This window comes from Gymnoscopelus braueri, assembly GCF_963280865.1.
Source record: "Gymnoscopelus braueri genome assembly, chromosome: 8".
In the NCBI taxonomy this organism is placed as follows: domain Eukaryota; kingdom Metazoa; phylum Chordata; class Actinopteri; order Myctophiformes; family Myctophidae; genus Gymnoscopelus; species Gymnoscopelus braueri.
In genome coordinates this window covers 51,756,596-51,828,684 of record NC_137609.1, presented here as the reverse complement: position 1 = coordinate 51,828,684, position 72,089 = coordinate 51,756,596, and the positions used below count along the sequence as shown (strand labels likewise).

The window sequence follows — 72,089 nt, the reverse complement described above, 5'->3', positions numbered from 1 at the left end:
GATTACTATTTTGAGTAAAGCTGCTGCCACAATCTGTACAGCTAAAGGGCCTTTCCCCTGTGTGAATCATCATGTGCCGCTTCAGATCACCCTTTAGATTAAAGCAGTTGTCACAAACTGTACAGCAAAATGTCTTTTTCACTGTATGAATCCTCATGTGCTGCTTCAGAATATTTTTTTTACTAAAGCTGTTGCCACAAAGTGTACATATGAAGGGCTTTCCCCCACTATGAGTCGTCATGGATGGAATTTGTTTTGATGATTTCACACTGTGGAACAGCTTGTTGATCATAGACAGTCTTTGTCCTTCCACTTTTTGTGTCTTGTGTGATTTGAGTGTGTTTAAAATGGACGGGGCTTCCGTGCTCTCCTCCCACTCATCACTGTCTTCAGTATCAGATTCAGAAGAGTGCGAGGAGAGGAGCTGGGCATCACTAGTTGGTTGTGATGCATCGCTGTCCTCTGCACCAGCTTGTATTTGTTTGATTGCCGATGAGGTGCTGGTTGGAGGGACTGTTTCTCTGTTTTCATCATCTTCACTTTTCACTGTTAGTAATGTCAACATTATCCCATCAGCATCTAATTGGACATCCTCTTGTGTTTGAAATAGCTGCTCCTGTTTCTCTTTAATCTGTGGATATTCTGGTTCCTTCTTGATCAGTATGTGGCCCCTCTCCTTCTGTTCAGGTGAAGACTCCTCTTTACACACAGGGACACAGTCTAGGAGGAGGAAAATAACATTGTCACCTTACTAAACTAATTGCCTAAGGCAATTAAAAAAAAAATCAGGACAAATAAAAAACTGATCTAAAACCAAACTATAGGATTTTTCTTAATCATTTCACCCAAAACGTTTATAACAAATGATGACTATTCATTTAAAAATAACACTGTCATTCAGTTATGTAACATAAAAGATTGAAATAGGTTTAAATACGATTAACCCTGACATCATTTGGCAATTATTTTGGCCTAAGTCACAAAAAGAAATTACTTAGGCCAAAAAAAATACCTATTTTTGCCAAAGTTACACTAGGGAGTTAGGCCATTATACTAAAAGGGACGGGAATAGCGTGATCCTTTTCAATTATGAGATATGCGATTTTTACCAGAGGTGGCCAGTGTCATGAGAAACTGACTGAGGTAAAAATATCATTTTCTTTTTTATAATTTTTATCCCTCGATTTTGTAACCCTTTTTTCACCCGGTGCCAATTTGTTAAGTGATCCTGGGCACTACACTCCGAGCCCCACCAGCCTAGGGAGGCCAGGGCCGAGCTCATGCCTCCTTCAATGCATGACAGGGGGGAGTTTCCCTGGTTGGACGTAGCTTGTGGAAGGAACACGTTATTCCAACCAGTTCCCTTCCCCTCCATCAGGCGCCCCGGCTGACCAGGGGGAGGCAGTATAGTGACCAGGATTACTACATGTTTTTTTGTGAGGGTATTAACTATCCTAGGAGACACGGGGAGAACATGCAAACTCCACAGAGAGTAGGCCCTTTCGCAAACCCCACCTAGGGTATGGGCGCTGATGATGCGGAGACACGCCCCCAGCGCCCACAGCGTCCCCGGAGGGAATCGAACCCAGGACCTTCTAGCTGTGAGGCGACAGCGCTACCGACTGCGCCACCGTTTCCCCCCAAAAAACATTTTCATCAAAAAATGACGTATGCCAGTAGTTTAGCAAGGTGACGACATGACAGTTAAGTTATGATTTCCATTGAGGTAGAACAAATGTATTCCAACAATGTAAACCATTTTAATTGCCAATGTGGCACCGAACCTGTGATGTTTCATAACGAAGGGAGGAAGGCAAGCCCACAAAACCTCTTGAATGTATACAGGCATTAATGCCCATCATATTTGGGGGCTCCTCAGTATGCATGCTGAGCTCGTCCAAATTAATTAATGAATCCAAGGAACGGGAGAGCTTAGTGGTTCTGAATGTCCCTTTAATGCCCATGGTGATCCCTGTTGACATCAATATGACGACAGACTGACTTTCAAGTAGGCCTACTACAATATTGGGGAAGTTACACTGATATTTACTCTGACAAACGGATACAACAGACACTGACAATGGGTACTGACTACATAACCAGAAGGGCATGCATTCCCAACAAACATTGTTCCCAACATGCATCTAGTAGTCTATTAATGCATGAACTATCCGCATGCATCTTTCTGTGTGCATATCTCTGTGTGTCCCCGCCATAACTTGTCAAAACACGGTGCTGTTTTGACTTTTCTGGCTTGTCTCTTGTCATGTACACACAGGAGCAATCACATGTTTGATCAAAGCAATCAATGCATTCACAACTGGAGTCAATGGTTCAGCTCTGAAATCAGTCCCAGCAACTACAGCCGATTATACTTTTGCTGTACACACGCAATTTCATCACTCTCACCTTTGGTGTATCTTGTGCACGGCATACAAAGACTCTCTTCCTTTATAACCAGTTTCACATCCCTGGCAGGTGATGGCTTTGAGGACACCGACACAACACCTGGTGTTGCCTTCACCTACAAAAAAACAAAACAATGTATGTTTTTAATTGTTTCACAATTATTCCATAAATACATTTCCTTGCTGCATGTCTGCTAAAACAACTCCAAATATATCACATATAGAATTACAATAAAGACAAAATCATCAACTTGCTGTGTTGCCAGTCTCCTCTTGGAGGTACGCGATTTCTGTTGTTATTTTAGATTGGTTTCTAACAACATTAGAGTTATGGGACACACAATACTAAGCCACTTAAACACACCCCATACATTTCATTGACTGATTTGTCCTCTCTGGAGAACACCTTCAACACAACTACTGCTGTTAAATTAACCTGTACAATTAAATGTAAAAAAAAAATAATATTTGTAACAAAATTCAACTTACAAGATAATAATAATAGTTATGTAATAAGACAAACATAACAAACCTGGTGCTCAATCTTCATCCTTTTAGGTTCTCTACAGGACTCTTCAACTTCCCCCAATTGGTTCATCTGTAAATATAAATGGTTTGGTATTAAACACAAGGGACACTAATAGAGGCTGTGCAAATCTAATCTCTAATAAAGACATATGTCTTCTTCAAGGTTAGTAGTTTGTATTAAACAATACTTTAAAACATCAGCATCAATTGTATATTGTCCCAGTTACCAATGTTTTCTGGTCATTAACCTATTTAATCACTTTCATTGTTACTTGCTTGTTTAACCTGTACCTACATGAGTTCTGTCCCCTAATTGGATGGAAATGGTATCCTGACCTTAACATGTATCCTGACCTGAACATGTATTCTCTGTTTACTAAAGAGCTGGGGAACCACAGAGATCCTTGTTAATGAACTATGGCAGTGCATATTGTGAGAGAGCTATTTAGCACTTATTAGAACAACAATATTCCTTACACCCCATTTTAAATATGGCTGTGCCAATTTACACACATGTATCTATTATTTCTGGCTGCTGGGTTTGAAACTATGTATCTAATCACCTAGAAGACATAGTTTGTGAATGTTGTGGAATGTTTTGTACAATGCTTGTCCCATTGTTAATGGACAGGTGAGAATGGGTTAGGGTGTGTAACCCCATTGCTGAATGGATGGGCCATCAATTTGCATGTATTCCTTTTAGTATGATAAGTAGTGAGCATAAAGCCTAGCAGCCCAACAGTACTGTGTTAATGTAGATAGAATTAGGAATAATTGGTATTCAAATGATTTAGACTGGACATTATTTTAGCGTTCTAACAACAACACCTGAAAGGTTGTAAATTAATTGAGCTACTTTTCATCCAAAACATTAATTCCAAATAGCACTTTAAATGAATTATACCTGAAGTAACTTGACAGACACCAGGACATGAATTTTAAGAGTTTTAGTTAGAAATGTAGTTTTAGGGAAAAGGGGAATTGGATAAAGTGAATAACAAATTGACTTTTATCAATGATGACAAAGAAGTGCAAAAACAAAAATACAGTCTAATGCAAATGACCAACATATTACTCAAAACAATATATCATGAAATACCTTCAAATGAATTGAACAAATACCTTGTATTGTTTCACAAATAAATACCTCAGTGCACAGTGGTGTAAAGTAACTAAGCACATTTACTTAAGTACAATTTTGAGGTATTTGTACTTTACTTGAGTATTTCCAATTTCCAATACTTTTACTTCTACTCCACTACATTTCAGAGGCAAATATTGTACTTTTACTCCACTACAATTATTATTACTTTTCAGATATACATTATGATATAATGAAACATACATTAACCACTTTAGATTTTATACAGAGACTATTTGAAAATAGCCGATCTACAAGCTCAAAACGCGCCGCGACGCGTTTTGAGCTTGTAGATCTGCTATTTTCAAATAATTTGTACTTTTACTTTTGGTACTTTAAGTATATTTTGATGCCAATACTTTTGTACTCAAGTAAATTTTGAATTCTGGACTTTTACTTGTAACAGAGTATTTTTATATTGCAGTATTGGTACTTTTACTTAAGTGTAGAATTTGAGTAATTTTTCCACCACTGTCAGTGCACTGTGGTTACTTATATAACCTAAGCCGGCATCTAAAGGAAAACAAAAACAAAACGCAACCCCACGTTGCAGGCCTGTTGTTCACCATCATGTCCAGAAGATGTCGTCCTCTCTCAGAGAATGTTTACTCACAGTCAGTTCCTTTCAAACAGTTCCACAGACAGACGTGATGCTCCGACGACGAGTCTAAAGTTTCCAAACTTAGCTCCACAGTCTTTTAGTAGGATTGAATAAGTCCTTGTAATCCTTCTCTTGGATGTACAGGGTCCTCGCTCTCTCCTCTGAAAACAGCTGCTTGCTGGTTTAGCAACGCTACTAGTCCGGCTAGCTGTGGCTAACTAGCCGGCTATGCTAACACACTGTGGGCCGATCTAGAACGCAGCTAGCTTTAGCTAGCTAGCTGCTAAACAAACACTCGCTGAAGAACGACAGTCACAGTCTTGCTGAATGATACTGGCACTCCACAGTTCAGTCTTATAGTCTTCTCAGTGATATGGCATCACACTCGTGACTGTAAGAATGTCCAACACAAAACCGTTTGTCACGTTTCTTTGTATATATATTTGTCATTCATTCACTCGCTTCTTATCACCGTCGTCTCATCTCTTTGATCTCTACGTCCAATACTGTTTCCTGTCTCTCCTTCCCACCACATGACTACTTCTTCACCCCCTGATTGGCTCTGCTTCTTCTTCTACGACAAGTAAAACAGTTGAGTACCAAAAACATCACAGTTGCGTATCAAAATAAAAGTATCAAGTAAACCTACAGCTAAACACAATACTACAGGTAAATATAACACTTTCTTTTAACAATAAACAATATAGCAAAATCACATAAAACAGTAACTATTTCACAGTATATTTAACAGCCATTTCAAATAATGACTCTTTTATTTAACCCAAAATAATAACAGGGTTACACAAACATTATGCAATTCTGTCAATATGGTCAAAATAGCAAATGTACACATTGTCACCTTCCTAAAATAATGACTTACGTGTTTGAGTATCATTTTGATGATGCTGACCACATCCGGTAATGGCCTGATATCCTTATTGAAAAGATCATACTGTTTCCACCCCAGTCGTATAATGGCCTATGTCAAGAGTGTGACTTAGACTATTTAAAAAGAATATTGGAAATATAATGAATAATGAATAATCATAATCAAATGATAATATAAATGTACCTTCATGCAGAAGTGAAAGTATGATAAACAGTTGTACTTAATCATACTTGAATGTTACAAATATAACAGCAAGCTTACACAGTGGGACACGTAATAACCACTTGTTTAATATGGATAATTAACTATGAACGTATGAAACTAACTCTGCCTCAATTCTTTGAGGAGTGCTTGAGGATCGACGATCTCAAGGTCATAGGTCGCAGGCCATTTGGTTGGAAGCAGAGCTCTCCCTGTGACAGCTAACTGTCACAGACTGCAAATTATGGCATTATTTCCAGTTAAATTTGTCCCAAGTTTGTGTCCTGATATAATGGTTCCATGTCAGCAACATTGTCAATCCTAGCCAGTGGGTCTAGGAAACTCTGTGTGTATGTCCGTGCACATCAGTATATCTGTGAGTGCACGTGTGTGTGCGTGCGGGGCACGTAGACTGCAGGACGTGTGTAAACAGAGCTGTTTGGGGCATTTGACCTCTGGGGTCAACGGCTCCTTCTTCATATGCTTGTAGAGTTGTGTTCATATGCATCAGCAAAAATGGAGATCCAGTTTGGATCGGTGAATGGTTTGATCATAGTGGAATATTCAATTGATAAACCCTCCCCCAAAGCTACTACATGGCTCAATTCCTACAATTCCAAGTGCTCGTGAGGTTGGGGTCCCCAGTTCAAATATGATTATTTTGGGGGGTCCCCAGTTCAAATATGATTATTTTTTGGGGGTCGCGGCCTGAAAAGAGAACCACTGCTCTGGTGCATTCCTTCTAAACAGAGCAGCATCAGAGAGATACATGGGGAAGTGCAGGACTGTGTTACTTGAATAGGGAGTGCTTATCTAGCCGTGGAATTGTGCTATTGATTTGAGCCTCTTGTTCATCTCTGTTGCCATCAGAGGCACTGAGGGAGTTTATTTCACAAAGTGGAGGTTGTTAAGCCAATGAATGCGCATACAACTCACTGGATCATGTGGGTGGAAGATATACTCCACAATATAGCAACACCACAATATAGAAATACTTAGTAAAAAGCCTGGATTCCAAAATTAGAAAAGTATTTGACATCAAAATATGCTTAAAGTACCAAAGTAAAAGTGCTCATCATGAATGGCCCTTTTTCCTTTTTTTTCAACATTAATGTTCAAAAATAGCCCATCTGTATGCGGTCTGCAACACGTTGTGAACCTGTAGATTCGCTATTTCAGAATAGCCAAATACTAAAATAGGGCTTAATGTATGCGTTGTAATAATAATCTAAAATCTGCAAACTAACTAGAAACAGAAGTTTTTAAATAATTGTAATGGAGAAAAAAAAGAAAGGTAGGCTACAATATGTGCCACTGGAATGTAGTAGAAGTATACAGTATTGAAAAATGGAAATAGGCTACTCAAGTACAGTAAAAGCACCTCAAAGCAGCCCCCCCTCCCCCACATACTCGATTTGTGTTGTTAAAATGTTTCCAAAAATATTCCAAAATCACCATGAACTTCTTTTCCAGGATTTAGTTTTATCTCTTTTTATTAAAATAGCAGATCTACAAGCTCGAGCTTGTAGATCGTCTATTTTCAAATAGCCGTAGCCTAATCGCTTCTTTCGGGCTCGTTTTCATAGACCTTGGTTGCTTATGTCTCTCTCTAAATCACAGATAGTTCCTTCCCACCGGTGCATGTGGCTGTGATTCATATGCATGTCACGTCTCCCCAATAGTTAACTCTGTCCTTCTCTGGCTCTCAAGTGTTCAGGCTTGTGCTGAAGTGCTTACCTTCTGTGGTAATTACTGCTTTCACATGCATGCCCGCACGCAGACACACACACACACACACACACACGCACGCACGCACGCACGGACGCACGCACGCAGACACCAGTGATGGAAGAAGTACTCACATGTTTTACTTAAGTAAAAGTATCAATTCTGCAATACTCCGTTACAAATAGAAGTCCTGTATTCAAAATGCACTTGAGTAAGAGTGCAAAAGTATCGGCATCAAAATATACTTAACGTACCAGAAGTAAAAGTACTAAAATGTTTGAAAATAGCAGATTCGCGAAGTGACGCGTTGTGAGCTTGTAGATCGGCTATTTTCAAATAGCCTATGTATAAAATAGGGCTGAAGTGGTTAATGCATGTTTTATAATGTAATAATGCATTATCTGCAAAGTAACTAGTAACTAAAGTTTTTAAATAATTGTAGTGGAGTAAAAGTACAATATTTGCACTCAACATTGTACTGAAGTACAGTAGTTGAGTAAACGTGCTTAGTTACTTTACACCACTGGCAGGCACACACACACACACACACACACACACACATCTAAAAGCTCACAACGCGTCCAGTCAGCTGTTTTCAGAGATGCGACACATTGTGAGCTTGTACATCTGCTATTTTCAAATGATTTTTTATACATTTAAAACTTCAAATGGGACATTCTGCATAATGAGTACTTTCTACTTTGGTACATTTTGATACCAATACATTTGTACTTTTACTTTTAATTTGAATTCCGGACTTTTACTTGTAACAGAGTATTTCTACATTGCAGTATTGATACTTTTACTTACTTAAAACAGTACTTTTTGTTCCCACCACTGATTAAAACACATCTTCATAGAGCACTGAAGTCTAACGAGATGTAACGACTCCTACAGTAGCACCTGCACCCGTAACACAGGTTTGATTTTTAGTTGGCTTTGTCAACTATAATATAACTTCAATGTTATATTATCCCAAATGGCAGGCTTGCTTGATAAATGAGATTTTAGATATTTCCAATGTAGGATTTTCACGTACATTTTACATTGTGTTCAACCTGTGTTAAAGGAGTAGTTCACCCCCAAAAAAAATTACTTATTTTCCATAAATTACACACCCTGCATGAAGCCTTGAATTCATTGAGTTTTTTTTTTGTTTTTGTCACATTCCTAAGCCAATCATTTGATGACTGCGTTGTGGAGTAGACTCAAGACTCAAAGAGACTCTCCTACTGACGATACTGATGATAAAACAAAACTCCATAAATTCAAGGCTTCATTTACTTGAGTAAAAGTACAAACGCATAGGCATCAACATGTACATCAGTACCAAAAGTGAAAGTAGCCTACTCATTAGGGGAAGTTTTCAAATGCATAAAATGTATACCAATCTTTTGAAAATAGCAGATCTACAAGCTCACAACGCGTCACATCGCGACGCATTGTGAGCTTGTAGATCGGCTATTTTCAAATGGCCGAAATGTAAATAGGGCTGAAGTGGGTAATGTATGTTTTGTAATTATAATCAAAATCTGCAAAGTAACAAACTACATTTTGTGGCGTAAGAGTGCAATATTTGGATCCGAGATGCAGTGGAGTGGAAGTAAAAGTATTGGAAATTGGAAATACTCCAGTAAAGTACAAATGCCTCAATATTGTACTTAAGTACAGTATAAGTAAATGTACTTAGTTACTTTCCACCACTGGTGGTATGTCTGCATTGTGTTGTTGTACTTTTTTTATGAGTATGATGGATGTTTTGTGTATGTGTGTCCTGCCGGGCTGATTTCCTGTCTCTGACATCTCATTCAACACTGTGTTTATATGCTGCTTTCTGCCCGGGCAGTTATTGATCCCATAGCGCCTGATATATGACTCTGGTGCCTTTATTTATTTTATCTGGGCAGCAGAGAGCTGGTTAAATATATTACAGTCTCTGTTTTTAACCCATTATGACCGGGAAAGCATCTGTCATTTTAGATTTCAACCACTTTTACCACTATCTTATACTTTGGCTATTAAAAAATACATAGCAGATCTACGAGCTCGAGCTTGTAGATCTGCTATTTATTTGAAAAATCGTTAAGATGTGTGCAAATCTTTGAATATATATATTTTTTAAAGAACGTGTTTTTCTTTGCTTCTGGGGAATCTACAAATGTCTTCTAAATCCTAACATAAAAAAAATATATATGTTAATATCAGTGGTTCTCAAACTTTTCCATGTCAAGGACCCCCGAAATAATATGTATTTGACCCCCATCTCAAAATATGTTGTTCCAGGGCCCATCTCAAAATATGTTGTTCCAGGCCCCCCCCCCCCCCCGGAAGCAACGATTTGAGTAAAACAAATTTGCTTTTAAAAAAATATATATATTCAAAGATTTGCCAAAAAAAATTCACGATTTAAAAAAAATAGCAGATCTACAACGCACATAGCACGGCACTCGGTGCTGTGCTATGAGCTTGTATTATCTGTTATTTTTGAATAGCCAAAGTATAGTATAATGGTTAAAGTGGTTACAAAGATGCGTTCCCGGTCTTAATGAATTAAAGTCTTCAGTTGCCCTATTAGGCGAAGGAGCATGTCTTCAAATATGATGAGAACTTTGAAACCATGTAAGCCCTGTATGCTTTGTTGCACGGTGCCCACCATGCAATGAGACACAGATTAAGTAGACAGAAATGATGGCATCTTACAATGAGCAAAGAGGACCAATTATATGAAGACAAGTTGAACATGCGGGAAACAAAACAAATTATCTAGCGATTAGTCACCCCCATGGAGACTTGAATTAATGGATGTGTTTTTGTTTTTGTCGCATTCCTAAGCCAATCATTTCATGACCAACGGACCGGTATAGGCAGCGGTTCCGGTAGGAGACACAAAGGAGACTCTTTTGTGTCGCCTACCGGAACCGCTCTCCATGGGGTGACTAATCAATGGAAAAATAAAGTCATTTTGGGGGTGAACTATCCCTTTAAAGTTTAGTTTCCTCATAGCTATATTCAATTTTATCTTTTTTTTTTTTTAAGCACTTTGTTTCGAAAAGTGACTTTTTAAGGAAATGAACACGCATATGAAATGAATCCAGTTTGCAGGTTGTCTATATAGAATCCCACGTGTTTTCTAATTACATAGCGGTGTTTGGGGCCATTAATCTCAGATCATTTAGATTTGAAATGCAGCCACCATAACAAAAAGGACACCGTAAATTCCATTAAAATGCTAATGTGTGTTGTGGTGACCTTGCTGATGCACCCCAGACAGGACATATTAGAATAATTACCGTTATGTAAACTCAACGCTAAGGGACGCAGTCAAGCGCCGCACAGACACTTGAACCCCAGCATCCATATTCTGGGGTGAACATTCATCAAAAATAGCAGATCTAAGCCTTCAATGTGTCGAGTTGCAACATGTTGTGAGCTTTTTAGATCTGCCATTTTTAGCGAAGAGATTTGGTGTACAGAGCCAACTCCAAGTTTACTAAGTCTAGACAGGGGTCTTCAACGTTTTTCAGGCCAAGGACCTCTTAGCCAATCTGGGAACTCATCGTCAAATAAAAAGGAAAAACAGCGCCCTCTGCTGTTTTTTACTTATTCATTTGGCTCTGGGCGGAGCTGAACGGAGGACCCGGGCTCAGGGAAACCAGGGTTTTGGTCTGCCTTCAGCCTTCCACTTCCGGTGGTACGACTATGTTTTCATTCCCACTAACAATATTTCTCCACGGAACACTAACACAATTTCTCCCAAAGAACATGGATCGTTTTGGTTATAAGCTCACGTGTTTCTATGATGAAAGAGCAAGTGAAAATGTTACTAACTTTCCGTGGTTTTGTCTGCTCCGAGGACGCTATTGTTAAATGAGTTTTGGTTTGTATCCAGTGGGAATTGAGCAGCACACATGTAAATCCCGCCCACTACATTTGATTGGGTAAAGCGTGGCCCGCTTCCTGATCTAAAGGCACGCCCACGCCACGCCAATGTGCACCCAACTCAAGGAACCCTGGGGGTCCCCGAACCACACTTTGAGAACCACTGGGACGGCTGACCAATCAGAGGAGACATGGGCTGATCCCCTTGCCTATGGCTTAGTAAGGCCACTGTAAGTCAGTGGTCTGCTTTCAGCACTGTAATTAAAGCATATTTGTAGCACCTGTTGCTACAGGACGCGAGCTTGTCGTTCGACCACTTTTACCCATAGAACTGTTTAAACAGAGAATAGTAGCAGACGGCTATGTCCGAACAAATAGCTATATCGCAAAGAGTTAAAAATCTAATGTTTTTTTTTACTGTACTGACTATTTCTATATCTATGACTATACTTATGATCTCAACTCTCAAAACTCACAATAACTGTCTCAAAAGCTCTCTGGCTCAAAATCTGGCTCAAAATCTCATTTTCCACCTGCTTTTGTAAGCTTCTGATCTTTGTTTGTTCACATGGTAGGTCACCCCAAACTGCTGATTGGTGGGTGATCACAACAAAGTTGTTTGTTTGTTCACATGGGTGCTCACCAGATGTTGTTGGTTGGTTGTAGTGGATTGTTTGTGCATGTGGTTGAGACAGCGTTGCCACGTGTGCTTATTATAAGTGACTTGGGCTTGCTAAGAGTTGCTTGTTATGGGCTTGTTTTCATAGATCTGAATGCTTATGTCTGCCAATCTGGCAACATTGATCACAGAAGTCCCATACTCCGTCGAGGGTTGCAGAAGGGCCATATATAGTCATAGCACCAAAAAAACTAAAAACATGTGAAACACGTTAATGGCACGTTGGGCCATCAGGAAAAAAAACATGTGAAACACGTTAATGGCACTCAATGAGTTAAAGTACCAAAAGTAAAAGTACTAAATATTTGAAAATAGCCGATCTACAAGCTCAAAACGCGTTGCGATGCGACGCGTTGTGAGCTTGTAGATCGGCTATTTTCAAATGGCCTAGGTATAAAATAGGTTTAAAGTGGTTAATGCATGTTTCATAATATCATAATTTATATCTGAAAAGTAACTAGCCTGGTAAACCCTCCCTCCAGAAATCTCAATTGTATTTTATTTCAGGAGTGAGTCAATTTGGCTGTGGGCTGGAGCTGGGCGGGAGTAATGTAGCTTTGATGTCCAAGTGGCCCTTTGATGTCCAATTAAGCCACTTTAGGCTGCAGTGATTATCACCAGGAGTAATTGGTTTGTCTTTGATGTTAATGAGAAGCTTGTATGAAAGGTGTATTGATTAATGACGTGTGAACCACTCGGGTTCCACCTGATTGGCCTACCCCCGCTGTCAATCACAAAACAATGAGCGAGGACGCTGATTGGCTCGGTTATTTGGTAATGCACTAGAAACGCCCATACAAGCCTTCATGCCAGACTCACTCCTGGAATCAAATGGAAATGAGATTTCCGGAGGGAGGGTTTACCAGGCAAACTAGTAACTAATGTTCTCAAATAATTGTAGTGGAGTAAAAGTACAATATTTGCCTCTGAGATGTAGTGGAGTAGAAGTAAAAGTTTTGGAAATTGGAAATACTCAAGTAAAGCACAAACACCTCAAAATTGTACTTAAAGGGCAAGACCACTTTGGTAGAGGTTTGGGTTGTGTAGTTACCTTGCCATGATGTAACTCCAAAGGTGGGCAAGAAATCAAAAATAATTGCTCCATTGATTAGAAATTGATAATTCAAAATATGCTCCCCATTGACTTACATTGTATGGTAAAACAGCTCTCAAAGTCACTATTTTAGCACGTAAATGAACACAAACAAAGTTGATTCAGACAATATAGAACATCACCAAACCCAGTACTGTTTTTTTTTTTTTTTTTTTATAAAAATGTCAACTTCCTGTTGATTTTGCCATTTTTAATAAGTAGAAAACCTGGACTGGATCCACGGATCCGGATCCAGATCTTCAAATAGTAAAATCAACAGGAAGTTGACATTTTTATTAAAAAAACAAACAGTACTGGGTTTGGTGATGCTCTATATTGTCTGAATCAACTTTGTTTGTGTTCATTTATGTGCTAAAAGAGTGACTTTGAGAGCTGTTTTACCATACAATGTAAGTCAATGAGGAGCATATTTTTGAATGATCAATTTCTAATCAATGGAGCAATTATTTTTGATTTCTTGCCCACCTTTGGAGTTACATCATGGCAAGGTAACTACACAACCCAAACCTCTACTAAAGTGGTCTTACCCTTTAAGTACAGTACTTAAGTAAATGTACTTAGTTACTTTCCACCACTGCCCACAACATTCAGGATACAGACAGCGTGATGCTGCAGTGAGGCTGGCAATGTGCACACTCTGTGAAACATCAAAGTAACATAGCTGCATTTGCAGGTTAAAGCCACACGGTAGCAACCAAACACCTCTCTAATCTATTACAGTAACGGTTAGAAGACCTGCTGAATGTTGCAGTAACTTTACAGTCGGCCTGACAGCTCATTAAAAAAGACTTGAGTAATACTATTGTCAAGTAAAGTTTTATTAAATGTTTCCACTGCTCAGTTTACAAGGTCATAAAAAGATGGTTTACAATCAAAGTAAGTTATGAATGAATCACTGTAACAGTCAAGGTGTTTTTTCTTATTTATTTTTTATCACACAATTTTGTAACCCTTATTTTTCACCCGGTGCCAATTTTCTAAGTGATCCTGTGCACTACACTCCCCTCGCCAGCCTAGGGAGGCCAGGGCCGAGCTCATGCCTCCTTCAATGCATGAGAGCCAAATGAGTTGACCTTCTTGTCACCTGACAGGGGGGAGTTTCCCTGGTTGGACGTAGCACGTGGAAGGAACACGTTATTCCAACCAGTTCCTTTCCCCTCCATCAGGCGCCCCGGATGTCATGGGGGAGGCGGTATAGTGACCAGGATTACTGCATGTTTTAGTGAGGGTATTAACGGCCCCGGCGGGAATCGAACCCAGGACCTTCTAGCTGTGAGGCGACAGCGCTACCGACTGTGACAACATTACACACAGTGATATTATTGTATTAAACCTCTACAGTGAATACAAATATAATGAGATCAAAAAGCCATAATAAAAGCAACAAAGCAAAAACAGTGTAAATAGAATATAGAAAAATACAATAAAACAACATTATGTTGTGTGCTAATTAAGTGTGTGTGTGTGTGTGTGTGTGTGTGTGTGTGTGTGTGTGTGTGTGTGTGTGTGTGTGTGTGTGTGTGTGTGTGTGTGTGTGTGTGTGTGTGTGTGTGTGTGTGTGTGCGCGTGCGTGAGAGAGAACACTCATTTACAATACATTACACATGGACATCCTGCCTGTCTGTCTGTCTGTCTGTAGTTCAGTACATTAAGTTGATGTAAATGAATTAGTAGCTGAATGTGACTTACTTCAATGTTTACCAGACAGTGGGTCGGGATCCATTTTGGGGTCGTGAACCCATTTGTATGGGTCACGAGTCAATATATATGGATATTTATAGTTTGTTCTTACATTTCTAAAATGTAAACAAATGGGGGGTTTTCAAAACAAATTCAATTATTTATTTAAATAATACGTAATACCTTTTCAACTTTTACAAAATTGTGACAATAGCAGATCTACAATCTCGCCGTGTATCACATGGCGTTGTGAACTTGCAGATCAACTATTTTCACTATTAAATAATTGCTTAAAGGGATAGTACACCATCAAAATGACATTTTTTCTATGTATCAGTCGCCCCATGGAGACTTGAATTCATGGATATTGTTTAGTTTTTGTCTCATTCCTAAGACATGTGATGACCAGCAGACACAAAGGAGACTGTCTCCTACCGGAACAACTGCCGGTCATCAATTTATTGTCTTAGGAATGAGACAAAAACTAAACAATATCCATGAATTCAAGTCTCCATGGGGCGACTGATGGATAGGGAAAAAAGTCATTTTGGGGTGAACTATCCCTTTAAGTAGTTGATTTATAAGTATTTTTGTCTGGGTCTCAGGGAGACATCTCATTGGCTCTCAGGGAGACATCTCATTGGCTCTCAGCTGTAATGCTTTATGAACCCCTGACTGAGACACTTTAAGACCTTTCAACCTGCCGTGCTTATCTCGGCCATGTGGTTATAGCTGAACATCTTCACACATGTTCATGAATATTCATACATTTTACAGACATTTCAAACATATTATTACAGAAATATCAAAATAAAAATATAAAAATCATAAGTACAAGCTCACAACACGTTGTGTTGTGAGCTTGTAGATCGGCTCTTTCATAGGGGCCTAAAAGGTTAAAGTTGTATGTTAAAAATACAAAGTGTGTCCATCTCTGTTTGCTTCAACATGCTGACTGATCCACAATTCATCCACAGTGCAAATATGAACACTTAACCCTTTAAGGCCTGAGGCCTGTCTTCTAAAACAGTTTCAATACTTGTCAAGGAGCCCCAAAATTATCAGTATTTGGCCACAAAAACATGTTGTTCTATGCAGGGACCTCCAGAAGCAAAGATTTAAGTTAAACAATTACACTTTAAAAATATATAAGGTATATTTTCAAAGATTTGCAAATTTAAAAAATCAAGATTAAAGAAAAAAAATAGCAGATCTACAAGCTCATATAAGTGACGTGCTATGAGCTTGTGGATCTGCTATTTTTGAATAGCCAAAGTATAAAACAATGGTTAAAGTTGTACAATGCAGAATCACAAATAACGATTTTTAGCAACCTCTGCTGGTCACTACCGTCACTGCATACAATTTCCGTAGTCCTCGATTACCCAGAATTCCATTCGTTTTCACCGGGTCCCCCAGGGGGGTCGGGACCCAAATGATTCTGGGGGGTCCCAAGATGATTAGCATAATGTGCAACATTGAACCAAACAACAGACAGTATAAGTGTCATGTGATACTGTTGTCCTGCTCAGCCCCTCCCCTCTCTGTAAGCCCCTCCCCTCTATGTAAGCCCCTCCCCTCTATGTAAGCCACTCCTCTCTTTGAAAGCCCCTCCCCTCTATGTAAGCCCCTCCCCTTTCTGTCTACCCCTCCCGTCTCTGTAAGCCCCTCCCCTCTCTGTAAGCCCCTCCCCTCTCTGTGGGGTTCCCAGTGGTGACTGTTTGCACTGATTGAGACTGATTGTTGGTATTTAACCCATTAAGACTGGGACAGAATCTGATCTAGCAGATCTACAAGCTTGTAGCGCGGCACCGAGCGCCGCGCTACAAGCTTGTAGATCTGCTATGTTTGGAAAAATTGTGAAAAATGGGTGTAAATCTTTGAATATATATTTTTAAAGCAAACATTTGTAACTCAAATCTTTGCTTCTGGGCGATTCTAAAAATGTCTTCTAAATCCTAACAGTTTTGTGTAAAACGTTTGTTGCTTTAATATCAGTGGTTCTCAAACTTTTCATGTCAAGGACCTCCAAAATGATATGTATTTGGCCCCCAGGGACCCCCAGAAGCAAAGACTTGAGTTACAAATGTTTGCTTTAAAAATATATATTCAAAGATTTGCACACATTTTTTAAAAATAGCTACAAAACCTACAAGCTCGTAGCCGCGCTACGAATAGCCAAAGTATAGAATAATGGTGTACGTGGTTACACAGATACGTTCCTGGTCTTAATGGGTTAATGGGTCTGAGTTGCATGTTGGTCGTGGATGTTTCCCGGGAGTAAACTTTAGTTACTTTGTAGATTTGGCTTATTAATACAAAACACACATTAACCACTGCAGCCCTATACTATATATACATTTTGGCCAATTTGAAAATAGCAGATCTACAAGCTCACAATGTGTCACAATGCGACACCCCCAAATTGATCTATATTTGGCCACAAACCCCCATCTAGAAAGTTTTTGTGCCAGGGACCCCCCAAAATAATCATTTTTGAACTCTGAACCCCCCAAAATAGTCATATTTGAACTGTGCCCCCCCCCCTCCAAATAATCATATTTAAACTGAGGACCACCCAAAATAATCATATTTGAACTGAGGACCCCCCCATTATTTTATACTTTGGCTATTCAAAAATAGCAGATCTACAAGCTCGTAGCGCGGCACCGAGTGCCGCGCTACAAACTTGTAGATCTGCTATTTTTGAAAAATCGTGACAATTTGTGCACAATCTTTGAATGTATAAATATTTTAAAGGGGGTTCCAGGGGGTCCCCAGCTAAAGTAGTTAAATATAGCATCAAAACAAGTATTAACTATGTTGTATTAGTCTATAAAATAACCTTAACCCTAACATTATAATTTTTACATTTGCCTTGTTGTACCACAAATCTTCTCTTATGGGGGTCCCTGGCAAATATAGATCAATTTGGGGGTCCTAGACATAAAAACATGTATATGTTCAAAGATTGTGCTAAAATGTTCATGATTTTTCAAAAATAGCAGATCTACAAGCTCGTAGCGTGGAACTCGGGGCCGCGCTACGAGCTTGTAGATCTGCTATTTTTGAATAGCCAAAGTATAAAATAATGGTGGGTGGTTCCCAGTTTAAATATGATTATTTTGGGGGGTCCAGCGTTCAAAAATGATTATTTTGAACTGGAACCCCCCCCCTCCCCCCTCTTCACCAAATGTCCTTGCTGTAAATAGCCGATCTACAAGCTCACAATGCATTGTGTAGTGACGTGGTGTGAGCTTGTAGATCACAAATGTTCAAGTTGTTAAAGCCGAATGAATGACATGCTAAACCATCATAGCTGGTGGTTTGTATTAAAGAGGTTAATATGGATACAACAGTTTGTACTTCTGTACAATAAAATGTTTGAGTTTGTATCATTCCCACTACTAATTACCAGCGGTGGGAAAAGTACTCAAATGTTTTACTTAAGTAAAAGTATCAATACTGCAATGTAGAAGTACTCTGTTACAAGTAAAAGCCTGGATTTCAACATTTACTTGAGTAAAAGTACAAAAGTATTGGTATCAAAATGTACTTAAAGTATCAAAAGTAAAAGTACACACATGTTTGAAAATAGCAGATCTACAAGCTAATAGATCTGTTATTTTCAAATAGCCTATGTATAAAACAGAGCTTAAGTGGTTAATGTATGTTTTACTATGTAATCATTTATATCTGCAAAGTAACTAAAGTTTTCAAATAATTGTAGTTTTGAGTAAAAGTACAATATTTGCCTCTGAGATGTAGTGGAGTAGAAGTAAAAGTATTGAAAATTGGAAATACTCCAGTAAAGTAAAAGTAGCTCAAAATTGTACTTAAGTACAGTACTTGAGTAAATGTACTTAGTTACTTTACACCACTGCTCATTACTACCATAGCAGAACACTGAGCTGCAGTTTCATTCAGCTGCGATGAATTTTTTTCTCACAGATTACGGGGGTGTAAAGAGCATACGAACATGCCGCGTTATCCCATACTCCAGGGTCAGGGTAGTGATCGTAGTATGCACATTCTCCAACGGTTGGAGGTTGGAGATCCTGAGCGGTTTGATCAGGATATCCACGTCTCCAGTACCTGCAGAATAAACAACAATGTATTTAACATCCTCTCAGTCACTCACATACAGAGACTTAGATATAATTACAATATAAAAACATGTCAAATGTCTCACTGTGTTGTCAGTGGAGTTCCATCAACCCAGGACCATGTGACCCCGTCAGGACTCTTCAGACCAATGTGTGATCCATAATAATGAATGAAATCCAATCCATAATCAGTATCAGGCCTCAATCCTCTGATGAAGTCCTGATCATTTGTACATGATTACATCATCATTAATTTATCCAATACATTCCACTTCTTCGCACGCACACACACACACACACACACACACACACACACACACACACACACACACACACACACACACACACACACACACACACACACACACACACACACACACACACACACACACACACACACACACACACACACACACATTCTTGACCTTGTATTTTCTGAATAACTGAATAAAGCAATCAATCAATCAAACTAACCTGTTCTTCTTTACTGTTAATGATCACCAGATCAGTTTGTTGTTTCAGACAGTAGTCTCTACCTTCCTGCCATGTTTTCAGGTCAGTAGTTCTGTAGTAACAGCTGCCTCCAAACGCCTTCCATTCTCTGGGACACGACTCTAAAAACATCAAACAGGAGATTTACTGATGGATTTTCAATGTACTGATAATCAATTCTAACACATAGTTATAATAATAATAGTAGTCGTAGATGTAGTGGAGTAGAGGGTAAAAATATTCATTTATTATATCAATGGTGTTTTCTACACCACACATTTACTCAAGTACAATTTTCTGGTATTTTCTTACTTTACATTGTTTTATACTTATACGTTATGTAGTTTTCGGTAAATTATTTGACAGCTTTAGTTTCTAGTTACTTTACAGATTTAAATTAATAATACTAAATATATACTTTAATCAATTAAGCCCTGTTTTATAATTCAGTTATTTAAAAGTAGCAGATCTACAAGCCATCAAGACGTGTTGTGAGCTTGTACATCTCTATTTTTGAAAAAAATTGACACATGGAAAAACGTGAGTGCTTTTGTATTAGTATTTTCGTGCAAATACTTTTATACTAACATTTTGAATACAGGCCTTTTACTTGTAACAGAGTATTTTTTTGAGGACCAAACCATTTGAAAATGGGTGAAGTGTTCCTTTAACCCATTAAAACATTCCCTTTTCAGTGGTTTACGTTAAATTGGACCCTCCAGCAGCTTGTGGGTTAATATTTTTCATGTAGATGAAAGAGAAGTTGAAAAGTGATCACGTGATCCGGTCACGTGATTACACCAAACGTTATTACAAAAGACTCTAAGCCGCACGGCCGCGGGTAACGTCAGGGTCCGCATGTTTACAAACCGAAACCACATTCTGGCTCTGGGAGAGAGGATCTGCCCGTGAGAAGTGAGAGGCGGAGGCAGGCGCGTTCGTGTGACATTCTCGCACTGGTGCTCGTATGTGCACACGCACGCGGGCGCTTAACTTTTCCTCAGGCGCAGAAACAGAAAACTATTATGTTGGCGGTGCGAAAGTCCATCAAGCCGGCCCGCTGATCCGAGCCGAGTGACAACAAGACTAAGTCTGCAAACTGTAGTATCACCCCTCTTGTGTCAGAGGCGACACAAAACAAACAGCTTGTGGATCGGCTCGAGCCCACAACCCCGCATCAACCCTCGCCGAAACGAACATTCCCGTCGACCCCCTCCCCCGTCGTCGTCGTTGTCCCTCGACAGACGGTGAAATTGCGATTCTGAAATATTCCAAATTTTTTAGTTGCTATGTGGTGTGGACTAGTCAACTGTAGTTAGTTAGAGATAGTAGTAAATATCTTATTTTGTTTTGGGCTTGTTTTCATAGACTTGCTTATTTCTCTCACTAAATATGGCTGCAAATGGAATTTGCAGGCTCTGACGTCACCGCTTGATCAGTGGTTCTCAACCTGTGGGTCGGGACCACAACAGAGATTGTAGATCTGCTATTTTCACAATATTTATCTCTGGAACCGAGTTCAAACAAAATGGGGGTCCCCAGTTCAAATATGATTATTTTGGGGGGTCACAGCCTGAAAAGGTTGAGAACCACTGCCATAGATTACTGATTCAGGTCCGGTTCCAATTGTGCACTCTCAGAGTTGTAATGTTTGTGAAGTTAGAGAACCACTGTGTGAGAGACAGACAGACAGACAGACAGACAGACAGACAGACAGACAGACAGACAGACAGACAGACGGGAGGAAGAGAGGAAGAAGAAGAAGAGAGGGCTGTAGATCTGCTATTTTCACAATATTTATCTGTGGAACCGAGTCAAACAAAATGGGGGTCCCCAGTTCAAATATGATTATTTTAGGGACGTGTCTCTTTCACTAAAATGCCCATAACTATGTTTCTAAAAAGAAAACAGCATGTATTTTGTGAAAACAAGCTGTATTCAACTACCAATAGCTAAAAAGCAGAACATGCTATAAACCTTTCCTGGTGAAAGTAGAGATTCTAATCTTTGTTTTGCGATATTCCATGTGTTCATAGTCATAGCACAAAATATTCTGTGAGTCCTCAAAGATTAGTCAGAATGGTCAAAAACCCTGGCAGTGGCTGCAGCCTGTTCTAGAAAACCGCTGGCAGTGAATGTGTTACGAAGTTGTGAGATAGAAAGTAGGTAGTTCTATTTGTACCTAATGTTTTAGTATATATTGACTTGTTTTTGTGAGAAACGGGGCTCCGTATTTGACATGCAAGCGGAAGCCACGTTCAACTGAATAGACCAATTATTTGTTTACTAACATTGAGACTGGACGCACAGGTGATTGTTTCACGCAATTAATTCTCAACCTGTTGTTTCGGGGTGCGCTGGTTTCAGCACACCCCAACCCGCTCTTGTGTGTTGGCTAGTGAGGCGCGTCCTAGCGAGACCTGACAGAATGGGTTTCATTGCGCGCATACTGGTTGCACGCATACTGGTTGCACGCATACTGGTTCTTATCAGTGTGACGTCGTCTGTTAAGGGGTCTATACAAATGGATTCTATGAACAAGATGCGCTATACTGATCTGATCCCAAATGTATTGATTGCTACGAAATGGAAATGGCCCTTTCTTCCGTTGGTAATTATGACCAATATACCACACACTGCAATGCCAATTGAAGACAAGTTCAAGTTCATCCAGTGTGAGAGACTGTGCTTTGGCTGCCTACTCCTGGACACCAATCTAAGGGCTGCAGTAAAAGAATGATCTGTGACACTTGTGCACCCCACATGCCTACACGAAGACCACACAAGGCAAGAGCAAGTCCAAGAACCAGAAAAATTCAAAGAAACTAGTTTTAACAAAAGAGCCCCACAAGTACAAATCGTCAACGGGGAGGCTATCTGCAACAGAAATATTGTAAGTATAGAAGAAATCCCCCGGCCTTGCATCATCAGTTATGGTGGGAGCACATGCACACGGCACAAGAAAAGGAGCATGAAAGATGAAAAGGCAACAAGAAGCTCAAGTGAGCAAATAAGTGAGAGACCCTGGTTTCCAGGTTACCGGTGCTTCAGGTACTTTCAACCTCAACAAGAAGGCTGATGCCATAGAGGGAAAGAAAGCAACTGGACCCATATTGCAGGCTGATGTTAAAAAGAACCCCAAGAACATTGAAGCTTGTAGTAAGGATAAGCCTGTGACTGCAAGGAACGCAGTGGGTGATGATGTCATCAAAAGAAAGGATGAAATTACCTACCTGGGCTCCATCTTGGAGGCAAACCTCTCTGGTAACAAAAACGCCGAAAAAGTGATCAGAAATGTCAACCGAACAACACGCTATTTGTGGAGGATTGATCGCCTAGTCAGTAAGAATACTCTGAAGATTCTTGCAGGGGCCCTCATTCAAGGTCATTATGATTATGCATGCACTTCATGGTATCACAACACCTCCAAGGCCTTAAAAACAAGGCTCCAAACATCCCAAAACAAACTTGTAAGGCTACTTCTTGGCCTCAATCACAGAACCCATCTAACCCCTGCTCATTTTGCTAGGATTGGATGGCTTAGGGTTGAGGACAGAGTACAGCAACTTGCTATGGGCCTGGTCTTCAAGATACACCACAACATTGGGATCCCCCTGTATTTGTCAAAATACTTCCAAAATCTTAATGAAGTCCATGATCATAACACCAGAGGCAGCTCCACTGATCATGTTCAACCCAGATTTGGCTCAACTAAGGGTATGAACTCGTTCTCATGCTATTCAGCAAAAATGTGGAATGCCCTACCAAAAGGAGTAAAGGAGTGTAAAACCCTACTCACTTTCAAAACTGCCCTAAAGATACACCTTCAGGAGGCTGCAATTCGAAAATGGCCCCTGTCTAAGTCTTAACCTACCCCCCCCTACCCCCCCCCCCCTCCTTCATTTTCCTCTTTTGTATATATTTATAATTTTTTTTCTCTCGTCATACCAGTAACCTGAAAGCTGATTGTATGACATTCTGTATAGTAGTGTGTATATCTGCCTGCCTCTTATATTTCATCATGATTTGTGTGCATGGGGTTCTCATCTTAAACAAGCGTTATGCTTAATGAGGCCATCACCATTGATAATGCTGTGGTGACCTCAACTCGGACTGCAAAGAATCTGGGTGTGACCCTGGACGATCAACTGACGTTCTCGGCAAACATCGCATCAGTGACGAGGTCCTGCAGATTCCTGCTCTACAACATCAGGAGGATTCGCCCCTTCCTCACGGAGAAGGCAGCCCAGGTGCTCATCCAGGCTCTCGTCATCTCCCGCCTGGACTACTGCAACTCCCTCCTTGCTGGTGCTCCGGCATCTGCCATCAAACCTCTGGAGCTTGTTCAGAAAGCTGCGGCTCGTCTGGTGTTCAACCGCCCCAAGTTCTCCCACACAACCATCCTTCTCCGCTCTCTACACTGGCTCCCCGTAGCGGCTCGCATCCAGTTCAAAACCCTGGTGCTAGCCTATAGGGCAGTGAAAGGAACAGCTCCTTCCTACCTCCGGGCTATGGTCGATGCCTACACCCCTGCCCGACCACTTCGGTCTGCCACCTCGGGGCGACTGATTGCCTCGTCACTCAAGGGTCCTTCTGGCCGATCCACACGGTCACGACTCTTTTCTGTTCTGGCCCCACAGTGGTGGAATGAACTTCCCACTGATGTTAGGACAGCAGAGTCACTGCCCATATTTCGCCGCAGGCTGAAAACTCACCTCTTCAGGAAACACTACCCTTCCTCCCTGCCTGACCTACTTGTTGTTAACTAGTTGTACGAACGCTTGTTTTCTATTGCTGTATTGTTTATTGGATTATTGGATTGTTTATTGGATCTTGTTTAGTCGATATACTTATTTGTTTTAGCTCATGCTCATTTGATTTAGCTATTTTGTCTCATCTGTTTAAGGAAATAGGTAGCTGATATATTGCACTTTTACCTTAGCGCTAGGTATACTCTTGGTTGCTTGTTTATGCAGAAAATGCACTAAAGACTTCTGGTGATTAGTAGTTTTCGTTCCCTACCTATGTTGAATACACTTATTGTAAGTCGCTTTGGATAAAAGCGTCTGCTAAATGACTGTAATGTAATGTAATGTAATGTAATGAGGGTTTCCAGTTTAGTAGACCTTGTATTGTGAATTTGTACTTCCATGTACTGTTATGTACTGTCATGTACTATTCTCATGTCTTTCTAAATAAACTACATCAATCAATCAATCAAAGCAACTAAAGGTTCCACAATGGTACAAGGGAAGATTCAAGTAGACAGAGATGAGAAGGAGAACATCAAGAGGAAAAGGAGGAGACGGTCATCGTCCTCAAATGAAGATGTAAAAACAAAGAATATGACAAAGCTCAAAGAGCAAAGGGAAAAACTACCCAGAGGAACATGTCAAGGTGGGAAAGGGCAAAATTGTGAGGCCGCCTGACCGAGGTCTTGGATTGGGAAACCGTAAAAGCCATTGCTTTTACGGTTGATCAGGTCAATGGTGTCAACCCTAAGTAAAAAGGTCAAAGTATTTAATTGAAGCCACAAGGTTGTCAAGGTTAATCTTGTTTTCGTTTTGTTGCACATAAGGTACAAGGTTCTGTTTGTAAAAAGAGAAACACTGTTTGACTGCTTAAACACATTCCCTGCCAGAGGTTTTTTTTTATTTTACTTCCCCCAGTGCCAGTGGTTAAATTTTTTTTACACAGGAGCTGAGATACAGGATTTTAAAGTAATAAGTTAACCAAGGAGTGAATGGAGCTAGAAATCTTTGGATCGTGATATCTCTGGTTCTGTGTGGATAAATTGGAGAAAAAAAAAAGCCCAAAAAAAAAAAAAAAAAAACGGTTATACTCGTGGATGGCAGTAAACGGGTGTATTTTTCATCAACGGTTATACTCGTGATTGGCAGGTAAAGTGTTAAGGCAGTGTCAAAGGTCAAGGTCATTTGTATTTTGTTAAAATGAAGGTGAAAATCAAGGTTGATTTGGTGTAGCTGCTGCTACAACTATTATTTTTGTCATTATTTAGTTTTCCCCCAAAATGTATTTTATTTTGACAAGCGGTCCGGAAGTTGTATTCTGACAGCTTCCGGCTGTCGCCTTATATGGTGTGTACCTTATGTGGTGTGTACCTTATATGGTGTGTACCTTATATGGTGTGTACCTTATATGGTGTGTACCTAATTGAGAGAGCAGCTCGGAGAGCGACACTCCCGTGAGAGCAGACGTTTGTTTGCCAGTGGTTAAATTTTTTTTACACAGGAGCTGAGATACAGGATTTTAAAGTAATAAGTTAACCAAGGAGTGAATGGAGCTAGAAATCTTTGGATCGTGATATCTCTGGTTCTGTGTGGATAAATTGGAGAAAAAAAAAGCCCAAAAAAAAAAAAAAAAAAACGGTTATACTCGTGGATGGCAGTAAACGGGTGTATTTTTCATCAACGGTTATACTCGTGATTGGCAGGTAAAGTGTTAAGGCAGTGTCAAAGGTCAAGGTCATTTGTATTTTGTTAAAATGAAGGTGAAAATCAAGGTTGATTTGGTGTAGCTGCTGCTACAACTATTATTTTTGTCATTATTTAGTTTTCCCCCAAAATGTATTTTATTTTGACAAGCGGTCCGGAAGTTGTATTCTGACAGCTTCCGGCTGTCGCCTTATATGGTGTGTACCTTATGTGGTGTGTACCTTATATGGTGTGTACCTTATATGGTGTGTACCTTATATGGTGTGTACCTAATTGAGATAGCAGCTCGGAGAGCGACACTCCCGTGAGAGCAGACGTTTGTTTGTAAGCAGCGTGGCGCTGACCTAAGGTTTGTTTTATTTTGAACGTCAACGTTTAAGTTCTATGTCAGTAAGTTGTATCTTATGTTTCATTATGAGTTATTAATTGATCGATTTGTTTTGTTTCAGTTTGTTGTTAGTTGTTTTGGGTTCCTGGACGCATTCATTCTCTTCACTGCAATATGCAGCCAGAGGTAAATTTCATTTCTCAAGTGTATTTTCTTTCGTTATGTTTTTATATGCGTTACATGTTTATGTCATTCTGATTGTTGTTTATTTTTTGTCTTGTAACAGTTTTGACGTTGGTCAAGTGAGCCACAAGTGTGCTGAATGAAACCATCAGTGAGAAAACCATCTGACTTTGTTTGTGAAGGGAGTGACACTCATTATGCAGAATGTCCTGTTTCACAGTTATCGTCTAAATGAATAAAACATATTTTGAAAATACCAGATCTACAAGCTCACAATGCATCACATAGTGATGCATTGTGAGCTTGTAGATCTGCTATTTTCAAATGGCCAACGTGTATATAGGGCTGGGCTGAAGTGGGTAATGTATGATTTGTAATAATAATCAAAATCTACAAAGTACCTAAAATTGTCAAATAATAGTAATGGAGTAAAAGTACAATATTTGTCTCTGGGATGTAGTGGAGTAGAGGTAAAAGATACCTCAAAATTGTACTTAAGCACAGTACTTGAGTAAATGTACTTAGTTACTTTACACCACTGACTATAGTTACAGACAAGAGAAACCCAAGGGAACTGTGATACATCATCCTGCCTTGTGATTACCGAACATTACATGTACATCATTGTGATTGCTTTACCATTTGTAACTTTCCTTTACTATTTTAATAAAAAAATAAAACCAGCGTCCCCGCACGGAACCAAATGGACCCGTGGTCCTGTACCCTTTTGCTCGCGGACTAACAAAAGCCAAAAAGGCCAAAATGGCAGTAAATAGTAAATAGTTTATGAACAGAGCTAAATCAGTTTGTGTGCCTCAGTAAGGGCTTGTTTGTCTTGTTTTTTCTGGGTCGCTGTTGGAGGCGGCGCTGTGTGTGTGTGTATGAGAGGAGTCAATTCAATAGTTTGTTTGGCGGTGACGACTACACTGTTTTTTCATGCAACAGCTCCACAGACCATAGAGATACATACACTAGAAAAACCTGTGCTCCTCGGAGCACAGGTCTCCGCAAGGTCAGGTAGGTTAGTGTGGGCCAGCAATGTTCGGAATTCGCCAATCAGGCAGGCTGGAATGTGAAAAACCGGACAGATCCGTTTTGATGACTTGACTAAAAAGATCATGTGTGCCGATTTGCGTGATGTTTGGACAACATTTGTAGGAGCAAAAATCGGCCTCCTGGTGGCGCTATAATAGGGCAATGTTGAAAGGGTGGCATTTGCCCCTCAATGTAGCGCGAATGTGCGTGCAAAGTTTCACCGCAATCAGACGTTCATGATTTGCGGCATTTTGTTCAAAACGGGCCACTCCTGCAAACTTTAGATGTCAATCTTAGCCAATCAGGATTTAATAAGAAAATCTAACAGATTCATCTTGATCACAAGACTATAGAGATCATGTGTACCGATGTGCGTAAAATTTGTATGAAATGTGAAGGAGTAATATCAGACTCAGTCTGCCTCCTAGTGGCGCTATAAAAGGCAGATGTGAAAAATGCAGGGCAAAGGTCTTTCCTGGGCCTCTAGGGAGTGTGCATACAAAGTTTTACACAGATCTTTGCAGTTACAGGTAAAAACACGAATCGGCCTGTTATAGCGCCACCATGAGGCTGATTTGAACATTTTCAAGTGACATTTCTTCCTCTGCCTAGTGAGAATGTGCATGCAAAATTTCATGGAAATTGCATGCTGTGTTCATGATTTGAGACATTTTTTTCAAAACAGACGAATCCTGCAAACTTTGGAAGCCAATCTTAGCCAATCAGGATGGAATATGGAAAATCGGACAGATCCGTGTTAATCACATGACTATAGAGATACTGTGTACCGATTTGTGTGATTTTTGGACAAAATCTGTAGGAGTAGTATAAATAAATGTGTTTTACATGACAGGCTGATCTGAAAAATTTGGGGCAGAGCTTCTGCTTTGGCATCCAGGGAGTGTAAATCTGTAGGAGTAATATACACATTTTTTTTGTGCAAAAATCAGCCTCCTGGTGGCGCTATAACAGGCCCATGTGAAACATTTTGGGCCGAGGTTCGGAATTGGCATCCAGGGAGTGTTAAAGTTTCGCTGCGATCAGGCCAACGGTAGATTAGCTGGTCACGGACGGACGGACGGACGGACGGACGGACGGACGGACGGACGGACGGACGGACCAGTCTGAAGAGGTGAGTGCTAGGGGGTGAGGTGGAGTCTGAAGAGGTGAGTGCTAGGGGGTGAGGTGGAGTCTGAAGAGGTGAGTGCTAGGGGGTGAGGTGGAGTCTGAAGAGGTGAATGCTGGGGATCCTTAATAAACAAACAAATCTACCACTGACATATATACATATTTACCTTTCTTTGGTTCTGGAGTGTGAACCCTAACCCTAGGTTGAGGTTCTGGAGTGCTCCTTGCAGTGACAATCATGTACACAGCCACACACACAGCCACAAACAGGCACACAGACACACATGCATATAGACAGACTATACACACACACACACACACACACACACACACACACACACACACACACACACACACACACACACACACACACACACACACACACACACACACACACACACACACACACACACAATATATAGCATTAAAATGTGCAACAGTACAGATGAAAAAAAGAACAGTAGAAAATGTTTTTAAGCAAAATGTACATTTGAAGTTACAAAAAGTTTAAACAATCGATGGAATATCAATTTAAAAGCAGTAATTTGCTTAAAAGATATTGTATTGAATATAATACTTTTACATGTACATAAAGTTCAAATACGATTAGCATTTCAGTGGAATAACTTTAAAAGTCCAAAAAGCTTGGTTAAACTATGGTTCCTAGGGTCTAATAGATGGTTGCTAGGGTGAAACAAATAAAGTACTTAACTCACTTTAATTACTTTTAAGTAATTTTACTCAAATAAGTTACTTTTAACTGACTTTGATTACTTTCAAGTACTTTTACTCAAATTAAGTACTTTTTTACTCAGTCCGACAGCAACCTATTCCCATTGATCCCGAAGGACCATCCACCAAGTTTGGGACAAATAGGACACTTACAACTGGAGATAAATGCATAATACCCTCAGCCAATGGGAACACAGAGGGGCCGTAATTACCGCCCGACCCTATTGGCTCTCTAAGACCACCCACCAAGTTTGGAGCCTGTAGCATGCTGGGATTCTGGGAACAGGAGTTATGGCTGTTTAAAACCCAGCCTATAGGAACACAGAGGGGACGGGGCTTCAGCAATTACAGCCTGTCCCTATTGGCCGTCTAAGTCCACCCACCAAGTTTGGAGCCTGAGCAGGCGGCAAGGAAGCTCCACTCGATTTGAAGCCAACAAGGAAGAGATGTTAAGCATGTAGTTCTCATAATGGCCCAGTAGGTGTTGCTATTTCCACTCCTGCTGGCTGCAGAAGCATTTACACTCCATTCAAATGAATGTGGTTTTGGCCGGACTTTACACTTGAATTTATTTCCTTAGTAAACATTTTCATGAATACTTTATGCTTTCAATCAAGTCTTCTTTTCAATTATCATATGTGTTTAAATTATGGCCCCAAAAATGTTTTAATTAATGATAAATTAGGGTAATGCTTCTAGGGCTTCTACTGGTTCTACCGAGAGAAGACCCTCCCTCTCTGCCCTTCCAGCCAATAACCGTTTCCAGTTTGCTTTTCGGGACCAGAAGTTCCAAGATGGTGGATTTGAATTGGCTGAAAATGTGACTCTTATCACTATTCTGCTATAATGTTGTTCTCTTCTCTCACTCTGTGCTTCTGTTCCAGGCTGTGTAAGCACACTGCTGTTACCCTCTGTCACACAGCAGGAGGTGTTCTTGGTCAAGTTGGTTAGGGTTGTTTCTGAGAATTGCCATCAACATGTACTCACTTTTTGCAGTCTGTCTGCCCTGAGGCTGTGTTGGATCTGACACTTCCAATCGAAACTCTGGAGGATCTGGAGAACTTGGAGGCACTATAATTAAATAACATCATTACAACATACTGAGGAATAAACTGTGATTCCATCTTAATCTACAGTCTAGATTCATCTGTAAAATGTAATACAATAAATCTAATTCAAGTTCAGTACATCAATGTTATTGATGAGTTTTATTCTGTGTAAACACAGCCTTTGGATCGTTGCTCTATATAATAAGTGTATTTTCGAGGACAAAGAATGGTGGAGATGGCTCCAATGAATGTACAAAATTAGAGCACAGTAAGATGTTTTTTACTAGCCTATCTCCCATACATACTGTAATCTAACATCATCGCTTCGGTATGCAAGCCCTCAGTTGCTGTATTATTTGAAACAGCATTAATACATAAAGTCTGAAATGCTAGATTAGAGTGACATATTAACTGACAGTTAGTCAGTATTACAATCAACAGTGTCTAATAAAATACATGTTCAGGGTTTACATTCTAAGTTAACTCTTTCAGTGCCACAATACGTCAAATACGTCATGAGGCCTGACGCCGTCATGAAAAAAAAAACTCGAAATAAACTCGAAAAAAAAAATCTTTTTTTGAAAAAAATGTTCAGAACCCAAGATATGATGATTTGAAGATTTGCTGCTCCATTCACTTCTTGTTTAACTTTTTACTGAAAAAGGATGTATCTCGGCTCCTAAGCACTTTTTTTTTTACAATTAATTTTGGTTGTGGCACTCAGAACCAAAATTCCATAAATAAGCATGGCATTGAAAGAGTTAAGGGGATGTCCAAATAAATATAGTTCAATGGGAATGTAAGGTTGAAGATATGCCCTACACAGTCACACTGTAACAATAGTCAAATGTGTGCAGTGATGCTGTAAATAATATCTTTGATGTAGTGGATTATAGTCAAGTCATTGAGGGCAATACTATTTCCCTCTAAAATATTATGCATTATCTCTTTCCAAGCTTTGCTGTTGTAAGTGTTGAGTGCCATATCAAACAATCTGTAAATACTGTGGCTACCCAGCTGTTACGAGCGCCCCAGGCGCTTGTAATAAACTGCTGCATAGGAGAGCACTATGTAGGCTACGAAGCCTTTTGGCCTTTCTAAATTAATTTGTTACGTGCGGTTTCCCGACGCTAGTTAGGCAGACACGTAACGCTGTGCGCTTGAGAACCTGCGACGGTGGTGTTTCCCGAAGGCAGTTAGATAGCACGTAACGCACAACCAGCTGCTATTAATGAAGGTTGTGTGGGTAGATTTGGCCGGGTCCCAGCTGCGTAGGAGGCTCTTACGCAGCTGTGTAGGCTACGCACGACCTGCACACACACACACACACACACACACACACACACACATAAATGTACATCTGATCTTACCAAGGTTCTCCAACAGGTCGGGTTGGTGTTGTATGAGGGCATCGTAAAATGCTGCTCTGATGACTGTTGCCCCTTGATCTATCACCGTTGTATACAGCATCCTCATTTGGTCGATAGGTGTCTTCTCAGCTAGAATACTTTGATACTTCTCACGATGAACCATGGTGGTTCCTAGACTGTCTACTATAGCCATGACTGTGGAGGCATCTTGAATCAACTTTGCCCTGTTCTGCATCACAAACTGTGCTGTTTGCAAGAGAAAAAAAGAGTGTGGTTGAGATAAGAGAATCGTATGAATGAAAAATGAAGCTCTCTGCATCTCTATATGCCCACATAAATACTAATATAGCAACTGGTACATATAGTTTTGTAATACGATAGTAGTACAACCCTTGTAAACAGAAGGTAAAACCAGCTATCAACCTACTCACTGGTTTCCTCAAGCATTGAACTGAACAGAAACAAAACTCACCTTTTCTTTTCTTTTCTGCATCCATTTCTGCTGAAGTCAAGTCGCTATCAGCGTCCTGTTGGACACAGTCATGTTATTTCAATCATAACATGCCTGAGTGATATTGACCACATCATTTCTTGCATGATATTGGCTACATGTGTGGTTTTAAATCTGACACCCAATGTTAGATTTGATAGATGTATTTTTTATTATTATTATTATTATTAATATAACATTTTATTTAGCCTTAGTTGAGGTTTGCAACTACCAACAAATCATAATAATAATAATAATAATAATAATAATGATTATATATATATATATATATATATATGTATATATATATATATATATATATATATATATATATATATATATATATGTGTGTGTGTGTGTGTGTGCGTGTGCGTGCGTGCGTTTTCTATATGAATCTAACATGCTTAAAATGGAGTTACAATGGGTTTATATAGGAAGGGGGCGTGTGTGATAAAATGAATATCAAATATTTAAATATTGAATCAAACAACTTAAACTGTCTGTGGTGAAACACTAGATGATTTGTAATATCCCTTTAAGACTTATTAGACCTTATTACCGCATGGTGTAACACACACACACACACACACACACACACACACACACACACACACAATATTACAGGGTGAAGATTGGATGAAAGGCTCAATTCCTACCTGTAGGATTGTCAATGTTGGATGGTTAATGTTGGATGTCTCTCTGCAGTTCACTGTACACTGTTGACAAGCACAATGTAAACTATTACACTTCCTGTTGGGTTCAACTGACAGTCTGGCTGGTCAAATGCTTGTGATTGGCTCCTTGACGGACTCTGGGTATGTTTGTGAGTATGTGTGTGTGGGAGGGGGGGGGGGGTGGAGTTTGAAGTTACAATGGGTTTGTATGGGAAGGGGACGTGTCTTTTAAAATCTATATCAAATATTTAAATACTGAATCAAGCAACTTAAAAACTGTGTGGGGTGAAACACAAAAGCCTGAGTAGACTTAGTTAAAAGGACCCCAAACATGTTGGAAAGAGAAATGACATGGACGTCCGATTATTGACATTTAACTTGAGTGACGCATGGCTGCGTTTACATGAAGAATATTTATTCATTCAGAATGAACTCATTCTGAACAGAGATTCATAGCATAGATTCAACTGTTTACATGGAACCTGAATAAAAGTATTCCTCGTTTACATGACCCAAAGCATTCATTTGGAATAGAACTTTTGACATGCGCAAAGGGGTTCCTTTTGATTGATTGATTGAATATTTTATTAGGCAAAAAATGTTAAACAGCACAGTTACATTTAAAATACTTTGTCTAACAGGTCCGTTCATAAAAGTCCTTGCGGTCTTGTTTCCAATGAGGGCCTTGGTATTCAATTCATAGGCATATGTAGTGTCCTGCCTACGCCCGGGCATGTACCAGGCTCCACTACCCGGGGCAGAGCATCCCCTGGTGGGCATGGGGAGGAGTCAATAGCCCCCTTCTGCCTCCGTGGCGGAGGTTTGTCGGGCTTCCTCAAGCATTGAACTGAACAGAAACAAAACTCACCTTTTCTTTTCTTTTCTGCATCCATTTCTGCTGAAGTCAAGTCGCTATCAGCGTCCTGTTGGACACAGTCATGTTATTTCAATCATAACATGCCTGAGTGATATTGACCACATCATTTCTTGTATGATATTGGCTACAGGTGTAGTTTTAAATCTGAGACCCAATGTTAGATTTGATAGATTTATTTTTTATTATTATTATTAATATAACATTTTATTTAGCCTTAGTTGAGGTTTGCAACTACCAACAAATAACGATAATAATAATAATAATGATTATATATATATTATATATATATATATATGTGTGTGTGCGTGTGTGCGTGCGTGTGTTTTCTATATGAATATAACATGCTTAAAATGGAGTTACAATGGGTTTATATAGGAAGGGAGCGTGTGTGATAAAATGAATATCAAATATTTAAATATTGAATCAAACAACTTAAAAACTGTCTGTGGTGAAACACTGACGCCTAAGAAGACGTTAAAGGGATGATTTGTAATATCCCTTTAAGACTTATTAGACCTCATTACCGCATGTTGTAACACACACACACACACACACACACACACACACACACACACACACACACACACACACACACACACACACACACACACACACACACACACACACACACACACACACACACACACACAATTACAGGGTGAAGATTGGATGAAAGGCTCAATTCCTACCTGTAGGATTGTCAATGTTGGATGGTTAACATTGGATGGTTAATGTTGGATGTCTCTCTGCAGTTCACTGTACACTGTTGACAAGCACAATGTAAACTATTACACTTCCTGTTGGGTTCAACTGACAGTCTGGCTGGTCAAATGCTTGTGATTGGCTCCTTGACGGACTCTGGGTATGTTTGTGAGTGTGTGTGTGTGTGTGTGTGTGTGTGTGGGAGGGGGGGGGGGGTGGAGTTTGAAGTTACAATGGGTTTGTATGGGAAGGGGACGTGTCTTTTAAAATCTATATCAAATATTTAAATACTGAATCAAGCAACTTAAAAACTGTGTGGGGTGAAACACAAAAGCCTGAGTAGACTTAGTTAAAATGACCCCAAACATGTTGTAAAGCGAAATGACATGGACGTCCGATTAATGACATTTAACTTGAGTGACGCATGGCTGCGTTTACATGAAGAATATTTATTCATTCAGAATGAACTCATTCTGAACAGAGATTCATAGCATAGATTCAACTGTTTACATGGAACCTGAATAAAAGTATTCCTCGTTTACATGACCTTTGCATTAATTTGGAATAGAACTTTTGACATGCGCAAAGGGGTTCCTTTTGATTGATTGAATATTTTATTAGGCAAAAAATGTAAAACAGCACAGTTACATTTAAAATACTTTGTCTAACAGGTCCGTTCATAAAAGTCCTTGCGGACTTGTTTCCAATGAGGGCCTTGGTATTAAATTCAAAGGCATATATAGTGTCCTGCCTACGCCCGGGCATGGACCAGGCTCCACTACCCGGGGCAGAGCATCCCCTGGTGGGCATGGGGAGGAGTCAATAGCCCCCTTCTGCCTCCGTGGCGGAGGTTTGTCGGCCGTAGGCAGGCCGGGAAGCGTTGGATACGATGCGCTAACCCTGATCCGATGAGCCGCCCGCACACCGGTGCGAGCACGCGTTCCTTTGTTATCGCTGTTTTAACGTGAAAGTAGCAGATCTACAAGTTCAGACCAGTTTTCTTTTTGTATTGGTAACAGACTGCACCACCATGTTTCTTTCATTATGTCATCTGCTCCAGCGCTACGGCTGTCAACTAATATTCAATATTAGTTGTAGTTTTGAATTATTATCATAAAACATACATTAAAGCAGCTATAAGTATTATTTCGTGATTATTTTTTTTTTTTTAATGTTTTGATTTTATTTTTACTTTTTAGAAAGAATACAGTAATAACCAGTCACCAAAAATCAGTATGATCCGTCAAAGAATAATACTATAATAATGTGTTACAACCAGTAGCCAATCCTGTGATGATTCATTCTGCTCAGTTCCCACCTCTTTCCCATATCAAGCCCCGCAAAGAAACACCACAGAAGAAGAACAAGAAATATGCACTGCGCATGCCCACTATCCCATGTAGACTTTGAATGAAAAACAGAAAACTTCGACCGAGAGTACAATGTCTGATTCTGAGGTAAGTAAGCTATCCTAGATATATTCAGTGGTGTAAAGTAACTAAGTACATTTACTCAAGTACTGTACGAAAAGATTTTAGGTATTTCTACTTTACTAGAGTATTTCCAAGCTCAGTTACCTGTAGCTTGTAACGTGTAGCTTGTAGCTACAAGCTACACGTTACAAGCTACAAGCTCACAACACGTTGTGAGCTTGTAGATCGGCTATGTTTTCTTTACTTTTGGTACTTTGAGTATATTTTGATGCCACTACTTTAGCAGTTTTACTCAAGTAACATTTTTAACACAGGCCTTTTACTTGTAAAATAGTATTTTTATATTGTGGTATTGCTACTTTTATAACTCAAATATCTGAGTACTTCTTCCACTACTGGATCGATTTATAGTAAACTATGTGTCATAGCCTAATGAACGTTTTTACTCACAGTTTTATAGCAAGTATGTTCATTATTGGAAGACATTATATTGTGCTGTATTCAGTTTGCTGGCTAAGATTAGCTACACCAGGGGTCTTCAACAGGGGGTCCCCAGAGCTACTACAGGGGGGCAGCCAAATCTTTGTGTGATAGGATCATGTTTTTACATGAACCACTTGAACCCCAGCATTACTATTCTGAGTGGAATATTAGCCAAAAATAGTAGATCTTGCTTGTAAATCTGCTATTTTTGGAAAATACTTTTGGTGTAGAGGGGAAAAAATACTAAATAGTGACAGTTCAAGTGGATAAATGTCTGAATATACACAATAATCGAACATACACTGACGATAGTGTTGTCAAAGTCTATGAAACGGTCCCAGAAATCTATGAAAATTTTTAATTTACAACATAGTTTCATAAAATATGTAGTGGGGGTCCCTGCTTCTTCTCTCTCAGCCAAGGGGTCCTTTGCCTGAAAACGTTGAAGACCCCTGAGCTACACTATATGTACCATGTACGTCGCAGTCATATTTTCTAATGAATCGTTCGGGAAAAGAACATAAGCTAACCAAGATTTGTGTTTTTTTTGCAACAGCACAATTCCTCCAGAGTGGACGAAGGCAGCAATGGTTCTGGCAGTGGTGAGGATTACACACCAGAACCACCTGTCCCTCGCAAAAAGGCTGCAAAAAGAGCCAAGAAGGCAGCAAATGTTGGCAGTGGTCGTGGTAGACCACGGGGTAGAGGAAGGGTCCGGGGGGGCCAGTCTGGAGAGGAACGTCTCCACCCAGACGACATCCATAGGATGGAGCAGCTGAGGGAGCAAGCCATCGAGGATCAAAGGGTAACTATTAGGCCTAGCTAGAACAAATGTTTCCTTTTTAATATATATATATATATATATATATATATATATTAATTTGACATGAACATCATTAGCCTGTCTTCCTGACTATTATATCAAATAGTTACCAGGGTGTAAGTATGGGGAAAAGGACAACATGTTGCTATATGCGGCATCGGGCTTAAGACATTGTATGCCAATTTTAGTCTAAATATCTGCACACCAGACACAGCCTATACACCAGCATGTCATTATTGGCAAAGAACCCTACCATTTATATTTCCATTTCCCATGTTTCCTTGGCTCATTGCATACATAGATGAACATAAGTTACTTCACTGAGAAACAAATTGTCTCTAAATACTAATGTATTTGTCTATTGTCTTTACTATTGTCAGGTACGAATTGACAGTCTGTCACTTGCTGGTTGCCGGGAAATACTGCATAGGGCCCTGGAGCGAGAACCCAGCCTGCTTTTTGACCTGCCAAATTCCCCCAACACCCCTCCACACGATCCTCCTGTCCAACGGCCACCGAGTTGGTGTGTCTGTCACAGATGCAGGGACATGCCAACATTATTAGAGCAAAAGTGTTGCATGCTTCAACCTGGATCCTGTGTCTCACTGCTGCCACAGTTTGACATATATGTCATGCAGGATGGCCATCTGAGGCTTGCCAGGAGGATTTACAACGATGTCCGGGCTGGCGTTGACCTTCAAAACCCAGGAGAGGACAACAGACAGTTCAGATTTGCAGCTTACCGGCAGTTTATTGTGTGGCGTTACGGAACGACAAGAGAGCACCGAATTGTGGTTCCCAGTTACGCGGTCTGAAAATCCGTGATCGGTGGCCAGATCCTCATAACCATTATGATGGCTTTATACCACGCAGGATCTAGAGTGACTGACAGGATGACTGACATAAAACCCTGCATTTAAAAATAAATGTATTTTCCACAGACAATTCTACTTGTATTTTTTTTTACTGTTAGGCATAAGTGCCGAAACATAATAGAAATGTCATCTCCAGTCACACACTGCATAACTGTTTTAATAATTGTATATTTTACTTGTAGGTAATCCAACAGGTGAAGCGAATTGAGATTAAAGAATAGACAGTGAAGGACCTTATTTGGGAAGTCTTTGAAACGTTGCCTTTTTTAAATAAACGGCAGCAATCGAGCCCAGAAAGGACAGCCCAAAGCTGTGTTGGATGGAGAGTAGTAGATGGCCTAAGTAAGTAATGTAGCCCAGAACTGACTGACACAAGAGGATGGACAATTAGCAAACCTGTGCAATACAATGAGACGAATATCACAGAATTATTAGTGGGCTCATGTATGTACAGGACAGATGGTGCTATATTTGATACCGTGACCGATACCGTGACCCAGTTCCGTTTAATCTGTGCTTATACACAGGATTTTAATAGAACATCAGGGCTAGACTAGTATTATTACCAATATAGAGAATAAATAAACACGGGACCATGAGGATTGTCTGACAAATGTTCCAGGTTTTTATTGTTACACCACTGCAGAGTAAAACATTTGTCCTTCAGACATTGTAGCAGCATAGGTCATTAAAAAAATATGACACTTTTACACCACTTCAACCCTAAAATCCCTATTCTGAGGGGAACATTAACTGGAAATAGCAGATATAAGCTCAAAATGCCTTGTGCTGTGAGCTTGCAGATCGGCTATTTTGGGCGAAGAGGTTTGGTGTAGAGGGGAAAAAAAGAGCAGACCAAGACGAGTACAGAGCCAAAGATTGTAAGTTTACTAAGTATTGACGGTCTGAAAATACACATCGACAACAGTGCTGTCAAACAAGACAGGTCTATAAAGCTATCTATAAAAAATAATCTGCAACACGACATGTAGTGGGGGTCCCTGCTTCATTTCTCTCAGCTAAGGGGTCCATGGTCTGAAAAACGTTGAAGACCCCTGATCTACAGTACACACGATGTGTACAGTGTTAATTTATACAGCATGTACAGTATAAGATGTTGGTCCTTGGTTCAGTTGAAAACCCCTGTCCTAGATTGTCAGGAATGTAAACATTGTGACAGTGTAAACATGAGCACGTAAAGGCATACTGGATGTGTAAAGTGCAGAGTCACCTGAAATAGTTTGTGTATGGGGTGGCTCAAATCTATGTTGATTGATTGAGCATGAGGTACAGTCAGACATTTGAGCTAAAAGGATAACAAGTCCTGGGGACTTGCTTCCATTGCGGTCCTAGATGTATTCAATTCATCAACATGGCATAAAATAACACAAATACAATATCATCAAAAACATAAAACACTACATGTACAGAGAAAAAAAGGTGGAGGGATAAATGGCATTGAATGCCAACACCTTTCTATGGGGGGAAGTGAGTTTACCTCCTCCTTTGGTCTCCTGAGAGATGGATTTTAGGCCTGATTTGAAGGAAGCCAGGGGTCCAAGGGATGTGTCAGGGCATTCCACACTTTGGTGGCAGTGCAGTAGAAAGATAATTTACCCATTTTTATTCTATAAGAGGGTGGTACCAGATCATTGTTGTCGCTCCCTCTAGTACTGTGGCTGTCACTCAGGTATAAGGGTGTTGAGGGCAGAGCCCCTTTGCCTATCTTGTAACAAGATTTGACATCTACTTTTTGATCCATGGGCAAGATCAGTAAATAGGGTTGAACATGATGGCTGAAAGTGCACATTCACTTACCAATGCAATATGGAAGGAATAATGTAAGAGCAACTTCACTGCACTCCGGTGAGAATGTCAATGTAGACTGTCAGCAAGAACAGTCCAATGACAACTACATACAAGGAATACTCTGGTAGGGTTGTAGGGCATTATCCCCCCATTACAAAGACAAACGCACATTTGAGAGTTCAGTGGCGGAAACAAAGACGATTATGGCATGGTTTGGGTTCACTTGCCCCCCTAGAGAAGGGTCACTGAAATTCAATATAGTTATTCTGAGTGAATAAATCAAATAAATAAAAAGTAAAGTGGTCTCTTTCAGACAATGTCCCCATCCACAGGGCACGAGGGATCACCAAATGGTTTGATGAGTGCGGCACCACGCTGAGTGCCCCGCACTGAGTGCACCGAGTGCCGCGCTACGAGCTTGTAGATCTGCTATTTTTGAAAAATCGTGAAAATGTGTGCAAATCTTTGAATATATATATTTTTAAAGTGAAAATTTTTAACTCAAATCTTTGCTTCTGGGGGATCCCTGGAACAATATATTTTGATGGGGGTCCGCGGCCAAATACATATCATTTTGGGGGTCTTTGACATGAAAAAGATTGAGCACCACTGATATAGAAACATACGTTTTTCAGAAAACTGTTGAGATTTAGGAGACATGTAGAATCGGCTTCAGGTCTCAATGGGTTAAAAGTCTATGTTGATGTTTTACCTGAAAGTCAGGTACTTGTGAACATCCTTCAGAAACCGTGGATTCATAATGATGTCTTTGAGTCTGTCATGGGCCACGGTATTAGGAGAGATCTTCTCCTTGTCACTTTCCACAAAGTCTGGCTTATGGTAACAGGCCCACTATGGTAACAGAACCACTGGTGCACTCCGGCGACATGGTGCAGTAGTCGGATCCACATGTCCTGGAAAACAGCAAGGCATCATTACTTGTGCTATACATGTAAAAGCACAGATGAAGGTTACTGCTATTGTCTTGTTCTCAGAAACACATGAAACATAACGGTATGCAACTAAAATATAGAATTACACAACAGCTGTAATAGACCAATATTGTAGATTAAAACATTCCAAGCCCAAGATTTGCATAGAACTTACTATGAACTCATCATAGGTAGACGCCGTCTTGCAGCAAAACCAGAAATGGTTGCAGATGTCCTTCTGCCAATGGAGGAGAATGGCGCATCCCTTCTCCTGGCCTGCCTGCACATGTAGCAGAAAAAACTTTAGTAATGGTTGTTTGTGCAAGGTATTACTAGACAAGGAAAAAATTATCTCAAAATTAAAAAATAAATAAACATACTGCGTGTATTTTCTTCCCAATATTTTTAGATCCATGCCAAACATCTAGAGTGTGGAGAATGCCAAGGCCCTTGTACTTCCCCTTGTCTGGGTCTGCATGTATGGAAGACAAAAACATGTAAAACTTATACTTCATAACAAATAAAAGAACATTCTCATTAAATTCATTACTATAGTCAGAGTAGTACAGTAAATAGATTGCTGTGCCAATCGCTCAAACTGTAATAAACCCCAAAACAATGACTTACTGAAGAGGGCAGAGATTTGTGAGTGAGCATCTGTGCACACTTCAACGAGATTCATCTCATGTCGGATCATGTCAAAGGTCCGGACGAATCCTTCCTTTTCCATGATCACAGAGTTCCTCATCGTCTCTCTCTTGTCCACAGTGACCACAGAAATGATCTCCTTGCTGTCATTCTCCATCACAGTGTAGGTGCAATACTGAGCACAGAATCCCGGGCTGTCCATCCGACCATCTCCTTTGAAAAGTAATTTGAACATATATTTACAAAAAACTAAAGGAAACTGGTCAATGGTAACTACAGACGCTTTCATTTCTGAAGCATACATGACCAATACATATAGTTACCATTGTGTGTGTGTGTGTGTGTGTGTGTGTGTGTGTGTGTGTGTGTGTGTGTGTGTGTGTGTGTGTGTGTGTGTGAGAGACTCACCCAGGGCCACAACACTGTCTTTTGACCGCAGTCTAGAGACAACCTCCTCTCTCTTCTCAGTCCAGAAGTCCTTGATTGTGTCAACACAATAGGACATGGAATAGAAAGCACAATAGTTGTCATTACAATCTAAGTAATGACGCTAGCCTCGCGTGGCCAGACAATATCACACGACACACTGCGTGGATATTAGTCTGGTCCCTATCAACGATAGATTTTTTTCCAAGGGACGGTTACAAAAAGATCCAAACGGACTCTATTGGTTAGACCTTAACCAATCAGAGCAGTGCTTCCTTGTTCACGAACCAATCAGAGCAGTGCTTCCTTGTACGTCATTGCTCCAAATAAGGTGATAAGCCCGCCCACATTTGGATACTGGGCCCTGGTTGGTTCCGCACAACTGCGGAGGGAGAGGAATGGAATCTCTATGGAGGGGGGCCAGACCTAATCTGCCGAGGGCTAAAGTGCGATGCAATTTTGCAAAGGCAGATTCGTCTGGAACCAGGCTATAATGACGCCCATTTCGGGCGGGAACCCCTTTTTTTAACTATACCTTTGGGGTTCCTGTTTCTATGTATAGTATATAGCAACATACATTTTTCATACAAGTTTTTCTGAAAACTTAGTTCAGGATTTAGAAGGCGTTTTTAGAATCGGCTTCAGGTCTAAATGGGTTCCAGAGCGACTTACAGTAAGCAAGGACAACACAAGGTAATACATCAAATACATAGGAATAGTAATCTAATAATAAAGTAATACATAAGTAAACCAAGAACCTATCGTCAGCCCGTACATTGAAACTACATTACAGTACATTGAAACTATACACACTATATTGACCTGGCATCTGTCTACATAACATGCTATCTAAGTTGACATGTTGACATGTTTGTGTGACAAACATGTCTTACCCAACACAGACAAAGGAATTTCACTATTATATTTTCTGCTAAGTAAGGACTCACCCATTCAATGATGGCAGCCGTACCCCTGGACTTCACACTGACTCCAAATGGTCTAGGTGCCCCACACTCTTTAGAAGTCTCAGGGTCCTTCACTGTGCACATGGGAACAGGTAGCTGAAGATATTCTGCCAGTTGTTTTAGACAGTCATGGTATGCTATGGACACTGGATGGCCAATTATATCTTCAGCACATTGGACCCGAGCCTTTTCTGGGAATGAAGTGTCTTCCTCTGGGAACTGAGCCTCTGAGTCTTCCTGCACAACATCATGCACAGTCTCCTCCATGGTGATGGTTGGGAAGTCCTCTATGTTGACACCCGCCTGCAGAGCACCGCCAGTCCTTTAGGAATGAAATCAGCCATGAAAAATAAAACAATAAAACAATCACTTGACTGAATCAGTTATGGGATAGGAACCTACCTAATATAAAGCGGAGGCACATAATCTTCATCATCACTATCATCTGGCTCAGTGGACACATCGTCCTCTTCCTCAGATGACACAGATTCTGCCTCACTTTCCACTTGCTCCGTCTCCAGCACACACCAAGACTCTTCTGCCCAGTCAATGCTATGGAAGGAAATGTTCAGACAGCATTATTCAGACTACACAATACTCAGAGAATGAACAACAATTTGACAAGCTACAAATTAAAACTAATAAAAATGTATGTATGCATTGCATAGTAGCAGCTTACGTCGAGTTTTTGATGTCATTGAACTGTTCCACATCGATGGCACCAATGCAAAAATCCAATGACTTCCTAAAATAAGAAAATACAAATGACAAATATAGGTTATCGTCTTAGACAGACAGGTACAATAGCTTATCAATTAGCAGCAGTTCCAAAGAAAAACAATGTGCGTATACATATCTAAATGTGCATTGTACGGTTATGCACCATTATGTAACAATAGCAGCAGTGTCTCAATCAAACATGCAAAGGAGTAGAGCACATTTATCTACAGTATATAGAATGGGAGTTATTGTCACAGTGTGTAGACAGTAACAACAAGGCAAGCACCATCACTTGTTTCTTGAATAGTTTTTCATGTCCTCATTTAGTGCTCCGACAGCTGCTGGGGAAAAGCTTTTTCTAAGCCTCAAGCCATCTTAGGCGATTGCCATTTCGCATCATCACAACAAAGTTTGTTCCTAGGTTGATGTTTGTCCTTGATTATAATAGTTTTTGCCATGCTCAATGGCTCTACCTTGCAGTCACAGGTTTCTACAGTCCAGGTCCTGAACACCTGCCCCTGGCAGAAAGTCATCAACTCTGTAATGAAGGCAAAATGATTTTTGAAAACAATCTGAAGCCATTGTTATAGGAGGAAACTGATATATAACATAGCAAGGTTGCAACTATATCTTAGTGATAATTGAATCAACATGCGTTATATTATATATCAATATCCTAAAAATTGTGAACATTGGAGATCTAACAAGCTTGAACAAGATGATCTGTTTATAGTTCTGTTTACTATCTTAGATGTAAATGCCCCCCCCCCACAACATAGCGCTGTTACTACATAGAAATATATGTCACAGGATTGGAAGTGAAAATGCTTTGTAGAGTAGTGGTTGGAGAGAGCTGGAATTGCTACTTTTAATTATAATTTAATCATACATTACAGTGACTTGAAGTTACTGAATACATAAGTAAGACAGGCAGGCCTACATGGCTTGCATCTAATGGCATCCAACATAATGCATTTACAAGACATGTATTTCAGAAGGCATCAAATAAAATAACAGGATAGTGGATGGAGAACCACGGCAATGCGTCATGATGTGGTTCCAGTTGTTTAGTAAACTCAATACACTCACCGGTCGGAAAGAGACCCAGCATATATGCTGGAAACAGGAGGTGCCGGAGGTGTTGGGAGGCTCTTTCTGGGAGTGGACGTGGACGAATCCTCGTCAGTCATGTAACTACAATAACACATATATATTGCAACATCATTTGTTGGCCATTCATTTCACCAGCATATACAATAAAACACTATCATCATTCTATGTTCAGACATCTCAGTGTATTTTCAGACATCTATCCACTAGAACTATATATTTTTTGTTTTTTTTTGTAGATCTGCTATTTTTTGACTAATGTTCCACTCAGAATAGGGATGCTGGGGTTCAAGTAGTTCATGTAAAAAACATGATCCTATCACACAAAGATTTGTCGGCCCCCCTGTAGTAACTTTGGGGACCCCCTAGGGCAGTGGTTCTCAAACTTTTTCATGTCAAGGACCCCCAAATTGACACTTATTAGCCCGCGGACCCCCATTTCAAAAGATATGCCAGGGACCCCCATAAGAGAAGATTTTTTACGGCTCTAGCAGTGATTCTCAACCAAGGACCCCCAGTTTGACATGCATTAGGGCTACAGACCCCCATTTAATGGCATTTCTATCACTTGGACCCCAATTTATATTCTATGTCAATTTAACTCTGAGAGTGTACGAATGGAACCAAATGGACCCGTTGGGGTCCATTTGGTTCCATTTGTTCAGAGTTAAAGACCAGTTCAGAGTTAAAGACCAGATTACAGACCATTTGTACACTCTCAGAGTTACAGACCAGATTACAGACCAGATTTGTACACTCCGAGTTACAGACCCATAAGGGTCCATTTGGTTCCATTTGTACACTTTCAGAGTTACAGACCAATAAGGGTCCATTTGGTGCCTAATCTATCATTTAGCTGGGGACCCCCTGGAACCCCAGACCCCACTTTGAGAACCAATGTCCTAGGGGTCCCGGAACCCTAGGACATTGGGTTAGACTCCTGCTCTACACCAAACCTCTTTGCCAAAATAGCAGATCTACAAGCTCAATATCTACAAGTCCCTGTAGTAACTCTGGGGACCACCTGTTGAAGACCCCTTCAATAGAAGCTATGGGCATATGCACCACGAAGCTAACGTTAGCATTCTACTAATGTAGATTACACGGTGGACTACACTACGAAACTCACTAAGTACAGACATACTAGAGCTATGCACCACAAAGCTAACGTTAGAACTAGATAACATTCAGTGGAATACAAAAAAAACTAGTGTTATGTTGTCTGCACAGTTCGGGATTATTTGCAACAAAAATACAGAAATAGACCAATTATTACCTGTCCAGAAGAAACACAGCCAGTTCTGCATCTGTTTTCAGCACTTTGTTGTCACGAAGTTCCCGCCAGCGCAAATACACATTGCCGATGTATATTCGTGTCTTGTCACGACTCCTGTTTGATTCCTTCTTGGAAGTTATTTTCTCCCAATTGTCAGCCATTCTTTCTCTATAGTACCACTGCAATGAATACACACTGAGTGAGAGCAGTAAAAGTTTGTTTTCGCACGCATCCAACGCCCCCCAGTGTTGCCAGGTCTGCTTATTATAAGCTACCTTGGCCTAGTCCTATCGCAAAATCTGGCAACGAACAGCTTCCGTTTCTTCTTCCTTGGTTCAAAACAAGTGGTTTTAGCCAGCTCATTGGTGCAAGAACCACCCGCCCCCGGGGCTAAAATGATTGACAGACCAGTGTAACCAATCCGACCGAGAGACTTCCTGATTGGTTAGTATTTTCACGGCGTGGACATTTTTTGACCAATCACAAAGATAATGGGCGACTTTTGGAGGCAGACTGTGGCCTCTAGAGGCATCACAGAAACTAGATTTTTTTGGGGGGAGTATTTAACCCATTGTTAGCTGTCTGAATACATTAAAAAAAATAATTTGATCATTTGGAGTCAGTGAGAACTGCATAGATTGCACACATCGATGTGTACAAATGTAGCCCATCTGATCCCTGTTTAATATAGAGAAGGGTTCCAAGTTCTTTTTAATTCTATTAGTTTGAGTTTTTAAAGTAATTAATTGCAAATAGCACTTTAAATGAATTATACCTGAAGTAACTTGACAGACACCAGGGACATGCATTTTAAGAGTTTTAGTTAGAAATGTAGTTTTAGGGAAAAGGGAAATGTAGTTTTAGGGAAAAGGGGAATTGGATAAAGTGAATAACAAATTGACTTTTATCAATTCCCAGACAGCACCCAGCGTCGCTGCGACGTCAGAATAAGAGCGTCATATCGCCAATACATCGCGTTCCATTTCTGTGCATAGCGTGGGTGTTGCTAGGGGATCGGCAGAGCGACTTATTTTCCCTGCGTTGGCTATGTAGGGGCTATGTTGCTGCTACATCGGTGCTTTGTCGCGTTCAACAGGATGGATTTTAATCAAAGTTAAATAGTTGCCTCACTTGCCTGCCACACCACAGGGAGGCGCTAACCTCGCGTCACCAGTCTAGGGAGGAGCTGTGAACCACTCCCACTTTATTACTCAGCTGCTCGTCAGAGCCCAGCTGGTGATACAACAACACTTTCTCCGGCCGACCGTCGTTTCTCCTCATTTCAGCTGTTTAAAACAGGTTTGTAATGTAATTTTTTTTACGATAATGGTTCAAAATGACACATTGTACTGTACACATGAGGAAAAGAGTGCCAGGCTTAGCTTATAGTATGCTCCTAGCCCTGTTCGGAACCTCACTCTGTACGAAAGCTATTGTGGAGAGTGAGGGTGTGTGTATATATTTGGCCTTGAGAGAGAGGTGTGTGTGTGTGTGTACTAACCTGACATGTTGGAGATGATTCTTGAACAAATTGAATGATAAATAAATGGCAATTTATTTATTTATTTTGTATAATGTTGTGTATATATTTTTATGTGACGTCTATCTGATCTGTTTTTGTTTGATTGTTTATAGGCTTCTTTTTTTTTAACACAAGAGCCATACTGTTGTCATGTTTTATATAATTGAAAAATGCAAACAATAAGGGGAAAAAGGGAGGAGATTGGTACTGGTACAGAACTAGTATTATCTGTTAAAACTGTTATTGTGTGTCATGCTTGGTGCCTTTAGATTTTTGGCTGATGGCTGCTGGGACTGATTCTGTGACCTATGAACTACGAATGAGACACATGACCAGACAAGACCACTGACATACAGCCAGTGACCGGCGACCACAGGGTACGAGGGATCCAGGCTGAGAAAGTATGCTGTGCATATGGTACGTTCAAAGTGACTCTATATCTCTTGTACATTTGTGTGTCTTTCATTATGACTTCACCACCCTAGACTTCACCAGCGACTATATAGACGCCTTAACAGACTACGTCACACTAATAAGAACCAGCATGCGCACGCAGGCCGGCACCAACTGAACCCCACCACTCATGTAAAAGTGAGCAGTGGGGCTCATGTAAAAGTGGTCACAGCCTCACGTGTAAAAATGCATCCCATCAAACTTTCAGATGCTGTTTTTCTCCCAGTATGGAGGAAGAGTGCTTAGGATTTTTACTGTGATCTCTCGCTCTTGAAATATATAATCCTTTGGTTTCTGTTCTGTGTAAACAATAATAGCAATTCAAAACATTTGTCCCCCAAACCCCTCCTCCAGTGGCTGTCATAAGAATGGAGGGAGCGCTCTATGATCATGGCACCAGAACCTGCTCTTGCTCGCGCAGCTGCAACCCGTCCGTCCCGCGAAGGTGTCGTGCCGCAGAGAACGTCTGAGAACAGCAGACCTCCAAGCTCACAACAGTCTCATCCGCAACGTGGTTGTGAGCTTGTATGTCAGCTATTCTCGGCGCGCAATACGGTTGCGGGGTGACGTACATATGTCTCACTAGGACGCACCTCACTAGCCAACACACAAGAGGAGGTTGAATGAACTAAAACCAGCGCACCCCGAAACAGCAGGTTTGGCGATCTGTTGGGAATTGATTACATGAAGCAGTCACCTGCGTGTCCAGTGTCAATGTTTGTTAACACATAATGATCTGTTGGGAATTGATTACATGAAGCAGTCACCTGCGTGTCCAGTGTCAATGTTTGTTAACACATAATTGGTCTATATACACTGACTACTTATATTGACACATCAAAATGTAAACTTTGTTCAATTGTAAACTTTTGTTGTATTGCCAAGTGTTCCATTTTTCTTTTCCCATCTTTTAAAAAAAGATTTTTTGGGGGTCTTTTCTGACTTTATTTATAGGTATAGTGGAGAAGGACAGGAAAAAATATGTGAGAGATGGGGAGAGACGTGCAGTAAAGATCGTCGGGAACAGGACTCGAGGCCTCCCATCTTCTTTTTAAGCAGCTCAGCCAACACCAGGCATTTCTGAGACGTGTATCCCAATAACATGAATGTGAGTTTTTAATTTTGATGCCTTTTTATTCAATGGTGTCCTCTTTGTAGCTGAAGACTGAAGACTAATCTATTCCACTGTACATTTGTAATAATTATCCTCTCTAGGTAACATGCTAGCCATGCCAGCATTTCACTGTTGTGCTGTTGACAGCCCCTCTCCACACCAGGTATACTGAAAGAAAGGCTATCTTGATTGACTTATGATCCCTACCACCTAAAGTATCATTCATAGTCGGACGTAAGGATACGTAACTAGCGCCAGCGCTCCTTGCGTCGTCGTTTTTGTCTCCCCCTCCGTCACTTACGGCTCCAGGATTTCCGTCCGTGCAGTCAACATTCACCGTCAGGCCGACGTACGTTCGTTTGTACGTTGGCTGTAGTACCAGTGGAACCCGTTGGCAGTATAAGGAAAACAAGTTTTTCTCCAAAAAAAGACCCACGTTGGTTGGTGGAAGTACTTGAGTAAATGTACTTAAGTATAGACCCGTCGATCCACGTCTGTGACAATATATAGCATATATAGCACAGTGCAGTAGGGGTCGAAACTCACGTTTTGTAGACAACCATTGTTTTTGTCTAGTTTGTGGACTAGTTTGTGTCTTTTATTGCGTTGTTTTGGCTAGATGCTACAATGGTAGCTTCATGTTGTTAGCTGCGCTGATGCCAGCAGCTGGCTGTGTTGCCAGGTTTTGTGAGAGAAATAAGCAACCAGGTCTATGAAAACAAGCCCAAAAGAATCGACTAGGATATAGCAGATCTACAATATATGTTTGAGAATCACTGGTTTAAATAATAATTGGCCCAAATAAGCAACTACACTTTAGAAACAAGCCCAAATAAAACCGCAACCACCAATACAAAATTGCTTGTTTGTTTACAAGCAACTTTACAGAAAAATAAGCCCAAAGTCGCTTATAATAAGTAGACATGGCAACATTATGGGTACGGCGGTACATACTAGTGGCCATCTAGTGGATGATAGGTGTATTACGCCTGTACACTTTAAAATAAATAAAATAACCCCTAAATAACGTGAGCGACTATGCATGCGTCTGTAAAGAACGGACGGAATCCCTCACCCCCTGACGTACGTTTTAGACCCATCTAGGGACTATGAACGGGCCTTAAGCGGTTTTTAATAAGCTACAGAATATGTCCCCGTTAAAGTGTGTGTGTGTGTGTGTGTGTGTGTGTGTGTGTGTGTGTAAACTAACCAAAAGCAGATGTTTCTTGAGAATGTTTACTCACAGTCAGTTCCTTTCAAACAGTTCCACAGACAGACGTGATGCTCCGACGACGAGTCTAAAGTTTCCAAACTTAGCTCCACAGTCTTTTAGTAGGATTGAATAAGTCCTTGTAATCCTTCTCTTGGATGTACAGGGTCCTCGCTCTCTCCTCTGAAAACAGCTGCTTGCTGGTTTAACAACGCTACTAGTCCGGCTAGCTGTGGCTAACTAGCCGGCTATGCTAACACACTGTGGGCCGATCTAGAACGCAGCTAGCTTTAGCTAGCTGCGTTCTAGATTGGCCCACAGTGTGTTTTTTTTCAACAAGCTAGCTTTAGCTAGCTAGCTGCTAAAACACTCGCTGAAGAACGACAGTCACAATCTTGCTGAATGATCCTGGCACTCCACAGTTCAGTCTTATAGTCTTCACTCCACAGTTCAGTCTTATAGTCTTCTCAGTGATATGGCATCATACTCGTGACTATAAGAATGTCCAACGCAAAACCGTTTGTCACGTTTCTTTGTATATATATTTGTCATTCATTCACTCGCTTCTTCTCAGCTGTTTTCCGTGAGCAACGATAACAGCTGTGTTCCGATCTGTGTTCCGTGAGCAGAAATAACGGAGCAGAAATAAGACTTCCGGTTGACGATCTCTTCAGAATAAGAGTACCCTCTAGAGTAAAAAGAAACCATTGAAAACCATTGAAAAACGGTTCATTTGCCCATTAAAACTATAAATTAAGCATTTAAACGAAGCTATATAACACATATCGATGGCCAAAATGCAAAACCTCCTAAGTGCAAATTTCATGATTTTCGGATTTCACTGTGGATGAGGACTATAGGCTATGCTGCACATGCTCAGTCTGTCTGCAAGATAGTCCCGCCCCTCATTTTGTCAGAAAAAGTCATTTGACTAAAACCTCCTATCTTGTTCAGTGCCAATTAGTGCTAAAATGTTGAAGCGCAAAACCTCTTATCTGCACCAGAACTAGTTGAGCAGCATACAGAGCTGAAACTTGGGAATTCTATGTTATGTAGACCGTCTAAATGTCTTTCAGTTTGTAGTAATCAATTATTTTCAAAATAAAAAAGTGTCTTCCACCCTTACTAGTTAAGTATTTGTTAGTAACTGTCAAGTTAATTGCATTGCCTTGTTGATTGCTAATGATTAGTGTCAGGTGATGAAACTTTTATCACACCAAGAGTGTGAGTTGATCAAAAATGTTAATGGTATTACTTGTTACAGTACTGTAGAATGTCTTGATCTCAAAATGAGCATTAAAAAAGCATTATTTAACAACATAATGTTTGTTTGTAAGCCTAACTATTTCTAGGTAAAAACCTCCTATGTGCATCTATGTAGATAGGAGGTCATTTTTAGGTATAGATAGGAGGTTTTGGCATTGAACATTTTGAACTTGTGGTTAGAGGTTGTCATTGCTGCTTAGATGTGAACGTCCATGTCGTGATTTTTTAATAATTGCAGATCAAAATCACACGTGAACACCGTGGCAGCCAACAAACCTGTGAGAATATTGTGGTGTGTTGGTTGGAGGGTATAGGGTATGGGGGTGGGATGGGGTTTGGAGTTATGGGGTGTGGGAGGTGTGGGGTGGCGGTTGGGGGGTTATAGGGTGGGGGGTGCATGAGGGTTTGGGTGGGTGGAGTTTGGGGGTTGTGGTGTGCTGGTTGGGGGCATGGAGATCGGGGGTTCTGGGAGTGGGGGTAATGGGTTGGGTGGGATTTGGGGGTATGAGGGTATGGAGTGGGATGGGGTTTTGAGTTATGGGGGTTGAGAGGTGAGGGCTGGCAGTTGGGGGGTATGGGATTTGTGGGAGTGGGGGAGTATTGCAGGTGGTGGAGTTGGGGGTATAGGGTATGGGGGGGATTATGTTGAGGGGGGCATAGGCCAGTTAGGCCGGATCATATAGGATTGGGTCTTTGCGATGCGATGCAAGAGTGTGGTCTAGCCAACACCAACTCGGGACTCCTGAAGTGGGATGGGGGTTTGAGTTATGGAGGCGGAGATGTGTGGGCTGGCAGTTGGGGCGATGGGGTTTGTGGGAGTGGGGGAGTATTGCAGGTGGTGGAGTTGGGGGTATAGGGTATGGGGGGGGGTATGTTGACGGGGGCATGGGCCAGTTAGGCCGGAGCATATAGGATAGGGTCTTTGCGATGCGAGTGTGGTCTAGCCAACACCAACTCAGGACTCCTGAATCGCTGCCCTCCACACTCTCCTATCTAGCATCAGGGTCTTGATCAGGGTCTTGAGCTCTACAGTGTTGTTAGCTAAGCTGTTACGCCGAAGTTCATCTACGTAGGGTGGTGCACTTATTGTCTTTCCTGGCTTTGCCCTGGGTTGGCTCCCATAGTGTCAGTTTGCTTGCCACTAGTTATGGGTGCCTGACGCAGTGCCCTGCCTCATCCTTCTCTCTCTGACTTTGTCCGGTCTACTTTGTAGACCGGAAGCGCCATGAAGGACGGCCGCATTCGTACATGCTCCGTAACATCGCAACGTTTTTCCATCTTTTTAGTATTTTTTAGCCTTCTCTTCTTTCCCTACACCGTCGCGTGTCTAAGGAGTTATGACAGACAAGCACTTATGGACATTAGCACAGCGATTACACACAGAATTCCGGACTTTTTTGCTGAAAACCTTCCACTCGGCTGGGTGGGGGGTGGGGTCCCCTTTGTTCCGGCTGGATCAACAAACCCCCGACGAAAAAGACCGTGGCGAAGAGGCACTAGAGCGGGAGTTCTCGTAAGAACAACAAAACGTGGATATAAACCTGCACTGCCTTCAATCCTGCTAGCGAACGTTAGATCTCTGTGTGAATCAAGAACAGTGACCACTATGGACGACTTACTGGCGCGCGTTAAATACAACGCAGAGACGAGGAGGACTAGTATTGTTGTGCTAACAGAGACGTGGCTAACGGAGTTAGCATCTGATTCTTCTATCACTCCTCCTGGCTTCACCGCGTATAGGAAGGACAGAGATCCTGTACTGAGCGGTAAGCAACGTGGGGGGGGAGTTTGTGCCTTGATCAACAACAACTGGTGCAAAGATGTTAAAATCCTAGACAGTCACTGCTCACCAGACCTTGAACTTTTAATCATAGCCTGCCGTCCTTTCTACCTACCACGCGACTTCAGCATCGTGATTGTAGCCGTTGTTTACATTCATCCTGGAGCTAATAAGGACACAGCTATGAGGGAATTACACCAGGCGATCAGTGCACAAGAAAATCGCCACCCGGACTGCGCAGTCATCTGCCTAGGCGACTTCAACCGGACAGACTTAAAAAAGGTCTTTCCCAAATTCCACCAGCATGTCGCCTGCAGTACCCGTGGTGACAATATTCTTGACCACTGCTACACGCCCTTCAAGGATGGATACAAAGCTCTCCGCCGCCCACCGCTAGGAAGCTCTGACCACGACGCCATCCAGCTGCTACCTGCCTACAAACAGAGGCTAAAAAGGGAGCCGGTCGTTGAGAAGGAAATCCGAATCTGGTCTGAGGACACAGACGCTATGCTACAATCCTGCTTCTACCAGACTGACTGGGGGATGTTTAAGAACGCCGCTGGGAATAACATCAACGAACTCTCAGACTCAGTCACTGGCTTTATCAGCAAGTGCATAGATGACATAGTCCCAAAAAAGACAGTTCGGATCTATCCCAATCAGAAACCATGGATGGACAGCGGAGTACGTGCACATCTGCATGAACGGGACGCTGGTTTCAAATCTGGCGACGTGGAAACGCGCAACACGACGCGCGCGGCCCTAAACAGCGCCATCAGGAAGGCGAAAAAGGCCTACACAAAAAAGATGCAAGACAAACTCAGCAGTGGCGACATCAGGAGCACATGGCAGGCAGTACACACCTTGACAGACTGCAAAACAAGAACCAGAAGCGAGGTGAACCCGCCTGCCTCCCTCCCCAACGAACTGAACACTTTCTACGGCCGGTTTGAGATCAGCTCCAACCGCGGCAGCCAAGCAGGGCCATCAGCAGCACCAGCAGAGGAGAACCCTCCTCTAACCATCTCGGAGAGAGAAGTGCGTACAGCCTTCACACGGGTCAACATCCACAAGGCAGCCGGACCTGATGGGATTCCAGGCCGGGTCCTTAAGACATGTGCAGACCAGCTGGCGGGTGTCTTCGCTGACATCTTTAACCTCTCCCTCTCCCTGGCTGTGGTCCCTGCAGGGTTCAAAATGTCAACCATTGTGCCCATTCCCAAAAAGGCCAAAGTGACATGCCTGAACGACTGGAGACCTGTTGCTCTCACCCCGATCGTCAGCAAGTGTTTCGAGAAACTGGTGAGGGAATACATCAGCTCCACGCTACCTGCCTCGCTGGATCCGTGGCAGTATGCATACCGCAAAAACAGATCCACCGACGACGCTATTGCCATGGCTCTCCACACCGTCCTCTCGCACATGGACAACAAGCTGCTGAAGGACAAATATGTACGTATGCTGTTCGTGGACTACAGCTCAGCATTCAACACCATTGTCCCAGCAATACTTGACAAAAAGCTCAGACACCTAGGGCTACACCCAAGCATGTGCGACTGGATACAGGACTTCTTGTCCAACCGACATCAGGTGGTGAGAATGGGCAGCATCACATCCGACCCCCTGACCCTCAACACCGGAGCACCCCAGGGATGCGTGCTGAGCCCTCTCCTCTACTCCCTGTACACGTATGACTGCATAGCCACACACGTCTCCAACACCATCATAAAGTACGCGGACGACACGACAGTGATAGGCCGAATCGTCAACAACGACGAGTCTGACTACAGAGAGGAGATCAAATCACTGGCACACTGGTGTCGTGAGAACAACCTCTCTCTTAACGTCGACAAGACCAAAGAACTGATCGTGGACTTCAGGAGGCCGCGGAGAGACCATGCGCCCATCCTCATCGACGGTGCTGCAGTGGAAAGGGTCAGCGAGTTCAAGTTCCTCGGAGTACACATCGAGGAGGACCTCAAATGGGAGACGCACTCCACACACGTGAGGAAAAAGGCTCAGCAGCGACTGTACTGGCTCCGCCGCCTGAAGAAGCTCGGAGTAGGACGTCGCATCCTCAGGCTGTACTACAACAGTTCTGTTGAAGGCATCCTAACAGGCTGTGTCACGGCCTGGTACGGGAACTGCACTGCCCGAGAAAAGGTCAGCCTACAACGAGTAGTGCGATCGGCAGAGCGGATAATGGGAATCGAGCTCCCAGCGCTCCAGGAACTGTACAAAAAGCGGTGCGTGGTCAAAGCCAAGCGCATCATCAAGGACAAGCACCACCCAAGTCACAGACTGTTCAACCCCCTACAACGACCGCGACCGGGCAAGGGGCTCTACCGCAGTATCAAGAGTTCCACCACCAGATTTTGGTGTAGTTTCAATCCAACTGCTGTCAGAATGCTGAATGGGGCATAAGCCTGGATGAGTTCAGCAGCCTGACAGCAGGCGGCGCAGACTTTTCTGGCTCTTCCTGAACACACCTGTGGATTATACCAGGGACAATTACTTGGACTTTAGCCCCCCCCTCGGACACACCTGTGGACTACACCAGGTACAAATGACTTTTGTTGCACTCCCTCATGGAGCTACATGCGGATTATACTAGGGTCAGTCCACTCTAGGTGGACACGCACTGACCTTTTGCACCTTAATCCCTTGTATAACGCACTGACTTTTTTTGGGTCTTTTTATTGTGCTCCTTTTCCTCTAAGCACCTTAACGTCCTTTGTCTATCATGCACAGTATAAGTATAACATGCACAGTATACAATACATTGCTGCTATGCTCAGGCACCTTAGTTTAGTTTTTTAGTTTTTTTATTATCTCAGGTAATTTGTAAATATGTAGATAACTTGTCTGGCCTTCTGTTGCTCTCTTGTTTTTGATCTCCTTCCCACCTGCCCCCCACCCTCTTCTTCTCCCCCCCCCCCCCTCTTCTTTCTATGGAAACTAACGTTGCGATGGGAACGATGTACAAAAAAGAATTTCACCCACTTTTTTACCTTGTAAACCTGTGATGTGACAATAAAACTGATTCTGATTCTGATTCTGATTCTGTCTGTGACCCATGGTAAGTTACCGTAGAGGACCACATTTCTGATGTGGTCCGTCCATGTGACTAGTGCCATTCGTAGCATTCTTGTGTAGACTCCATCCAAGGCCCTTTCCTGTTGTGCTGTGACGGTCCATGTCTCAGCCCCATACAGCAGTACTGACACTGTAGCTATACGAACAGCCGCCTCTTGAGGTCTTCTCCCATGTCTGATTTCCACACTCTCCTCATCCCATGCAAGGCATTCTAGTCAAGTACCCCCTGGACCTTCAGGTCCTATTCCATTGAAGCAGTCCAGGCCCAAGTTATTTGAAGTCCTGGACTGCCTCGAGTAGCTTGTCTCCATCATTTGAACCATCTTCTCAGGAACTCAGTAGGCCCAGAGAATGTTCATCAGTTTCCCCCGGTGGATGGTGCCAAAAGCCTTTTGGAAGTCATGAAGGTGATCACCACTGAAAGATTCCGCTCCCTTACTCCTTCCAGTATCCTCCTCAGCACCAGTATCTGCCCGCCTGCTGTTCGCTCCAGGCGGAAGCCGTTCTGCGAGTTTCTCAGTACAGGGTCTGAGATGGGTCTAAAACCTGCGACTTGTGAGCTCAGGCTAATGCCTTGGAGGTGTCTGTCTTGGTGAGGTCGCCTGACTTTGGTACTGGATTGATGATCATTTTGCGCCACAGCTTCGGCAGCTCGCTAGACGTGTGTGCTTGATAAAATCCAACACCACCTCGTCTATGGGCACATACATCACTCCATCCTCCCTGCAGCTCTTGCCTCACTTGATAGTAGCCTTGGCCCTCTGGTACTCATCCATGGTGAATGATCTGTCTTCCATGACCTTCCCATACCAGACGGGAACATCGGATCATCCTCTTCTTTGGTTGAAGGAGGATTTCCTAGGAGTGTTTTGAAGTGCTGGTACCATGTTTCAACTCGTTCCTCTGCGCTTTCTCCCCAGAAGTCTGAGAAGAGCTTCTGCCAGAAACGTCATTGATGAGCTTCCAGTTCTTGCCATGCTTCTGGTTAACATGCACCTCTTTAATGTCCCTGATCTTTTGGGTCAGCTCCTCTTGTTCCAGTTGCATACACGTGGTATAGCTCCTCCTTCTTCCGCTTATATTCCTCCCTCAGACCCTCTCCCTTTTGGTCAGCGACAAAGTCCCTGTGTGCTGCTCTCATCTCCTCCCTGGCTTTGGTGATTCTAGGGTCAAGGCATCCGTCTTTCCTCCTTGCTTATAGGCTCTTTAAGACATTCAATGATCTTACATACTATTCCACTGTCCACACTGGACACAAGGTTGGTGATCCAGTTGTATGAGTTAGGGGAGTTGGAGGGCATGAGGGTTTAGGTGGGTGGGGTTTGGGGCATGTGGTGTGCTGGTTGGGGGGAATGGGGGTTGTGGGAGTGGGGAGGTATTTCAGGTGGTGGAGTTGGGGGGTAGAGAGTATAGGGGGGATTATGTCGAGGGGTGCCTGGGCCAGTTGTTTTGTAGTCCACCTAATTGTATTCCTGTTGTCCTTTTTGTAAGCACTTTTATTTTAGGTTCTTGCTGGGGACTGTTCTTAGCACATTTTGTGAGCATTGCCCTGCAAACTTTTTTTCTTTTGTTGAATAAAATAAAAAAGCATTCAATGCAACTCAGTGGTGTGTTCTACCGTGTTACGCTGTATACGCTGTATACAGTGCAGATTTTTTTGGGGAAAAGCGTATACAGTCTACCATTTAATCCATTGAAAACGCGCTAGCGTATACCCACGACCACGCGCATCTCGTGCAGGGAATGATTATCGTATACCTCCGGGAAAAAAACTAGACCACACCACTGATGCAACTGTTTGCAGCTGTAAATTTATGTATTTACAGCCAGTATTATTTGTCATTATTTAGTTAATGCAATCACTTAACATTGAAGTGTAAAAGCTCCTATCTGCAGAATTATCCAGGAAAAGTGGGGAAAAACCTCCTATCTGCATTTGCTATATGAAATAAGTGTAATTAACATATAATAATGTAATATAGTCCAGACATCCAGAAACGGTGTATTATGTGATGGGTTTCATAAAAAAATAGCATTGTGCAAAAAAAATACAACATTTTGTAGTTTTCTTTTTCATTTTCCCAACAATGAAAATTTTTCAGATAGGAGGTTTTGCGTTTTGGCCATCGATATTATGTTTCTGTGTAACAAAAACGGATTTAAAACATTAAAGGCGCACTGCAGTGACATTTTCGGTCCTTTTATTTTGAAGGTTCAGTCTGAAACGTCGGCTCAACCGACTCTAAACCAATCAGAAGGTCCCATCCCTTCAGGCTATGGGACGTTGGATCTCAATCACTTCAGCCGTGCGCAACACGGCTAGTGTTTGTTTACAAGTGAGAGAGAGAGACGGCCAGTGAAGCACGTTTGCTACTACCTGGCTTATTTCTAACCTATAATGTTTTCAGACTAGCTGGCAACACTGACTTGCAGAGGACCCGGATGGTGTTTGGTGCGGGAGGCTTGAAAGAGGTGGCGAGATAAATAACTGGACGGAGTACGGTCAGATAAGAGAGCTACTTTGTTTCATTGGCGGTTGGCAACACTGGACTGTGATTAAACTGGATATGACAGGTTCAAGTGATTGTTCAAGTGGGCATGAAGGAGAAGAAGAGGATAGTGGCGGGGGGAGTTATGAACATGTTCAGAGTGGGAAGCGCAGACGAGGACCAGGATCAAGTGGGGCAGGGAGAGAAAAGATAGGAGGAAGGAAGGAAGACGAGCATAAAGTAACCATTAAAATGACAGAAAAGGGAGCGTCCTTCATTGCTGAGAATCCAATAAAGCTTACGAGAGTGATAGGAGAGCAAGTTGGCCCGGTAAAAAGTGCTAAAGTACTGAGAAATGGATTGCTGCTCATCATATGTAAGGATGTTGGACAACAACAAAAGGCTTTGAAAATGAAAAAGATAAACGGAAAAGATGTAAAATGCTTCATAACCAGTGAAAGGAAGATCAGAGGGGTTGTCACAGGGATTCCAGTCGATATACCAGTAGAGGATATCAAAAAAGGCATTAAGCGAGCCAAGATAGCTGAGGTTGTACGCATGCAGGCAAACAGAAATGGGACCAAAAGTGATAGCCTTTCAGTCTTGATCACATTTGATGAGGAAAAACTTCCAGAAAAGATCTACTTAGGGTACATGTGCTATGATGTATATGTCCCCCCACCACTCAGATGCTTTAATTGCCAGAAGTTTGGACATGTAGCGGCAGTGTGTAGGGGGAAGCAAAGGTGTGGTAGATGTGGTGGAGAGCATGAGTATGGCAAATGCGAAGAGGGGGCAAAGTTGAAATGCTGTAATTGTGGAGGAGAACATAGTGCAGCTTATCGTGGGTGTGAGGTCAGTAAAAAGGCAGAAGAGGTGCAGAAGGTCAAGATTGTACAAGGAGTTAGCTATGCAGAGGCAGTTAAGAAGGTGGCAGAAGAAACAACACCGCAGGACATGAGGCAGGACATGAGGCAGGACATGAGGCAAACGAGACAAGAGCCACGAAAAGATACAAGGAAATGTGAAGGATGTGAAAAGGTAAAAGAGGAAACTATGATGGTAAACAAAAACGACTTTGTAATGTTTTTAGCTGAGGTCATTAATAAGACAATGCAGGCAAAGGGTAGAACTGAAAGGATCAAGATAGTTGTCCAGACAGCAGCAAAGTATCTGGATACAAAAGAGCTACAGTGGGAAGCAGTGGTGGACACTCTTACTGATAACCATGGACGTGAAGAGGGACAACAGTCGCAGACATGGCCCTCTTTATCTTAATGGTGTTGATCATACTGCAGTGGAATGCAAGAAGTTTAATTGCGAATGGGCAAGGTTTTAAAAGATATGTGGATAAATTGGGAGACAAACCTAATGTTATATGCATTCAGGAGTCGTGGTTGAAGCCGCAGTTAGAGTTTATTATAAAGGGATATACTGCAATCAGAAGGGATAGAGAAAATGGCATAGGTGGAGGGGTTGTAACATTCATACAGAGTGGAATCAGTTATAAGAGTATGCAGGTGAGCACAAACAGTGAGGCAGTTGTGGTTAAGATATGGACTGAGAGAGGCAAAATAGATATTATTAATTACTACAACCCATGTGAGAAAATAAATCAAGAAATATTGAAGGAGGTGACAGGACCAATGGAGGATGGGGTAGTGTGGTGTGGAGATTTTAACTCGCATAATACATTATGGGGGAGCAACAGTACGGATGCAAATGGAGTAGTGGTGGAGGAGTATATAGATGAGCACTGTCTGGTGTGTATTAATAATGGGGAAGGAACACGGTACAATATTGTGCAAAATACAGAAGCAGCGCTTGATCTAACATTTGTGTCCAGTGTAATAGCAGGAGTAAGTACGTGGAGGGTAGGTAAAAGTACATTAGGTAGTGATCACTACCCTGTGGTGACCAAAATAGGCACTGAGGTTCACTATGAGACAGGTAAGACAATCCCCAGATGGAAGTTAGATAAGGCTAATTGGGATGCCTTCAGGGAGGTAAGTGCAGTCAGGCTTTGGAAAGTGCAGGAGGGGAATGAGATGGATGTAAATATACTAAATGAGGAAATAGTTAGTGAAATAATACAATCTGCTGAGGAAACAATCCCAAAAAGTACAGGAGCTAGAAGGGTCAAGAATGTGCCTTGGTGGAACAGCAGCTGTAGCAAAGCTGTTAAAGATAGGAATAAGGCGTTTAAGAAACTCAAAAAGCTGCATAATATGGATACTCTGATTCAGTATAAGAGGGCCCAGGCAGTAGTAAGAAGAACAATAAAAACCCAAAAACGCTCATACTGGAGGCAATACTGCAGCAGTATTGGAAGAGAGGTGCAGCTGTCAGAAGTATGGGGTATGGTCAGAAGAATGGGGGGTGTCAGAATTTAGCCCTATACTTCCTGCCTTTGCATTACCAATCCACCCAAAACTCATACAGTTTGACTCATGCTCCCAGCAATCCACTAACACACTCTTTGTAGGATGTATGTTACTCTGCCCCTGGAGGTTAACCCAATATGCCAGCATTAACTTCACTCTCCTCATCCTTAATGGCATTTCTCCCATTTCCACCTGCATGGCTGACACTGGTGAGGTTTTAAATGCTCCACTACAGATTCGCAGGGCTTGTGCCTGCACTACATCGAGCATCTTGAGGTTTGACTCTGCTGACTCTGAATCCAGTCCAGCTGGTGGCGGTAATGCTCCTTAAATGGTTGCCAACTGCCAAAAAACACCAACGAAGAAGAAGAAGAAGTATAATGTTTTCAGATACATATTTTAGTGTGCAGATGAAGTTTAAAATGAGTAATACACTCATCTTCAATGAGATTCAAAACGGAGTATCTCTGTAATTAAAATCAGCTGTGTTTGAAGAACGTGCAGCTATGGGAATCAAACAGGTGCATGTAATCAAGATTCATTTATATTCATGAAGGCTGCGTTATGTCATCACGCAGCACGTTTTCGTTTACAGGAAGTAATTAAGATTGGCTTTTTAGGGACTTTAGATATAAAAATACACAAAAATTGGTTTTTTTCATTTTTTTGGCATCTATTGTTAGGTATGCCCATATGATGACCACGGATATGCTCTAAAAGTGTGAAAAACATATTTTTCATTTCACTACACCTTTAATAATTTATCTAAATGGATAAATGCTGTTCAAAGGAGTGCATAGCCTATACAAATTGGACACTGGACAGGAGACGGTGCTTAGTGCCGGAACTTCCGAGGTACGCACGCGTTCGGGGAGACCCCTCTACACAAAGATTAACATGGAAGGCTCATTTGGAGAAGGTCAAGGGAAAGTGTAAAAAAGTCATAAATATACTCCGGTGTTTGTCAGGACAGGATTGGGGAGCAAGCAGAGCAGCACTGCAAGGTATTTACTGGGCACTCATGAGATCTGTACTGGATTATGGGTGTATAGCCTTTATGGCAGCAGCAGAGTCAAACCTCAAGATGCTCGATGTAGTGCAGGCACAAGCCCTGCGAATCTGTAGTGGAGCATTTAAAACCTCACCAGTGTCAGCCATGCAGGTGGAAATGGGAGAAATGCCATTAAGGATGAGGAGAGTGAAGTTAATGCTGGCATATTGGGTTAACCTCCAGGGGCAGAGTAACATACATCCTACAAAGAGTGTGTTAGTGGATTGCTGGGAGCATGAGTCAAACTGTATGAGTTTTGGGTGGATTGGTAATGCAAAGGCAGGAAGTATAGGGCTAAATGAACTGGAGTACAGTCCCACAGTGACAATCCCTCCCATACCTCCCTGGCTATTTACATGGCCGTGTGTTGACCTTGGGGTACAGCAGGAAATAAAGAGCAAGCCAAAGTTTACTCCAGTGGGGTATACAGTCCAGACATATTGTGAGCAGCGGTATCCAGACTCAGTGTTCTTATATACAGATGGCTCCAAAGACCCTGTATCAGGATGTGCAGGGTCAGCGGTGTACATCCCAGTAAGCAAGGTAAATATTAGGAGAAGACTAACAGATCATGTGTCTGTATATACAACAGAGTTGGTGGCGATAATCATAGCCTTACAATGGATAGAAGAAAAAGGAATAAACAACACAGTCATAGCGTCGGATAGTTTTTCAGCATTAGAGAGCGTAAGATCAGGGAGATCTGCATGCCGAATGGACCTTATAAATGAAATATATATGATTTTGTTTAGAGTAGGAAAGAGAGGAATAACAACACAATTCCTGTGGGTCCCAGCTCATGTTGGTGTGGAGGGAAATGAGCATGCAGACAGCCTGGCCAAACAAACACTAAAATTTAGACAGATAGACATGAAGGTACCATTAAGTAAGAGTGAAATCAAACCAATGATCAGGGCTTATACACAGTCAGTGTGGCAGGAATACTGGGATGAGGGGGAGGTTGGAAGACACATGTACAATATCCAAAGGCAGGTCGGTACTGAGAGGGCGGTGGGCTGGAAGAGGAGGGAGGAGAGTATCATCACACGGTTGAGAATTGGACATACAGGGCTGAATGATTCACTACATAGAATAGGGAAGCACCCGACAGGGAAATGTACAGAGTGTGACGAACAAGAAACAGTAGAACATGTACTTCTCCAATGTGGGAAATACAACAGTGAGAGGAATCAATTATATCAGGAGTTGGAAAAGGGGAAACATCATGACTTAACACTGTCAGGTCTCTTAGGGAAAGCAGCAGGGAAAATATATGATAACATCATCAGATACATAAGAGAAACCCAGTTAGTGAATAGAGTATAGAGTTTTATTTTGTTTATTGGTTTACTGTTACATGTCCAGTTCATAATCCAGTCCAGCTGGTGGCGGTAATGCTCCTTAAATGGTTGCCAACTGCCAAAAAACACCAACGAAGAAGAAGAAGAAGTATAATGTTTTCAGATACATATTTTAGTGTGCAGATGAAGTTTAAAATGAGTAATACACTCATCTTCAATGAGATTCAAAACGGAGTATCTCTGTAATTAAAATCAGCTGTGTTTGAAGAACGTGCAGCTATGGGAATCAAACAGGTGCATGTAATCAAGATTCATTTATATTCATGAAGGCTGCGTTATGTCATCACGCAGCACGTTTTCGTTTACAGGAAGTAATTAAGATTGGCTTTTTAGGGACTTTAGATATAAAAATACACAAAGATTGGTTTTTTTCATTTTTTTGGCATCTATTGTTAGGTATGCCCATATGATGACCACGGATATGCTCTAAAAGTGTGAAAAAACATATTTTTCATTTCACTACACCTTTAATAATTTATCTAAATGGATAAATGCTGTTCAAAGGAGTGCATAGCCTATACAAATTGGACACTGGACAGGAGACGGTGCTTAGTGCCGGAACTTCCGAGGTACGCACGCGTTCGGGGAGACCCCTCTACACCGCCACACTCTCCGCTAAGCGGCACTAAGGTGTAGAAAAAAGTGGCGGGCCGTCCAGTGAGGTCAGGGGTCAGAAAAGGGCCGTTTTCAGTGCATAGCCTATACAAATTGGACACTGGACAGGAGACGGAGCTTAGTGCCGGAACTTCTGAGGTACGCACGCGTTCGGGGAGACCCCCTCTACACCGCCACACTCTCCGCTAAGCGGCACTAAGGTGTAGAAAAAAGTGGCGGGCCGTCCAGTGAGGTCAGGGGTCAGAAAAGGGCCGTTTTCAGTGCATAGCCTATACAAATTGGACACTGGACAGGAGACGGAGCTTAGTGCCGGAACTTCTGAGGTACGCACGCGTTCGGGGAGACCCCCTCTACACCGCCACACTCTCCGCTAAGCGGCACTAAGGTGTAGACAAAAGTGGCGGGCCGTCCAGTGAGGTCAGGGGTCAGAAAAGGGCCGTTTTCAGTGCATAGCCTATACAAATTGGACACTGGACAGGAGATGGAGCTTAGTGCCGGAACTTCTGAGGTACGCACGCGTTCGGGGAGACCCCCTCTACACCGCCACACTCTCCGCTAAGCGGCACTAAGGTGTAGACAAAAGTGGCGGGCCGTCCAGTGAGGTCAGGGGTCAGAAAAGGGCCGTTTTCAGTGCATAGCCTATACAAATTGGACACTGGACAGGAGACGGAGCTTAGTGCCGGAACTTCTGAGGTACGCACGCGTTCGGGGAGACCCCCTCTACACCGCCACACTCTCCGCTAAGCGGCACTAAGGTGTAGAAAAAAGTGGCGGGCCGTCCAGTGAGGTCAGGGGTCAGAAAAGGGCCGTTTTCAGTGCATAGCCTATACAAATTGGACACTGGACAGGAGACGGAGCTTAGTGCCGGAACTTCTGAGGTACGCACACGTTCGGGGAGACCCCCTCTACACCGCCACACTCTCCGCTAAGCGGCACTAAGGTGTAGACAAAAGTGGCGGGCCGTCCAGTGAGGTCAGGGGTCAGAAAAGGGCCGTTTTCAGTGCATAGCCTATACAAATTGGACACTGGACAGGAGATGGAGCTTAGTGCCGGAACTTCTGAGGTACGCACGCGTTCGGGGAGACCCCCTCTACACCGCCACACTCTCCGCTAAGTGGCACTAAGGTGTAGACAAAAGTGGCGGGCCGTCCAGTGAGGTCAGGGTTCACAAAAGGGCCGTTTTCAGTGCATAGCCTATACAAATTGGACACTGGACAGGAGACGGAGCTTAGTGCCGGAACTTCTGAGGTACGCACGCGTTCGGGGAGACCCCCTCTACACCGCCACACTCTCCGCTAAGCGGCACTAAGGTGTAGACAAAAGTGGCGGGCCGTCCAGTGAGGTCAGGGGTCAGAAAAGGGCCGTTTTCAGTGCATAGCCTATACAAATTGGACACTGGACAGGAGACGGAGCTTAGTGCCGGAACTTCTGAGGTACGCACGCGTTCGGGGAGACCCCCTCTACACCGCCACACTCTCCGCTAAGCGGCACTAAGGTGTAGAAAAAAGTGGCGGGCCGTCCAGTGAGGTCAGGGGTCAGAAAAGGGCCGTTTTCAGTGCATAGCCTATACAAATTGGACACTGGACAGGAGACGGAGCTTAGTGCCGGAACTTCTGAGGTACGCACGGGTTCGGGGAGACCCCCTCTACACCGCCACACTCTCCGCTAAGCGGGAGAGGAGTATTTTGAAAAGTGGCGGGCCGTCCAGTGAAGTCAGGGGTCAGAAAAGGGCCGTTTACGGTGCATAGCCTATACAAATTGGACACTGGAATCATCCAGCCTTTTGTAGAATATTTTTTCTAATAGTTTGGAGAATTGAGGGAGTAGAGAAACCGGCCTATAATTTGAGAATATATGTTTGTCTCCTGCTTTATATATTGGAATGACTTCAGCGGTTTTCATTTCACTTGGAAAAACACCAGTTGAAAAATGTATTTTCTGTTTATTAAAGAGCTGGAGAGACGGGGAGACTCCTGTTACTGAACAAACACTCTATAGCAATGATTACTATCAGAATATAGTGATTTAACCTTTTAACAAAATATTTTTTGTTAACAAAATATTTTTTGTTTAAACCAAAAAATATCACTTACCCTACCTTTAAGTACAGTATAAGTAAATGTACTTAGTTACTTTCCACCACTGGTGGTATGTCTGCATTGTGTTATTGTACTTTTTTTTATGAGTATGATGGATGTTTTGTGTATGTGTGTCCTGCCGGGCTGATTTCCTGTCTCTGACATCTCATTCAACACTGTGTTTATATGCTGCTTTCTGCCCGGGCAGTTATTGATCCCATAGCGCCTGATATATGACTCTGGTGCCTTTATTTATTTTATCTGGGCAGCAGAGAGCTGGTTAAATATATTACAGTCTCTGTTTTTAACCCATTATGACCGGGAAAGCATCTGTCATTTTAGATTTCAACCACTTTTACCACTATCTTATACTTTGGCTATTAAAAAATAGCAGTGGTGGAAAGTAACTAAGTACATTTACTTAAGTACTGTACTTAAGTACAATTTTGAGGTATTTGTACTTTACTTGAGTATGTCCAATTTCCAATACTTTTACTTCTACTCCACTACATCTCAGAGGAAAATATTGTACTTTTACTCCACTACAATTATTTGAAAACTTTAGTTACTAATTACTTTTCAGATATAAATGATTACATTATAAAACATACATTAACCACTTAAACCCTATTTTATACATAGGCATTTTGAAAATAGCAGATCTACAAGCTCACAACGTGTCGCATCGCAGTACTTTTGTACTTTTGGTACTTTAAGTACATTTTGATGCCAATACTTTTGTACTTTTACTCAAGTAAATTTGGAATTCCGCACTTTTACTTGTAACGGAGTAGCCTACTTCTGCATTGCAGTATTGATACTTTTACTTAAGTAAAACATTTGAGTACTTTTTCCACCACTGAAAAATAGCAGATCTACGAGCTCGAGCTTGTAGATCTGCTATTTATTTGAAAAATCGTGAAGATGTGTGCAAATCTTTGAATATATATATTTTTTAAAGAACGTGTTTTTCTTTGCTTCTGGGGAATCTACAAATGTCTTCTAAATCCTAACATTACAAAAAAAAGAATGTTAATATCAGTGGTTCTCAAACTTTTCCATGTCAAGGACCCCCGAAATAATATGTATTTGACCCCCATCTCAAAATATGTTGTTCCAGGCCCCCCGGAAGCAACGATTTGAGTAAAACAAATTCGCTTTTAAAAAATATATATATTCAAAGATTTGCCAAAAAAAAAATCACGATTTAAAAAAAATAGCAGATCTACAACGCTCATAGCACGGCACTCGGTGCTGTGCTATGAGCTTGTATTATCTGTTATTTTTGAATAGCCAAAGTATAGTATAATGGTTAAAGTGGTTACAAAGATGCGTTCCCGGTCTTAATGAATTAAAGTCTTCAGTTGCCCTATTAGGCGAAGGAGCATGTCTTCAAATATGATGAGAACTTTGAAACCATGTAAGCCCTGTATGCTTTGTTGCACGGTGCCCACCATGCAATGAGACACAGATTAAGTAGACAGAAATGATGGCATCTTACAATGAGCAAAGAGGACCAATTATATGAAGACAAGTTGAACATGCGGGAAACAAAACAAATTATCTAGCGATTAGTCACCCCCATGGAGACTTGAATTAATGGATGTGTTTTTGTTTTTGTCGCATTCCTAAGCCAATCATTTCATGACCAACGGACCGGTATAGGCAGCGGTTCCGGTAGGAGACACAAAGGAGACTCTTTTGTGTCGCCTACCGGAACCGCTCTCCATGGGGTGACTAATCAATGGAAAAATAAAGTCATTTTGGGGGTGAATTATCCATTTAAAGTTTAGTTTCCTCATAGCTATATTCAAGCATTTTATCTTGTTTTTTTAATTTTTTTAAGCACTTTCCAGTTTGCAGGTTGTCTATATAGAATCCCACGTGTTTTCTAATTACATAGCGGTGTTTGGGGCCATTAATCTCAGAAATGTTTTATTTGAAATGCAGCCACCATAACAAAAAGGACACCGTAAATTCCATTAAAATGCTAATGTGTGTTGTGGTGATCTTGCTGATGCACCCCAGACAGGACATATTAGCATAATTACGGTTATGTAAACGCAACGCTAAGGGACGCAGTCAAGCGCCGCACAGACACTTGAACCCCAGCATCAGACGCGTCGCTATGTCTCTACTAGGTCGGGGGCTTAGCCCACCCAGGCAACGGACACATAGCGCACGTGCATGTGTCCCTCCTCCGCGCGCGCGGATTTTGGCGGATTTGGGTACTTTCCCCCCCGTTTTTTGTTACTTTGTTTCGGTTTTAGGGTTAGGGGTAGGGTTAGGTTAGGGTTATAGATATACCTGTACCTCAGTGCTGGTTTACATTTCTGACTAACAAATGTAGCATATTATCTATGCTGCTGCATTGTCTGAAGGAAGCCAAACAAAAACACTCTTATGTACATGTACACAAGATGTAACAATAAAGTACAACCTTGAACAATGTTTTTGTGTCATCCTTTTAGCCCAAATGTCTGACTGTACCTCAGTGCTGGTTTACATTTCTGACTAACAAAGTATTCAAAAGTGTAGTAGGCCTACTATGCAAATATTTCTCAGGTATTTTAACCCTTTCAGTTTGGGGACGCATCTCTGTCCTTTTAGATTTCTTAGACTATGAAAAAATAGCAGATAAAGCTCGTGAGCTAGATCTGCTATTTTTTAAAAATCTTTGAAAAAAAATAAAATAATATATATGTATTTTTATTTATTTATTATCATTATTATTTTTAAAGCGAACATTTGTAACTCAAATCTTTGCTCCCTGGAACAACACATTTTACAAATGTTCGCTTTAGAAAATATGTATTTAAAAACAAATGTTCACGATTTTTCAAAAATAGCAGATCTACAAGTGTGTGTGCAGTTGGCCAATCCTCAAGGAACCCTGGGGGTCCTGAACCGTACTTTGAGAACCACTGGGACGGCCGGGCTGACCAATCAGAGGAGACATGGGCTGATCCCCTTGCCTATGGCTTAGTAAGGCCACTGTAAGTGTCTCTTTCAAGAGACAAACACTGCAGCTATTATTATCCAACTTAAAGGATTTTGGACTAAAGTTTTCTTACCTTTTCTATGACGTTATGATATCTTAGGATGAATGGTACAGTAGAAAAATTTCATAACTCCACCCCTGAGCCGCCACAGCTTAAAAGGTGCGCGGATAGACCTTAGGTTAGATCACATATTTTAATAGCTTTGAAAAAAAAAATATTGGTGAGATCTGACGTTCATAGTGACAGAACACTATGCAACCAAAAAAAAAAAAAAAAAAAAAAGCAGAGGTCTCGCTAGACGAGATTGAAATCTCGAGATTTCAATAGAGAGAGAGAGAGAGAGAGAGAGAGAGAGAGAGAGAGAGAGAGAGAGAGAGAGAGAGAGAGAGAGAGAGAGAGATAGAGAGAGAGAGAGAGAGACGGAATAGATTGAAGAGAGAGAGAGAAAGACGGAATAGATTGAAGAGAGAGATAAACGGAATAGATTGAAGAGAAAGAGAGAGAGAGAGAAACGGAATATATTGAAGAGAAAGAGAGAGAGAGAAACGGAATAGATTGAAGAGAAAGAGAGAGAGAGAGAGAAACGGAATAGATTGAAGAGAAAGAGAGAGAGAGAGAGAGAGAGAGAGAATCGGAATAGATTGAGAGAGAGAGAGAGAGAGAGAGAGAGAGAGAGAGAGAGAGAGAGAGAGAGAGAGAGAGAGAGAGAGAAACGGAATAGATTGAAGAGAAAGAGAGAGAGAGAAACTGAATAGATTGAAGAGAAAGAGAGAGAGAGACTTGGAAAAGGAATAGATTGAAGAGAGAGAGAGAGACATGGAAACGGAATAGATTGAAGAGAGAGAGAGCGAGAGAGACATGGAAACGGAATAGATTGAAGAGAGAGAGAGAGACATGGAAACATAATAGACTGAAGAGAGAGAGAGATGGAAGCAGAACGGATTGAATGGACATCTCAACCTATTGCCATTAACAGGAATCGAACCCTCAACCTTTGGATTAACAGGCTGCAACACTACCTATAGTGCTATAGCTTTGTACAGATTGAGGTTGTCTGTTGAAGATAAAATTGAACCAGTGAAAGCAGCCGACCTACAAGCTCAGAAACACGTTGCTATCTGAAAAGTTGTGAGATTGTAGATCGGAGAGAGAGAGAGAGAGAGACATGGAAACAGAATAGATAAGGATAATTCCTTTAACAGGTCCGTTCATGAAAGTCCTTGCGGTCTTGTTTCCAATGAGGGCCTGTGAGCAATTAGGGGTTAAGAGTCTTGCTCAGGGACAAATTTCATTTGCTGGCCTGGCCTGGAATCGTACCTGGGGCAACTAGGGCCTCTGGCTCCCTAGGCTGGCTCACTAACCACTCAGCTATGGCCGCCCCTCAAAAGAGAGAGAGAGAGAGAGAGAGACATGGAAACGGAATAGATTGAAGAGGGAGACATGGAAACGGAATAGATTGAAGAGAGAGAGAGAGAGAGAGAGAGAGAGAGAGAGAGAGAGAGACATGGAAACAGAATAGATTGAAGAGAGAGAGAGACATGGAAACATAATAGATTGAAGAGAGAGAGAGAGATGGAAGCAGAATGGATTGATTGACATCTCAACCTATTGCCATTAACAGGAATCGAACTCTCAACCTTCGGATTGACAGGCTGCAACACTAACTATAGTGCTATAGCTTTGTCCAGGCTAAGGTTGTCTGTTGAAGATAAAAGTGAACCAGTGAAAGCAGTCGATCTACAAGCTCAGAAACACGTTGCTATCTGAAAAGTTTTGAGATTGTAGATCGGCTATTTTCAGAATGAAGTATGTCATACATTGCAAAAACATACCTTCTCAGATAAGCATTTCATGTTATCTTTATCAATTGCATATGTATTCATTAATACAGTCTTGTTGTTTGCAATGCACTTTAAATGAAGTCTCCACCAAGTGAGGCTTGAACCGGCAACCTTGCTGCTGTGAAACATTCACTTAAGCGTGAAGCCATTGGACCAACAGACCTGATCCAGTGAAAACGGAGGTCAAACAGATGATACCATTTCACGCAAATAACTGAAAAATCCTGGGTTTAAGTGTTTTTCAAACTGCTCAAAATTGCGGACAATCTAAGGGCGGAGAGAGAGACATGGAAAAGGAATAGATTGAAGAGAGAGAAAGATGGAAGCAGAATGGATTGATTGGACGTCTCAACCTTTTGCCATTAACAGGAATCGATCCCTCAACCTTCGGATTGACAGGCTGCAACACTACCTATAGTGCTATAGCTTTGTCTCTAGGCTGAGGTTGTCTGTTGAAGATAAAATTGAACCAGTGAAAGCAGCCGATCTACAAGCTCAGAAACACGTTGCTATCTGAAAAGTTTTGAGATTGTAGATCAGCTATTTTCAGAATGAAGTATGTCATACATTGAAAAGACATACTCTCAAATAAGCATTTCAGGTTATCTTTAACAATTGCACTTGCATTAATTGACACAAGTAAGACGCGCGAACGCTGGAAGCGAACGCAGATTGACTGAGACTGCTATATTTCAACCACACTGTAGTAGTGCACTCTGCCGCACTCTGCCGGCTGTATACAGGCAGTGCAGCTGCTGGCATTTCAGCACGGAGTTTCGAGTCACATGGGGGCGCGAGCCAATGAGAGCGTGAACACACACTGTATACAGGCAGTGCAGCTGCTGGCATTTCAGCACG

General features: G+C 41.7%; 3 protein-coding genes and 1 long non-coding RNA gene across 4 annotated transcripts; 1 reads left to right on the top strand and 3 right to left on the bottom strand.

The window, feature by feature from the left end:
- Positions 1–17,974: 17,974 nt before the first annotated feature.
- Positions 17,975–50,403, bottom strand: LOC308089982 (uncharacterized protein). The gene is made up of 11 exons (XM_080434981.1): positions 50,303–50,403; positions 34,457–34,530; positions 33,759–33,813; positions 32,873–32,932; positions 32,199–32,253; positions 31,727–31,972; positions 30,295–30,378; positions 28,743–28,874; positions 19,429–19,568; positions 19,041–19,174; positions 17,975–18,943 (listed from the first exon to the last, which is right to left on the bottom strand). The coding sequence occupies exons 3-11, from the start codon at positions 33,777–33,779 to the stop codon at positions 18,772–18,774; spliced, it is 1,044 nt and encodes a 347-aa protein (XP_080291107.1). The 5' UTR covers positions 33,780–33,813; positions 34,457–34,530; positions 50,303–50,403; the 3' UTR covers positions 17,975–18,771.
- Positions 35,895–38,023, top strand: LOC308090069 (uncharacterized protein; the record flags this gene model as incomplete). The annotated part of the gene is made up of 3 exons (XM_080435100.1): positions 35,895–35,926; positions 36,942–37,190; positions 37,589–38,023. The coding sequence occupies exons 1-3, from the start codon at positions 35,912–35,914 to the stop codon at positions 38,021–38,023; spliced, it is 699 nt and encodes a 232-aa protein (XP_080291226.1). The 5' UTR covers positions 35,895–35,911.
- Positions 40,601–41,963, bottom strand: LOC308090068 (uncharacterized protein; the record flags this gene model as incomplete). The annotated part of the gene is made up of 5 exons (XM_080435099.1): positions 41,881–41,963; positions 41,452–41,685; positions 41,205–41,296; positions 41,000–41,104; positions 40,601–40,744 (listed from the first exon to the last, which is right to left on the bottom strand). Exons 2-5 carry the CDS (start codon positions 41,672–41,674, stop codon positions 40,601–40,603), a joined length of 564 nt encoding a protein of 187 aa, XP_080291225.1. The 5' UTR covers positions 41,675–41,685; positions 41,881–41,963.
- LOC308090214 lies at positions 42,876–46,110 on the bottom strand. The gene is made up of 6 exons (XR_013933596.1): positions 45,970–46,110; positions 44,673–44,777; positions 44,057–44,121; positions 43,543–43,608; positions 43,266–43,415; positions 42,876–43,185 (listed from the first exon to the last, which is right to left on the bottom strand). It is a non-coding gene; the product is annotated as an uncharacterized lncRNA (long non-coding RNA).
- Positions 50,404–72,089: the final 21,686 nt, after the last annotated feature.

Coding starts and splice junctions, on each gene's coding strand:
- LOC308089982 (XM_080434981.1), bottom strand. CDS start 33,779: ATGCAGAAAAGAAAAGAAAAG. Junction 19,569..28,742: donor CACTCCAGAACCAAAGAAAG/GTAAATATGTAT, acceptor TGATGTTTTTAG/AGTCGTGTCCCAGAGAATGG. Junction 18,944..19,040: donor GGAACTCCACTGACAACACA/GTGAGACATTTG, acceptor TTTATTCTGCAG/GTACTGGAGACGTGGATATC.